The sequence below is a fragment of the Pinus tabuliformis genome, chromosome X (assembly GCF_031772625.1).
Source record: "Pinus tabuliformis cultivar Carrire ecotype Pingquan chromosome X, CPIR1, whole genome shotgun sequence".
Classification (NCBI taxonomy): domain Eukaryota; kingdom Viridiplantae; phylum Streptophyta; class Pinopsida; order Pinales; family Pinaceae; genus Pinus; species Pinus tabuliformis.
The window spans coordinates 1,535,631,285-1,535,703,373 of record NC_142308.1 but is presented as its reverse complement, the minus strand read 5'-3'; positions in this window follow the sequence as shown (position 1 = coordinate 1,535,703,373).

The following is a 72,089-nucleotide window of genomic DNA, read 5'->3' as shown; positions in this document are numbered from 1 at the left end:
GTCTCCCTGTTTCATTGAACTAGACATGTAGATAAGGAGGAGGTTGCTGAGGCTGATATTCTGGCTTCATGAACAACTGGCCAATCCTTGTGACCTCTGAGCTGGGCAACTTGGCAACTTTTTTGAGCAAAAAATTCATAGAAAGGGGCACCAGAGGTTTAGTTGGCTTAAATTTTAGCATCTGATTTATGGATTGAGGAGTGATGTGAAATAAAATAGTCCCAGATGAACCCAAAACTGCTCTTTGAGAGGGTTCATAGTGTTCAAAACACTGATGGATGAGGTCTAGGAACACATTGACTTGGGGAAGGTAATAAATGGGCAAGTTAGACTCCCAGATACCTATGTCATCAGCACCACTCATGTATTTTTTCTTCAGCTCACAAACAATTTGTATGTGATATTTGTTACTTATCCCAACTGTTTCTTTGATTTGATAATCCCGGTCAGCAAGGGCCAACCATTCCAGGTTCTTATGTGGGGCATTCAGGGGAGTAATATTTAGTGCCACTTGGGTCTCCGTTGCTTAGTTCTCACTTGAAGTTGAATTTGTGCTTTTGGTTTAGCAAAACTGGTGGTGAACAGTAGATTATGGTTGATGGGATGACTTGCAGAGATGAGAATGAAGGTGAATTGGGCTAACAGGGAGCAACAGCTTGTTGAGAGGGTGAAAGTGACCAATGCTGGGGGTGAGTGCTGCCTTTTTAGTGGACTTTGTCTGCTAGTGGTTTTAAGTCACAAATGCGCAGGAAGCTGTGAGAGTTCAGTGGAATTTTGACCAATGAGACCTCCTCCAGGTGAACTTGGGGCTAAGCTAGCAGATGGAGGTTCTTAGTAGTTAGGAATTTGAGCAGTTCTCATGCTTTTTTCTTTTCCTTTAATATAGTGAACTTGGAAGACCAGGGTATGCAGAAGAAATAGGTAAATACCTGAGGACTGTGAGGACGACGGTGTTGGAGATTGATGAACTCACAGCGCCAGCAGCTCAGGATTGATGAACCATGTAGAATGTATTGCAGTACCTTGAGGATCATTATCATTATCGATGATTTCTCTCGCGTCTATTAAGGGCTTACATCATTGGCTGGTAATCAGACGGTGTCTTCCCACGTTCAACTTTAGATCACATATTCACATGGTTAGAATCATACTTGAGCGAATGATTGAACGAGACAGAAGACCCCAAATCTAGTTTCATCCATCTGGGTTGTGATTTCAGGAGAGTACTAAATCATCTATATGATGGCTTTACACTGATGGTCATCCCATCACGGGTCTATATATATAGACGACTATCTATGTACATGTAACGACAGTTTATATGCTGAGCATGGGTATGACTTCACTCAACGATTCATGAAAAATCTAAAATATCATGATATGATGTATTGTAATTAATGCAGGTTACCATCCACTTCAGAACCTCCTCATCACATCGTAAAGCATATCACTCAACATTCTCATTTTCGACTTCATGCTTTAGGGGGAAACTGTTACATGTCTATTTGGGAACATCACTCCCATCATTCAAATCAGTACTTTTAGGGCTCATCAAACCCTAATTCTGCTACTACATGCCCTACACAAGTCATCACATTGAATGCCATCATTCCTGAGAGTTTCCTAGCCTGAAGACATCCTTAAATGACTCCTTGATTGACCAACACAACCTTGGTCAGGGGTAACTACGCTGCAGAGCACTTGGGCCCATTCAAGCCTGCTCTACAAAGCACCTAGGCCCACTTTGACCTGCGCTGCGCGAGATCGAGCTATATCTTCATAGGGTTTTTGGATTATTCCTATATTCTAGACCATTCTAGAAGATTCGCACCTCTTATCCTCTCCTATGAGCTCAAAATTAGATAGGGAATGAATCAAATAACCTCCTACCCTCTCATCCATTCCTCCATGGAAACTAACTCCCAAATTGGAAAGCCATTCAATGCCCAATTTATGACAAAACCACCTCCATTTCCCTATAAATTGAGCACTCATCATATTGATCAGGGGCTGGACTTTGAGAATTTGTGAGGAGATACTATTGGTTTGAGGTTTGAGATTGTAAGCAAGTATTGTTATGGTGCCAGAGTGTTGTGATTTTGGCGTGTGAAGGATGGAACTCAAGCTGGATGAGTGACATGGGATCAAACTTATTTGGTTGTAACTCTTCCTTCTACTTAATAAAGTTGTTTACACCTTTTCCCATATTCTTTTCTTTATGTATGATGATTATATGTGTAAATTCTTTTGATTCCATTTGCTTATAGTAGATAGATTGCTTGCTTTGATTGGTTTTTGTCCTCTGCTTATGATTACAGGTACTTATCGAGTGGATTCAGTTCGACAAGGAGCGACGAGAGCTATTCAAAGGTGACAAAGGGAAGCGAATGTTAACAAGTAGTTTCCTTGTCTTATTTATCTTTTATAGGAAAAGGTTATACGCTTTAAATCTGTTGTTCTAGGTGTAGCTACCCACCTAGGGAAGTTGTGTTTATCCATAGATGCAAAATTCCACATAATAGGTTTCCCCCTCGAAGAGGCAAGTGAACATTGCTTTCATCTCTGAATAATAAAATACTTGTTGTTTTTCTCATTTTATTTTGTGTTCTGGGTTGCATTTCTTCGCATATTTGGTATTCTTGAATTTCTCGCAGGTCAAGAGCATAACAATGAATTATGTAACTTTCTAGGTATATTTGAGTCTCACTTTAATATTTTCAAATGACAAGGTCAAAAACCATTAATAATACTTTATTGTTAATGAATGTTGATGTGATGTGGGGTTCTCGGTTAGTGATCCATTGTTTTTAGGAAGGATATGTGTGAATCATTGTTTGTATTATTCACTCTTATGTATGCTGAACCTAAAATGTGATTTTTGTGTTTTCCCTCATACTACAACACTATTTTACTTGGGAAACCTAAGCCATGGGAAAAAAGGGAAACATGTGTGTGACTTAATTAATTTAGGGAAGCATGGTCCAACCACCCCCCCCCCCCCCAATTCATCAAGTTCAAAGTTAACGGTACATCCAAGGGAAACTTGGGATCATCAGAAGTAGGAGTACCCATATATTAATTAGGAACCATCCTCATCAATATTACTCTTCTCAATGGGAAAAATTCCAACAATGGAGATGAGCCAATTACATTGATGATAGGATGCAACTAGTGATACTATTTGGTTTCAACAATCTAAACATTCAAAGATATTCACAATTGCTCATGCATGCCCTATCTAGGATCCTCCATGGTAACAATCTAGGAAAAACATTACATAATTGACATATATTAGTAGGGTTAATGAAAATATTCATTATCCCAACTCATGTGCTTAGTAAAGCCAATATATTATTAGATAGGATGGAAAAGGAAGGGGTGTATTAAGCAAACTAGGATATGCTATGGTCCTGGAATAATATAATCATGGTCCCGAAATAATATAATCCCTCATCAACTAGGAGAAGGGTGTTTTCATCTCAACATTAAGGACAATGAACACTTGGATGGGGTTTCACATGCTAAGATTAGGACACTCCCCATGTTCTCGAGGAGCCTAGTTTCCAAAACATAGTGTGTGTGTAATGCAACATACGAGAAGAGGGAGGACAAGGGAAATAAGTTCAAAACCAACCCATCTATCTTGCAAGTTTGGGAATGATTTTGTGAAGTTGATGGTTTCTTGCACCATCATGGACTAGAAAAGGATTTGGTTGTTTCAATCCCTTGTTGATTGTATAAGTCTAGGGTGTGCGATAAAAATACCATATCTAGGACATAGAAATGGTGGTGTTCACCTAACTAATCCCACTCCCCATGGATCATCTTTGAAATTGTTGGTTAATTTTATAGCTTTATACTCCTTGCTTTTTGTTTCATCCCTTACTAGTTTTATTGCTCTAACTTTTCTTTTACAATTAATCGATTTAAGAGGTTTGAGATCGATAATTTTTAAGCCTTGGATGAATTCATTGCCTTTCTTGAGTGCCAAGTATATACCTGAACCTTTCCTATTGTAGCTCCCCTGAACCTGTCCTATTCACCTAAAGGATGTAATGTATCTGTTTGGTCTGAAGAAAAAATAAGTTTTTGTAGCTGTACATGAAGACCCTGGATATGATGTGGTGTTAAGTAAGGGGAAAACTTATTTGAAGCATGTTGCTATTGGACAAGTAAAAAAAATTGGTGTTCGAGTTAAAAATATCTACAAGCTAGAGGTATGTTTCACCATACATGTAGCTATACATCTAGGAGTGAGGTGGGGCAATGTAGAGCCTTAGTCCCAAAGTTGCAAAGATTTGGGCAGGGTCCATAGGAGAACAACAACAGTTGAAATATACTCTTCTCATGGATCATTAACCTTGCTACAAGGGCCCACAATATTTAGTAGCAGAAGGATCAATCTCAATTGATGCAGTCAGATCTTAAGTGACAGTTGCAGAGGCTAGTAGCAGTTAGAGACTTAGGAGACAATTGCAACTCAGAGATACATTTGATTTAGTATTTTGGATGCTCTCAGTTGCAGCTGTTGCAGTAGCAACAACAACAGTGAGAGGGAGTGTTAATTGTGTTACAATACATTCCTCCACAAGAGCAGGATTGAGGTTGTTCATAACACTTTTCTTTCTAAGAGGGAGTGTTAAATTGTAGCAAGAAAAGACTTCATTTCACTTGTGCCTTAGTCAAATGAAGAAATTTAAACTTTCACATTAGTAGGATGACTTGAGTTGCAGTTAGTAGGAGTGACATGGCCAAGTCACTTAGATAGGTTAGTCAATTCGAGTTTGTGGGCAATAAGTAGAGTTGTGCATGAGTTGATTGCTAAGATCTAGCAATCTAGTGGAGTTAGAGTTAGTGAAACTCAGTGATCTTAGTTCTATTCATGAATAAATTCAGTAGGAGTTCAACTGAGTAGTTGTAATTGTTGTTAACTCATTGATCTCTCAATTAACTAGTCAATTTAGTTAAAATAGCCCTAGTCATGCATGCAATTCGAATTGCCTAGTTAAGTGGAGGGAAAAGGCATAATTGTATTTATTGTTGTATACTGTTGAGTGTACAAACTTTTCATGTAGTAGGTCATCTAATTTCCTCAGGAATTGCACAAGGAAATAGGGGGATCAGGAGGCCTAAATTTCACTAAGTATTTTCCAGAGCAAACTCGGGAGGAAGATATTAGTATTGCAGTGTAGGTTGAGCTTTAAGGATTGAAGCTGTCATTGTAATAGATTTATATTCTCATATGATATAATATAAATAGAGGGGGGGTTTTTCCAAGTTGGGTTCCCCAGTAAAAATACTGTGTTCAGTGTGATTGAATGATTGCACGTGTTTCTATTGCATGTTTTCCTTTTCGCAGATTTACTATAAGAAATTGTGTCTATTGATTTCAGTGTAATTTCATTAGCAACTGCAAATTCCAAGTTATTTCTACAGTGCAGTTGATGTTATGGTTGGATGGAAAAGGATCATTCCTGGATCAATTTCCAAAATGAAATTTCAGCGAAGTGTTTTCTATATTTATTAATTTATTGTCCATTGCTCTTAAATAAATTTGGAAAAAATTATAGTGTTTAGTTTTTTTTTTTTGGTGTTAATAAAAAATTAGCTATATGATTAAGGCATAGATATACATATTAATGCAAATATCTAAAGTTATGTTTGATTCGGTATATTTAAGCATGAATGCTTTTTACTCTGAGTTTACAAGATCTTTTGAAAAAAAATTGGTGGGTGGTAATCTCTGGTAAATCTACTCAATTACATTTTTTTACCCATGGAGAATTTTGGAAGTTTTCGTATCCCTAAGAATTGAATTTGAAAATTCCACTATATAAATTTTTATGTGTATGAAGCAATGTTTGCATAAATTTTTAAGGTTAGTAAATGCTGATAAAAACCCTGCTTTACTTAAGTAAAAGTGTTGAATTCTAGTAACTATCCCTTCTAGAAGTGAAATTCCTTTTGATGCATTACTTTTACTCGTTTTTTATATGCATACTATTGGGTACATTCATGAATTTATCCTACGGGGAGGAGGGGATTTATGCGCATGAATTTCTACTCATAATGATTGTTTGAAAATGGATGCAGTGCATGGCCTTCATAAATTGATCAAGTTACAAACCCTTCCCATGTGTAATGCAAATACTTTAAGAATTGTTGCAGAGAATGAAAATTTTTTATCATCTTCGTCGTCGTGAGAACTCACAAGCCTTTACAAATGTGAAATTTAGTCCATTAGCTTGCCTAGGGTTGGTCAATATGAGTTGAATCCATTGATTCCGTAATCAATAATTTTTTTATGGTGTTACTTGATTGGTGTACGATAAAACTTGTTTGGTTACCTCGTTGGAAATTAGTAAAATGTTTATGGTGATAAAACTTGTGTGGTTACCTCGTTGGAAATTAGTAAAATGTTTATGGTGATAAAACTTGTGTGGTTACCTCGTTGGAAATTAGTAAAATGTTTATGGTGCTACCTCATCAACAGTTTGACAAAAAGTGTGGAGTGACCCGAAAATCCATAAAATTTTTTATGGTGTTATCTCATGGACAATCAACAAAAAGTGTGGGGTTAACCTCATGATCAATAAAAAGTGTGGGGTGCTACCTTATCGGCTGTCTGAAAAGTTGGAATTTTACTCCATCAACAAACGAGAATATATTTTGGATTGCACTATGGGAAAATTTTAGCATGTGTATTTTGTCACACATCAATTTATTTGCACTTGGAGTTAATTATTATTTAAATAAGGTGAATATAAATATTCATGGATTTATAAATTAAAGTTTACTTGCACTCATCCAAAGACATGTAAAATGAATTAATTGGAGTTAGTTGATGGCATAAAATGAATTAATTGGAGTAAGACATGTAAAATGAATTAATTGGAGTTAGTTGATGACATGGTGGGTTGGATGGCCTTGGTGTTCACTCAACAACCCACTTGTTGTGGAATGGGGTGTCACATCATCTACTCTAGGGCAATTTTTCGATAGTATTGACATGGCACCATGAGTGAAAACCTTCAAACGATCATATTTCAATAATCTAGATTCATATTTTAATAAAATTCATATCATTAGAATGCTCTCAATGAGAAAAACATAATGGAAATGTCAGAACATAGTTTCAAGTTGAATAAGGAAGATGAAAATTTTGATACTGCATACCCTTAATATGGTATAGAGAAATTGGGTATATTACAAATATCTAAAGATAAAGGGTTGATTTGGGTTTTAAAAACTATTTTTGCTTTGACTTGTGGCCTTGATTTCCCTAAATTTATATGGATGTAATTGTGTTTCTATATTATTAATATAAAGACTAGCTAGATTATAGAAAAAATTACATGGTTTATTGTTGGATGGTCATCCAACAATAGGGTAAAGAGTGTCATTTTCTTATAACTTTCTCTTTGTTTTACAGAAAGTCCCAATAATTACATTTCTCACCTCAAGAAAAATAATTGTTTTATTTATTCCAATATTTTGATTATTCATCTAGCCATGTGTCAGGATCTAATCAAAGCTCTCCTAAAATTATTTTCTTAATTTCTTATTAAAAGGGTTATTTTCTCTCACCCACACATGTTTCCCTATTTCTTCTCCTAGTTGTCCCTTGATCCCAATTTATACTCCCCATTTTGTGTTCATTAACTTAAGTCAACAAGTAGGTCTCAAATCCCACCCCCAACACACCACACCCCCCCCCCCCCTCCCCAACTACTCCCTATTTTTTCTCAAGTTAAAATCTTAGTTGGATATTTTTGTGTTATGCTCTTGCCACATGGAGGTTCTCTTATGAAATTCATTTTCTCAAATTTTAAATTATTATTCTTTAATTTCGTGCAAAACCCCTTTTTATTAATAAGAGAAAATTGTCAGTGTATTAATGTTTTGTTATGAAACCGGCTCACAAAAAGATAAAAAAGATAGATCAACACCTTAGAATTCAGCCTCTTCGAGGGGGCAACCTCCTTTAGATTACACAAATGAATGATTCTTTGATGATTCAAATGGCAAAACCTCCTTTCTATATACAAGAGTCTAAGGAGTCACAATATAACCCAGCCAACCTAAAAATAATAATATAAAGGCACAAAAATAACAATAGAGGGATTCTATGGGGCACAATAATAACAATATGGGGACAATAGGGGCACAACAATAGTAATAAGGGATACAAATACAATAGTAATGGGGTAATCACTAATATTTTAGGGACCTAACATGCCCCTCTCCTTCAAAAAAGTGTTGTCCTCAATGCTTGAGTAGTTCTGGATGCTTCTGTGTAAAATTCTCATCCTCCCATGTGGATACTTCAACGGATAAGTTCTTTCACTTGATGAGATACTCTGAAATTGATCGATTTCGTAGCTGTCGAGTTCTTGTTTCTGTGACTGCTTCCGGTTCCAATATAATTTTTCCTTCCTCGTCAAGTTTTGGCAATATTGTTTGAACTGGGAGCTTGTCGCCTATAACCTTCTTTAAACATGAAACATGGAAAATTGGGTGAACTCGAGAAGCTGCAAGAAGCTCCAATTTGTATTCCATAGTACCAATCTTTTGCAACACCTTGTACGGACCATAATACTTTGGTGATAATTTATTATCCTTCTTAGCTTGCTTGGGGGACATTTGTTTATATGGTTGTAGCCATAGGAATACCCAATCACCTACATCAAAACTTCTTTCGTTGTGATGTTGATCTGCCTGTTGTTTCATTCTATTCTGTGCCAACACAAGGTTATCCTTTAAGAGTTGGAGGACTTGTTGTTGATGCTCGATGTGATGTTCCACTGCTTGAACCTTAGAATTTTCTCTTAAATATGATGTGATGGATGGTGGCTAATATCCATAAAGTGCCATAAATGGGCTCATTTATGTTGCTGTATGGAAGGAAGTGTTATACCACCATTCAGCCAGAGGCAACCATTTGACCCATTGTGTTTGTTTATCAGATACAAAGCAACGAAGATATCCTTCCAAACATTTGTTTACTATCTCAGTTTTCCCATCAGATTGAGGATGATAAGATGAGCTAACTGAGTATCGAGACAAGAAAATAATTCTGTCCAAAAATTTCCAATGAAAATGGGATCTCTGTCACGTACAATAATCTTTGGGTTTCCATGTAGCTTTTGAATTGTTTCTATAAATGCAGTAGAAACTGTACTGGCTTTAAATGGATGTGATAATGCACAAAAGTGTGCATACTTGGTAAGTCTGTCAACTACCATAATGATGACACTCTTGCCCTCAGACTTGGGTAAACCTGTGATAAAATCCATTGAAACCTCCTCCCAATGTTGGCTTGGAATGGATAAAGGTTGTAATAGACCCGGGGTCTTAATTGTTTCAACTTTATTTTGTTGGCAAACCAAACATTCCGCCACAAACTTTTGAATATCCAGTTTAAGGCCATCCCAAAAAAATTCCTTCTTAACCCTGTGGTAAGTTTTTTAAAATCCTGAGTGCCCTCTTAAGGGAGAAGTGTGTAATTCCATAAGAATCTTTTGTTTGAGTTGGGAATTCTTACAGAGGTATAAGCGATCTTTGTACCATAACGAATCATTTTGCCAGCTAAATATATCAGATGTACTGGAATCTTGTTGTAACTTTCGAATAAGTGCCCACACTTCTTCATCATTCTTCCATTCCTCCCTTGCTTTGTTTATCCAATCTGGTTGGATAATAGAAATGGCGCACAACAATGCTTCCACATCCTCATCCTTTCTTAAGAGTGCATCTGCCACCACATTTTTCTTCCATGTTTTGTAGATGATTTCAAAGTCATAACCCAACATATTTGTGACCCACTTTTGTTGCTCTTCAGAGGATAATATTTGTTCTAAAAAGTATTTAAGGATATCATGATCCGTTTTTACCTTGAAGTGTCTTCCCATTAGGTAGGGTCGCCATTTCTTAAGTGCATGTAGTATTGCCAACATTTCCTTCTCATAAATAGCTTTGTGTAAAAAGTTTCCCTTGATTGGACGACTTTCAAAAGCAATGGGTCTTTCATCTTGCATTAAAACAACACCAATTCCATTTCCTGAAGCATCACATTCCACAATAAAGGTTTTTGTGAAGTCCGGCGTAGCTAAGACCGTTGCTTGGCACATTGCCTCTTTAAGATGTTTGAAGGCCTTTGTTTCTTCTGGATTCCATGAAAATGCATCTTTCTTCAATAATGTTGTTAGAGGTGCTGCTATTCTCCCATAATTCTTAACAAACTTGCGATAATACCCTGTCAACTCGAGAAATCCTTGTAGATGTTTTATGGATGTGGGGATTTTCCATTCCTTAATGGCTTTAATTTTTCTAGGGTCTACCTTAACTCCTTCATGAGATACAATATGACCCAGATATTCCACCTCTTGTACTCCAAAGAAACATTTGGATATTTTTGCATATAATTGTTTCTCCTCCAATAGTTGTAGCACCCCCTCAACATGTTCAACATGATCCTTCCAAGACTTGCTGTAGATTAGTATATCATCAAAAAATACTAACAAAATTTTCTAAGGAAGGGTTTGAAAATGGAATTCATCAAACCTTGAAATGTAGAAGGTGCATTGGTAAGGCCAAAAGGCATGACCAAAAATTCATAATGACCCTCATGAGTTCTAAATGCTATTTTTGGAATGTCTTCAGTCTTCATTCTGATTTGATGATATCCTGAACAAATATCCAACTTGGTGAAGTAAATTGATCCATGCAATTCATCCAATAATTCATCAATGACAGGAATGGGAAACTTATCTTTAATAGTGAACTTGTTGAGCTCCCTATAATCTGGACACATGCGCCATGATCCATTCTTCTTGTGCACCAATACTACTGGAGCAGAGAAAGAACTTTGACTAGGTTGAATTATACCAACCTATAGCATTTCTGCTACCATACGTTCAATTTCACTCTTTTGGGCATAGGGATATCTGTACAGCCTAATGTTTGGAGGAACACTTCCTAGAATCGGATGAATAGCATGATCATGATCACGAATAGGTGGGAGACCTTTGGGAGTCTCAAATACCCTGGAATGATTGTCCAAGACTTTTTGGAGATCTGGAGAAATAGATGATTTCGATGTGGAAACATCTAGCGAACATAATTGTGCAATTACACCTCTTTGTTCCTTTTTTAGAAGCTTTGTCATACCATTAGAGCTGATTATCTTTCCTGGTTTCCCTGCAATACTCCTTAATTCAACTTCCTTTCCTTCCATATAAAATTTCATGAAAAGTTCTTGAAAATTAAAAGCTATTGTACCCAAGGATTGTAGCCGTTGGACTCCTAGTACAACATCAGCACCTCCCATTGGAATGGAAAGCATTGGGCTAGTCAATACATATTCTCCCATGGATAGCTTGATATTATGGCACTTTCCAGAGAAATTTATTTTTCCTCCATTTGCAACCATCACTTGACACTCTGGTGCTGGATATAAGAAGCAATTCAATTCTTTTGCTACCTTACAATGAATAAAATTGTGGGTACTTCCTGAATAAATCAACACTATTACCTTTTTCTTCTTGATTTGTACTTCTATCTTGATGGTTTGAGGAGTGGTAATTCCAACCAATGCATTACAAGATATGGTCAGATTCATTTCTTATTTGTCTAGGCTTTGTTCCTGGAGTATATCCTCTTCTTTTGACCTTTCTTGCTCCTTTTATTCTTCCTCTTCACAATCTATGTAGAATAATTTCTTCTCAGCACACTTATGACCTTTAGTGTATTTGCTATCACAACTGTAACAAAGCCCTTTTGCTCTTTTTTCTTCCAATTGTTGTGGTGTCAACCTTATAGGTTGTGGAAGACTAGGGGCAACAACACTTCCATTTTTATAGTTGTGAGTGGTATGCTTCCTGGTTGCCATAATTTTGCTTTCCATTTTTCTTGCTAACCTGAATGCCTTCTCTAATGAATCAGGTTCCCAAAGGCGAACATCATGTTGGATATTATCCTTAAGTCCCTATGAACACATCAATCCTATGCTCCTTTAGAATATTTTTTACCCTTATGTTCAATTTTTGGAACTCCTCAATGTGCTCCATTATTGAACCCTTTTGTTTGAGACTTATCAATTGGCTAAAAAAAGTGTTTCTTTTTGTATCCTCATAATGTGCTGTCAATTATTTCGTAAAAATTGCCCAAGTGATAATTTGTTTACGAGAGCAAAGCAATTGATACCATACAAAATGATTTGGTTCCAAATATAAAGTTGCAATACGTACCTTTTGTGTGTTTTGCACATTATTGAGATCGAAAAATTGCTCCATCTATAATATCCATGTTGCTGGATCCTTGCATGAAACTTCCTCATATCAATTTTTGGAATATGGTGGGTCTTCGATCCAACATTAGAGTCTATGAAATCATGATTAACATTTCTTTTGTTCGCACCATGAGTTTCCTTTACTAACCTTTCACCATTAGTAAGTATTTCTTGTAGAAAATTTGTCAAATCTGTCTTCAAATATGTCATGCCTATCTTCAAATCTATCTTCAAATCATCCATCTTAGCTTCCACACCATTCATCTTAGCTTCCACGCCCTTTATCTTAGATTCGACGCCATTTATCTTAGCTTCTGTTAGCTTTTTTGAGAGTGACATTTGTTGCACTTGGTCTTGTAATTTTGATATATCATGTAGCATTTCTTCCTCTTCTTCATGAGTCATGCTAGAGCTTTCAGGTTGCTTACTAGTTGTTTGCATTTTATTTCCTTGGGGCATCAATTACCGATAATAATGCTCTACTATTCCCTTTGAATTCCTTTAAAATAATTTTTCAAACCAAGCTTAAGCAAAAATTTAAAAAATCTACACACCTTTTTTCACTTTGTAGGAGCTCGATATTGCCTCTGATGTATCTCTGTAATTTTAGATCATCCAGTTCTAAAATTGCGACTTGCAGTAGCCCTATTTGTCCTCTTTCCAATGCCACTAGTTTAATCCAAATTGGATTCTCCAAGGAAGAGTTATGCCAAATCTCCCATAGTGACCGGATTATAGACTAGTTTAGTAGAGCGAACTTGTACGACATTCCATGTGTCCCTGTTTCGACCTTTGGCTCTGAAAAATATATACAAGAAACTACAGTCCATTCTCTTTCTATACCTTCTTACAAAATTTCAATCCGATGCTCAGAGAGAAGGTTATGACTATTTTCCCCAGGTCACCTGTTTGGAATGTAATTCAGGAGTCTGCAAAAAGACCAACTTCCTCAGATCATATCTCCGCAAATATAGCGTGAAAGGCTCTGAAATTTGGACCCAAGGTTCAGTGCGATTTCGTCTCAAATGTTTTTTTTTGTTTGCTTCTGAAACATCGCAAAAAAAGTTATAGTGAAAATGACACAATGACCTATTTGGAGCAGCGAAACCCTAGAATCCAAAGCTCTGATACCAAATGTTATTAAATCGGCTCACAAAAAGTTAGAAAAGATAGATCAATGCCTTAGAATTCAACCTCTTCGAGCGGGAAACCTCCTTTACATTACACAAATGAATTATTCTTTGATGGGTCAAATGACAAAACCTCCTTTCTATATATAGAAGTCTAATGAGTCACAATATAACGCAGCCGACCTAACTATAATAATATAACGGCAAAAAAATAACAATAGAGGGATTCTATGGGGCACAATAATAACAATATGGGGACAATAGGGGCACAACAATATTAATAAGGGATACACCTACAGTAGTAATGGGGTAATCACTAGTATTATAGGGACCTAACATGTTTCTATTTTAACTCTATGTCCCCTTTTCCCTTTGTTATTAGAAAAAATTAGATACTTATGAGTTATTTATATATACACTATATATTTAAAGTTTTTCAAGAGTGAGGAGGGCAGGGTTACTTATTTGGTTCAACTTTTATAATTATACATATTCTCCCTTTCCCGAGAGTTTACTTCTGATTTAATAATTCCAAAATCTTCTTGCTTACATTATGTGTATTAGTGCTTATTGTTGCATGAGCATGAACCATCATTTACCTTCCGCCTTTTTCTTGATGCAAAGGGTTCCAAGTCAGTCATGCTCTTCATAAATTCCTTTCGAATTTCCATGGGTGCCATGCTACTTTCCCTTCAAGCATCTGTGACTAAGAGGGGAAACTGGGTGCGATAATGAAGACCATTGTCATCTTCTGTGTTTCCCTCTATGGTGAGACTAATGGTTTTGGGGATCAAGGAATCTTCCTTGATGCGCCTTCCCCCCCAAGTAAATATTCGTTAGTGACCCAATATAGGGTCCAGCCTCACGACATCGTGAGCTTCAAGACGCAGGCATCCTAATACCTTCCAACCCAAGTCATGGCCAAAGTGCTAGTTGAAGGAATTAGGGATGTTGTCCCACCCCTTGAAGTTCCATCTGTATTGTATAGCCTCATCACTCATGTGTGAGTTGTTTGACCAAGAAATTGAGTTGTTCCCGCAACCACTATCATGACATTAGTAATCATAGTGGAATATTAGTTAAAAATTTAAATTCTAGTATGAATAATATGCAATCGATTGAACCAGAGGTCATTGACTCATCATGTGTGCCTGCATCCAGTTGGCCTCCTACCATACTCAAATAACAATCAATAACATCAGCTCATAAGGTTAGTACTTTATATACATGCACATTTTAGAAGGTTATTATAACATAATCATCAACATAATCCCTGACTCAAATGATAGTCAAAATATGTAAACGAAGCAACACATAATGGAATCATCATCACGAGTACATATAATCATCAACTAGGTCCATCGCATTCATCATCATCACAACCAAATATAACATCAATTTGGTACATCACAATATCATCACATTCACTAATAATAATAGGAAAATAACCGAATCCTTGACCCAAGGTTCTCAAATAATGATGTATGTGCCATAAGGCTATATCAAGGTTAAGATAATATCAAAGCTAGTCAACCAAAGCAGGGAACTACAATATTCATCACTAGGATGGATTAGAGGACCTCGATGTTGTCCTAGGATGAGTTATGTATGGCCGATGCACCATAAAATACCTCACATGTCAATATTCTATGGGATATTTTTATGTGACACAAATTGAAAAAACCATACACTATAGAATGGGCCAAAACATCCTATTTGTCAAAATTAAATTCAAGTGTAATTATGATAGAGTTGACCATATATCGTCACAATATTATATTGTTTAGGTTTTGTTGATTTTTGTGTAGCATTGAGAGTTATTCTCACATGCCAAGTGGCATCTTAAGTCAACCTAACAAAATTATGAAGATAAAAAATTCAAATTCAAAATTTTGGGCTTCATGTAAGCTCCAAAATTTCAAGTTGGCCCCACCATGAAAGGGTGTGACTCTTGGTCAAATTCACCCCATTTGGCTAGTATATATACACAACGAGAATTCCTCATTTCGATCACTCACAACAACACAACATATCTTCTCAAGCAGTGGCAGAAAGGAGGAGGAATTGATGAAGCTTTGACTAAGTCAATAGAGCTATTATTTGTCCGAGTTTGGTTTGATGTTTGACTAAATTATCTAGCTTAGTTTGACTATAGAAGAGGTTTGAATGTAGAAACTGTTAGGTAAACTTGACTCGGGATAGAGTCAAAGTTGACCAGGTTAAACAGTGATGGTTTTGGGGCACATGGTATTGTGCACCCATAGTATTCTGCCCATGGTATTATATGTAATGGAGCTTATAAAAGGCTAGAAGGACTTCATTGTAACGTAAGGCCTGTAGGTGAGTGGTGAAGGCTCACTTGGTCGGATTGGCCAGGGTTTTGGCCAATGCTAATGAAATATCATTAGGTTGGGTTTTTCCCCAAATTTGGGGTTTTCCCGGATAAACATGTGTGTTTATGTGTTTATGGTTGTTGCTGGTTATTTTTTATATTTGTTCCTCTCAGTAATTCTCCGTAATTAATTTGTGTTCTCGGATAAATTTCTTAACAATTAGTATCAGAGCCATGGTTAAGGGTTTGGAATTCGGATGTACGCCTATGTAGCGAAGGATTTATTTTTGGCTTCAAAACCTAATGTAAATGCATCAAGAACAAGGTTCTAGAAACGCTCAGATGGGCCACTATGCCAACGCTGGAGAATGAACGAGCGAGCTAGAGTGAAGCTATGCGGCCGTTCTGCGTCCTGGTGCCCAGCTTGGAGATTGAGTGTCGAGAGCGGCAACCTTAAAGATTGGAATATCATGCCATTAAAATGCGTGGTCCACTTGTCTCCTTGACAAGTGAGAAGTAGAGTTATTCGAAACCAGATTCTTGAGCTGCATGTTGGTATTTTTCTACGGAAAAGACAAAGGAGAACTGTAGCAAATTGCGTGTACATATTTGTAGTAAAATCTCACATGACAACTCCATAGATTAACTATCTCTCGCAGTATGGTTCCAGAAGTGAAGGAAGGTGCTGACATGGCTTTGTCTGAGGGTTATAGTTCAGAAATCCGGAGTGAGACGGTACAGAAACCGTACTTGTCTTCAGGAGCGAACGACTGCACGGTGGCAAAGTAGATGGAAGAGATTTTGCACATCTCTAAAAGTCCATCGCTGGATGACGCTGAGAGTATGAATGACAAAGAATCGTTATAAGCCCAGGAACAATCAGTGCAACCCCAGAATGGCCAAGGTTCTACAGAAAAGTGTCAACAGAAATCTTGCAACGATAGAAGTTTTTGAGCAAATCAAATTGAGAGAGGATGGGTTAGAATAGCAGCAGCAAAAAAAAATTAAAAAATTAATGAAGTCAAAATTATTGCATGTAAATGGGCATACCACTGTAAGACCTGGTAAGGCATGTGTACCCCTGGGTAATCACCGGTAAAGTTTGGGCTAGAACTAGGTGATAGGGGGATGTCAGGTTAATAATACCCTAGGTAAAAACTCTGATGGGGGTAAGGGCTAGAGTGAGCGGAATTGTCTCACTTAGCAGGTTTGGTTGGAGTTAGTCAAGGAACCCCAAGTCAAGTTTAAAGGGGGGAATTATTAGGTAAAATTGACTCAGGATAGAGTCAAAGTTGACTAGGTTAAACAGTGATGGTTTTGGGGCACATGGTATTGTGCACCCATAGTATTCTACCCGTGGTATTATATGTAATGGAGCTTAGAAAAGGCTGGAAGGACTTCATTGTAATGTAGGGCCTGGAGGTGAGCGGTGAAGGCTCACTTGGTCGGATTGGCCAGGGTTTTGGCCAATGCTAATGAAATATCATTAGGTTGGGTTTTTCCCCAAGATTTGGGGTTTTCCCGGATAAACATGTGTGTTTATGTGTTTATGGTTGTTGCTGGTTATTTTTTATATTTGTTCCTCTCAGCAATTCTCAGTAATTAATTTGTGTTCTCGGATAAATTTCTTAACAGAAACAAGCCGAGTTTGACTACGAAAGAAGGACTATTTGACCGAAGGTCCTAAGTTGACCATGTCAAAAGTTGACCATAATTGACTATTTGGCTGGTTTGACTAGCGTTGATTGGAATGTAGTTTGACCAAGTTTGACTAGTGTTTAGACTTGGTTTTTGACACATATTTATAGATAAATTTATATTTTTAAACCTTGTTGAAGAAGGTTTCTCTTAGAAGAAGAGTTGTTGGGTTTTCTCCCAAGTTTGGGTTTTTTTGGGGAAAAAATGTTGTCACTATTGTGCATGGTTTTCACTTTATGATCTTATTGTTTTCGCTACATTACTATTGAGATTTTCTGTGTATAATTTCTCAATGATATCAGTGGCATAAAGATAAATGGTTAAAGATCATTTGGTGGTAATTATCAGATCAGAAAATTTGGTTTCTATTGTTCATCTTGTTTAAAATTCAACATTGTATCAAAGATTTGTTGAGAGAACAACCACTAAATACAATGTGAAGGACTACATGTGTGGAGGAGAAGAGCCTGAAAGGAGGCCACAATCTATTGGAGAAGGCTGAGTTGGAATATTTTTCCAAGGAAGGAAGTCGAGTTTAGGATCTGATCCAAGAGAGGAACTCGAAGTTTATGAAGCATGTTTTAGGGTTGTTTGGATAGCTAAGGGTAGGGCCACAACTACTAAAAGGAGGGTCGAACCCTAGTAGAGTGTTGGACAACCATTTGAGTACAACCACAACCCTATAGTGCTGGATGCAAGGATGGAAGACATTTCCAAGGGTGTTGGTGCAATAGACGAGGAACTGGACTAAGGGAGAGACCTAGCCGCAGTTAAGGAAGGGAAAATTAAAGGCCTGGTTAGGGCCATATGCATACAAAAGGGCCTGGAAACTGTGTCCTATATGATTGTATAGGAAGGTTGAGGGTCTGAGAGGGTTTATGAGGGCTAGTCGAGGAGTCAAAGAGTGTTCCTAAAGTGACTTGTAGTCAATCGAGAGGTCGAGTGCATTTGAAGGTTGGAACAATAGCTTGTTGTTGCAAACAAAGAGGCCATGAAGTGAATAGAAAGGCCATAAGACTAGGATAGGCTATATAGAGGGCTGGAATGGTGAAACTAATGTACAAAAAGGAGTATGTGAGCTAAAGAGATAAGCCTAAACTCATAGAGTTGTTTGTTGTTTATGTGTTTATGAAGACTTATGGTTTGTAAACCCCAAAGAAGACTTGATGTGTTGCATGCATCCTTGGTTTATATCCTTGATAGTTTGTGGAATGAATTTTTTTTGATGCTAGATTGTCATTAATCCTTTGGTGTGGCTAGATAGCTCGATGAATGAATTTCTAAGATTAATCCATAGAATGAAGAAACAAAGGAATCTAAGTCTGGTGAGATTGCATATGGACTTCATTAAGGACGAAAGGATCAAGAGGGAGTTGACAAATCGCTATAACATTTAGCAATTTCTTCCTTAATCAAGAGGTACATACTTCATATCTTTATCCCTCAATTATTGTTATTTTTCCTTGGTGATCCTCTTGTCTTTTTATTTTTTTCTTGGTTATAATTATTTCTTCCATGGCCCCTTGAATAAAGTTTGCAAGTACATCATGATGGATTTCAAGGCAATAGTTCTGGCAGCATACGACAACATCGAGAATAACGAAGAAAATTTTGTGGCAAAAGGGTTCTCCTAGTAATAGGAGTAGAAGGATATATATATATATATATATATATATATATATATAGATTATCCAACCTATGATGCATAGGTTCTTTTGTAACCTAAGGGATCGAGCATAGAATCAACAGAGTGATTGGTGTCCAAAAGGAAGAAATCATACATATTGTTAAGGACATTGAGGATCATGCTAGATAACAAGAAGATCTTCCAGTTTTGAGGGAGAAAACTGTCAGGCAGAGTGGAAGGGGAAACTTTCCTAGAGGATGTTATGGGTTGATGCTTAGAGATAGAAGGTCTCTAGGAGCAATATGCCTTTTTTGAGGATACCATGTAAAATATCAGAAGGAATCACTTATATGACAGAGGGAGAATTAAAAATAGCAAGACTTGCTTACATGATAGAGGGAGCAATAGTGGTAGGAGGATTTTATTCTGTGACAAAGGGAGCAACTAGGAATACCATAGGAAGGCATGCTTCAGTGTCAAAGGGAGTTGGCCTTAGAAATTGAAATGAAGGATCATGGCTAGATACACTATTTTTTTGTATTGGATATTTAAATTTCGTGGACCTCACGATGTACATGCAGTTTTTATGTACGTGGTTAACACTAGGATTGATATTTGCAGCGAACACCCTAAGATAGTATGTGGTCAAGTCGAGGCATATACATTGGGTTGGAGCGAAGCATGTGTTGAGGTACCTACGTGGTACAATTGGATATGGTTTGAGATATGTCTTAGGTGGTGAAGTAAGGTTGTAGGAATATACAAATTCATATTGAGCAGAGAGTGTGGAGGACAGGAATAACACCTCAAGGGTGTTGCTTCAGCTTGAGATCGATTATGTTATCTTGGTTTAGAGGGATGCATACTTTTGTCGCATTTAGTACAACAATATCAGAGTATATCGCAGTCTGTGTTGCAATTTGTGAAACAATGTGACTTTAGAAGCTTCTTGCAAGACTCCTTAATCAAGCCACTTCATCCGAGACATGGTGTAAAAAGGAGCAGTGGAGCTCTAGTACATATACACAAATGAGTATATCTCAAACATTCTTTCCATTTATTTGTATACTTCAGAGACAAGATTGGCATGATGCAAAATGTCTCCCTCGTCGAGTGGGAGGGTTAATGTCTTTGCAGGATAAAGGAAGCCCATTTCCTGAAGCCATAAAGGATTTTGGCTGGGTCATAAATGAATTTGACTAGGGGAGATGGATACATTCACCTTTGAATCCAGAAGAACTTGGACGCGAGAAGAACTTGGCTAAATCATAAAGGACTTTGACAAGAAAGTTGAATGACCCCAAGCAATTATAGGGGAAATTAAAGGATTGGACAAATATTATCCTAAGAATCAAGCAAAACTTGAATGGGTCATAAAAGACTTTGACCAGAGGAGATATATGTAATTCTCCTGAGGAGACATAAAGGACTTTGGCTAAGGGTGAATGGTCCAAGGGAATATTCTCTCCTAAGAAATCAGAAGGACTTGGTTGCAAGAAGGACTTGGCTGGGTCATAAAGGAATTTATACAGAGGATATAATACATTTACCTAAGGATCCATAAAGGAATTTGTCCAGAGGTAAAAGGCCCTGAATACTCACATTGCCTACTACAAAATGGGGTGATATATAGATGTGCATGTGAGAAATTACATTTCCCGCTCCAAGATGGAGTTATCTATAGACATTCATCAACTTAGAAAGCTCATGAAATTTTATTATGAAGGAGAAATTTCAGCTAAGGGGAAATATGTTGTAGCCAAGGAGAATACCTCCCTTGCTAGGAGGGAGCATTTATTTCTATGTAGCAATGGGAGGTATTCTCGCATGCCAAGAGGCCTCCTGAGTCCAACTAGGAAAATTATGAAAATAAAAAATTCAAATTCAAATTTGTGGGCTTCATGTAGGCTCCAAAATGTTAAGTTGGCCCTACCATGAAAGGGTGTGACTCTTTATCAAATTCACCCCATTTGACTAGTATATATACACAATGAGAGTTCTCTTGGAAAATGGTTAGGGAAACGTTTTTAACTTAACATTTTCCTTCTTTGACATTTACTTGTGATTTTAGGTTCTTCTTAACTTGATTATTTTTATGTTCTTATATAAATGCTAAACACAATGAAGATCACATGAACACATGATATAAGCTCCATGCCAGGGAAAAAAACCCTCCAAGGGGGAAAACCCACAAGAACTTCCTTCTATAATCAAATTCAAAGGAGACTTATAAGACCTAAAACAAGACCTATCCACCAAGACAACCAACCAAATATTCCAAGTGTAACGAATAATTTTTCTTCATAAGCAGGCTTCTTCAAATAGTCTTGGACTTGTGGTAACTCATGCAAAATAGAGCATTCACCTTTGTTTGTCATGGAAGTCTTCTTAAGGTATCTTTGATTGCCTAACACTTTTCAAGGACACCTTCGCTAACATTCCTTGGATGCAAATACATCTCAGGATATGCGAGCTATTTTTGTGCAATTATGAGGCACAAAGTCACAATTTTTATATCCATCAAGTGGCTCTTCAAGAATACTCTTGGGATGACTTCAACTAGTTGGCCGACTTGGTCATAAAGGTCTTTGGACACAACAAAAATTATAATAATACTTTTTTTTTTTTGATACAAGTGACCGAATAGGTATTTGGATAATGACAAGGACCTTGACTCATGAAATAAACATAAAAGCATACAATGTATGCTTGACCCTTTGGCCAAATACACAAGCATGAAATCCATGCTTCATAAATAATGTATCTTTTATATTTTTCTTTCTTCTTTTACATAACATATAAATTGAGACAAGTACATAAATAATTATGAAGACCGAACCTAGTTACTTTTCCAACGCCCCCTCTTAACTAGGGAGGTATTCATATTTGTTCAATTGGAGCAAGGGAAATACTCACTTTGAAATGTTATTATAGGAAAAGTATAGAAAAAATGTACCATTCTAGGGATCTAGATACCATCTAAGCTAACTTCTAAGGTATCAATCATCTAGGTACCATCTGGGATACCTATCAAGGTACCATCCCAACAGGGATCCAAGTGTCATTTAGGCTTCCAAGATTCTATGTGTCATATAGGTTACCTGCCAAGACACCAACCGTAACAGGGTTCTTGGTATCATCTAGGCTACCTTCCAAGATACCAACTCAACAAGGAGCTAGGTGTCATTTAGGCTACCTGCCAAGACACCAACTCAACAAGGATCCAGGTGCCATTTAGATTACCTTCCAACACACTAACATGGATCTAGGTACCATCTAGGCTACCTACCAAGTTACCAACCCTAACATGGATCTAGATGTCATCTAGGTCAAGATACCAACCCTAACTGGGATCTAGGTATGATCTAGACCAAGATAACCACCCTAACAGGGATCTAGGTATCATCTAAGTTAATTTCCCGATCTGAACTTAAATAAGAACACAAAAAATTAAAGATATAACCATAAATACAGAGATGCAGCAGAAATAACACTTCATTTCATTAATATCAAAATACTGAAATATGCATACAAACAAAATGGAAATAAACTAGTTTGGGCGATGGTAGCTTATCTCTGAGAAGAGATGTGGTGGCTACATGCCTCTCAAATGTGTTACAATGAGGCTCGAGGGCCTATTTATTATTAAAAAACAAGGGAAAACCCTAAACAACCAAAACCCTAACCCTAGGAGATGGAATACCAAGAGTTTGTGGGCCTTGTTGGGGTTTGTTGGGCAACCAACTTCTCGGGGTTGTAACTTGTTCATATTATCTCCATTTGGCACATACGATACCATGTTGGAAAAGTATCTTTGAGTACTACAAAATTTGTGGTAGGCCCTTTCCTATGGATATGGACCTGCTGCAGACCTCAAAAAAATTCTGTTTAGGGAGTCAAAACTGCTCCGGAAGTTCAGGACCCGAAAACTGCGAAAAGTAGTAAATGATGAAATTAAAAAGGAAACAAATGAAACTAACTGGAGATCTAGGTGGAATAGGTGGGTGGCCACCAATATCCACCTGGATAATTCCTCTCTCCTTAGGAATCAATGGTCCTCATTTCGTGTTGAGCCTCCATGAGGTAAGGAAATTTCTGTTGAACCTGATCCCTTGTGAACCACTTGCCCTAGTGAAGGAGTTGGCCTCCTTTGACAACTCGATATAGATGGATCCTCTGTTGGCAGTTCTTAATATGTGTATCCATGTTATGATTAGTTGTGGTATCTTCCATGCAATCTGGGTTCAACTTTGTTGGTGTGAGTTGTTCTGCAATGTTGGATGTGTCCAACAATGGTGGAAAGTATGGCCGAAGGCAGTCTACATTGAACACTAGGTGCAGACCAAGGAACAACATAATGATGAGCTTGAAGGAATTCTCACCCACAAACTTGTTGATGGTGTATGGACCATATCAGAGTGGGTGACACTTGTAGTGGGTTCCAACAAGGTGCTCCTTCTGCAAATGTAGCCAAAATTTTTAGCCCACTTGGAACTTGTGCGGAACCTGATGCTAATCATGGCACTGCTTGTACTTAGCATTGGCTCTGTCCAATATATCGTGGACCTGGTGGAGGATGTTTTGAATGCACTCAATGAAGCTGTTAGCCATGTTGGCTTCAAACTGGACATGAGTCGAATCTTCCTGAGTAGATGCAAATGGTATGACCACATCGATGGGACATAATCCCAACCCTAACTGAAAGGGGTTGTGGCCCATTGAGTTGTGGAGAGCTCTGTTGTAGATGTGCTAGACATAAGAGAGGATTTCATTCCATGTGAGTGGATGCTTTGAGTTGTACATGCGTAGAATGTGTATGATCATCCTATTGACGACCTCTGTTGGGCCATCAGTTTGGGGATGGAAAGTTGTGGACTGTAAGTTTAGTATCCAACATTGACTAGAGACTTGACCAAAATTCCCTCAGGAATCTGCTCTCCCGATCTGAGACAATGGATTGTGGGATCTTGAAGTGTACCCAGACTCGCTCAAAGAAGAGTTTAGCAGTGGCCTTGATCCAAATTGGATCCTAAAACACTCTCTAAGTTTTCATGAACTTTGTAAAATTCATGCCAAAGTTTCAAAGTCTCATAAATATCAAGCTTATCAGATATATCCTCATAATAGTTGCATTTTGTGATCAGCGTGGAGCAACGAGGACCCTCGGTCAAGCGCGTAGACCGTCGGCCCATGGTAAGGCGCGCTACCACAAATTAACAAAACCAGGAGTCAATTCAAGAAACGGGGGCAGTTTATGATATAAGATTAGCGACAAGTAGCTAGTCGCATATTGCAAGGCAAACCCATCAAAGAAGGAAAAGCCTCGATTGCCTAGACCCGAAATAATTGTAAATTGCGGAAAAATACCATTCTGGTTCCATCAGAAGTGGGGTCCTACAAAAATCGGCAGAATATTGGAAGGGTTTCGAGTGGTAAGCGGTTTCAACCGAGTCCTGACCGATGCCACACAATGGGTGCCACACGTCCAGTGGAAGAGAGAGAAAACCGTTCACATCGGATAGGTAAACATCATGTTACTTACCTGCCTGATATGGACGATGACTGTAGGATCTAGGGCCCCCAAATCAATAGCAGAGATGCGTTCCAATGGATGATCGGACCTGACGAGGTAAATAGACAGAGTTGTATAGGATTTGAAGTCTGACGTGGACGATGCGTTCGCAGAAGATCGTGTTCACGGGCATTCTTGGAGTTAACGGAATAAACGGTTGTTTGAAAACGTCCAAGAGAACTGACACTTAGTTCATTATGAAATAGGTGGCCACCTCCCTGTGAGGCGTTATACAGTAATGATTACGCGGAACAGAGGGATTCGAACGGACAGAGGCAGGGGAACCAGAAAGTCGGGAAGTGGAAACGAACAGTCAGAAAATAGATTGGCTTTAAAGCCACGAACTGACAGAGAAAAAAAGGAAGCAGTAAAATCAGTAAGCGAGTTAAGAAAGCTAAGAGCAGAGAACAGAGAGAAGAAGTCGAGCTGAATTGAAAAAGCAAAGGAAGCATCGAGACAGAGACAGAGAGAGTCAGAGAGTCTGTGTACTCCATAGAAAGCTTGAGAGGTTCAAGTGAACTCCTTTGTATATGCATTTTATGTATTGAGTCTCAGGTTGGACTCATACCATTGTAACCAATAGAGGTCAAGATTCAGTAAGGAGAGTTTGTGTACTCTAGAGAGTTGGGGAATCCAAGTACAGTCTTGCTGATTTATACATGTTGAGTGAGACTCAAACTGAGCTCACTGTTGTAAAAGCTCTACTTTGAAAACATAATAGAGAGGCCACCACTGAAGGCTGGACCAGGAGACGTAGCCCAGGAGTATTGGGTGAACTCCTTATTAAACTTGTTGTGTTTATATGTTTGCCTGTTGTGTTTTATTTAACTACTTCAGTGTCTGTGTGTTTCGCAATCTTATCAATCTGTTGCATAAAATAACATAGACACATCCATGCACATGAGTCTGTAATACCTTATTAATTGTCTTCGATCAATTTCAGATCAAGTGGTATCAGAGCATTAGGTTACTAAGGTTAGACAAGTCTGTACTGGATTTTGTTGTTGAATGCTAACTAGGACAAAGGTCAAATTAGGAGAAGGAGAATTGGTTGAAACTAACCCAGAAATTGGAAGAGTCTACCCTAAGAGGAAAATGGAAAAAGAAAGTCCCTTGGAATCAGACTCCCAGTTCATGGATAGTTTCATGACCATGAGAGCCATGGTAGAAGAAATGTATAGAGAATTTAAGAAAGGTAGAGATTAAGATTCCTCAAACTCCAAACAAGATAAAGGAGTAGAAGAATCTCTCCTCCATGACCATTCTAAAGGCAAAGGGAAAGAAGAAAAGCTTCCCACACCTCCTAATAGCCCTAAAAATAAAAAGAAAACATCTTTGATTAAATTAGATGTTAAATTTGATTTGCCAATATATGATGGAGAATTGAATGTAGAGAAGCTGGATAATTGGATTAGGCAGATTGATGTGTATTGCAGAGTGCATAGCATTGATTCAGACAAAAGTAAGATTCAGCTAGCCAACCTACACCTTGGAGGCACTACCTTAGTATGGTGGGAAGGAAGGACGCAAGTTGACATGAAGAAGCATGGTAAAATTCTTTCTATCTGGAGTGAATTTGTTTCTGCAATTAAAAAGCAATTCTATCCACTAGCTTATATGCAACAAGACATGATGAGCTGGCAAACTCTTCGCCAATTAAAAGGGAAAAGTGTACAAGGCTACACTCAAGAGTTTAGAAAAAGAGATTTGATTCTAGGAATTTCTTTAGACTCACATGAAACTCTGCTGAAGTATATAGGTGGTCTACAAAGCTATTTAAAGCACACAATTCTCATGTTTAATCCCACTAGCACAAATGAGGTATCTTTTCAGGCTACACATCTAGAGGCTAGAGGCAAGAATATGAACCCAGAAGTTGGGGGGTCATCAAAACCCACTGCAAGCAAGAACAAGGAAAAGAGAAAATAGAAATGGAAAGAGAGGAAGACAAATGCTATACAAAAGACCAAGCCTTCATGCACTCATTGCAAGAAGGATGGGCATGGTGATGAACACTGTTGGATTCTGCATCAGGAGCTGAGACACAAGAAGTTCGATGGAAAAAGGAAGAAGACTGCTACAACTATTCAAAAAGATTTGGGGTCAGACTCAGGGGATGAAACAACAATCGCAGCCACAGGTATAAAAGGGAAAAATTCTGAAGCATCTACTAGTAATTCTACACAATCTACTAATAATGAAGAAAATGAGAGGAAAAGACATGAGCTTTTTCATATTCGAGTTATCTCCAAGTATCAGAATATTGACACTTTGTTTGATAGTGGCTCACAAGTAAATTTAATTTCTGAAGCAATTGTAAAGAAGCTGGGATTACTAACCACACCTCACAAGAAGCCATATCCATTAGGTTGGTTATGTGATAAAGTGAAGCTACAAGTGACTAGACAATGTAAACTTAGGTCTTCTTTTAGGTCAGCATTTGTAGATGAGGTTGAGTTAGATATAGTTCCTTTGGATATATGTGGAATTGTTTTAGAAAGTCCTTACTTGTATGATAGGAAAGCCATTTTCTATAGAGCTGAAAACAAGTATCAACTCGTTAAAAATGGAATCAAATATATTGTAAGAGCTCATAAACTCAAGAATAATTATACTCTCATAAACTCAGGGCAAATGAAAAGAATTGTAAATTCATGCAAACAATTTTTACTGATGGTTGTAAAGGAAAAGAAACCTGATAAAACCAATATATTTGAGGGTTGTAATGCTAAACAACAAGCTGATTTAGAAAAGGTTATTTCAGAATATGATACACTATTTCAAGAACCTAAAAGTATGCCACCCCAAAAGGAAGTAGTACATGATATTAATTTGCAGCAAGATGCTCCATTGCCTAACATCAGAATGTACAGGTTGTTCGCTTTAGAGAATGCAGAAATCAAGAAGTAGGTTCAGGAGCTGCTCGAGAAAGGGTTCATAAGACCTAGCATATCACCATGTGGGTCTCCAATTGTCTTGGTGAGAAAGAAAGATGGCTCATGGAGAATGTGCATTGATTACTGAGCACTGAATAAGATAACGATAAAAAATCGTTATCCCCTTCCTCGCATAGATGATCTACTAGATCAACTGAAAGAAGTTGTTTGCTTTTCCAAGTTGGAATTGCATAGTGGCTACCATCAGGTTAGAGTTGCAGAGCAAGATGCATGGAAGACTGCTTTCAAAACAAAGCAGGGATTGTATGAGTGGTTAGTTATGCCTTTTGGCTTAACTAATGCTCCTGCTACTTTCATTAGAGTAATGAATGATGTACTCAGGCCTTTTATTAATGATTTTGTCATTGTATATTTAGATGAAATTATTATATTTAGTAAAACATGGGAAGAACATTTGAAGCATGTCAAGCAGACTCTAGATGTTTTAGAAAGAGAGAATCTCTATGTTAAGGTCTCAAAATGTGAATTTGGCAAAACATCTTTGAATTATTTGGGTCATATTGTAGGGGGTGGTGAATTGAAGATAGATCCCTGTGAAATTGGTAACTAGGGCCAAACTCCATGTGGGTCGGCTTATTTATGGCAGTTGATATTTTTATTGCATCCCTCTCGTCGAGAGGTGTAGGATTGATCCAAAGATCATCCGATTCCGATAAGTATTTATGGAGATATGAATTTATTTTGTTTATGTAATTATTATCAAGCCGACCAACTCTTATGTAGGCTCTAGAAGCCCAACCAACGTGTCTATTCATCATCCTCGTTTTTAGTATAAATAGAAGGAAACTTTAACTCATTCTATATACTCACTCTCTTGTGATCTCTCTTCATCGTGTTTTGGGTTTGATGGAGAAAAGATTCAAAAGAAGTGCCCTAGTATACGCTATCCTAATGAAGATGAAATGATGGACATCTAGACACAGGCCCTAAACGCAGTCACCAAGGATCCTCATACGCTGTATAAAGGTGACCATAATAAACCCTAGCCACAGTGACAAAAGGAAGCGCAACCGCAGTTGAAAGGTGCCCTACCACGGGTCTTGATACGCAGATTTGAGAAGACTTGTGATGACATTGATACGCAGAACTGAGAAGACGTATGATGACATTAATAAGCAAATCAGGGAAGACTTGTATGCTGTATATTGATACGCAGATCAGGGAAACTCATACGCAAGATAGTCAACATGATGAATCATATAATGCATCAGTCATAAGGAACAACTGAACAACATAGGCCTGTTCATGGAATTCATTATGGAATGCAGTCATGATATAATGGAACGTAGATACATACAATAAGTGACGTAGTCAAAGCAAGGTAAGGTAGATACACGCTGGGTAGTGGAGGCAATGAACACACGCTGGGAAGTCAAGGTTATATTCACGCTATTCATTACGGATCATATACACAAGGACATGATATAACATGCAGGCAATAATATAAATGTTGTACGCTGGGCAAAAGCTGGTCAATCTTACATATGCGCTGGATAGTTTTATATACGCTTTTATATACGCTGGGCAATAATATAAACGCTGTACGTTGGGCAAGCGCTGGACAGTCTTACATATGCGCTGGATAGTTTTATATACGTTAGACAATCTTACATATACGTTGGGAAATAATATAAACGTTGGACGTTGGGAAAATGATGTACGCTGAGCAAACACTGGACAGTCTTGCATATATGCTGGACAGTTTTATAAAAGTGTTTATAAACATTGGACAATCTTACATATACGCTGGAATCACAGTCTTCGTATTACATGGTTAAGGTATGACAATATGCAATCGTGGTACTCCTATAGAATACCTGGTATAAAGATGACCATGTCATGGATCTATTCTATAGATTACATGCCTATTTATAAGGAAAAGCAGTACCAAAGCTACTACAATCTAATAATCATTGTCTCAGTAATGATAAGGATATTAGATATAGTCATCATGCTGTAGACCTCATTGGAGACCTTGTTGACATAATGAAATGACTGTCATAATAGAAATCTCTGTATATCAATGAGAGCAGTAAACCAGTCATTGAGTACACATCAGATGGGTGTAGATCCATGATGTTGAGATCAACTCAGTGATATTTGGGTGTAGCGCAACATGATGAATGGGCAGCATGAAGATCATGAGCATCATGATGATGCAGGATGCAACAAGTTGGTGCTACACGGTAAGGTGCAGCAAATGAACGAAATGGATAAAAGCCATCACCTAGGAGAATCAGTTGAAGCAGAATGTCTTCCACTGATTTCACGTATCATTGTTATAGGAAATGATCTATGCTAGATCTAGATAAGTCAAAGTGTTGATTTCTGTTGTAAATGTACTCTCTCTCTCTCTTTCTCTGCTGAACTTTGAAGATAAAAGAAGATTTGACCAAAGGGTTTCCCCACACATTGTGGGGTTTGTCCCTGGCTCGCGCCATATCTTGTGTCCTCTTGTCTTGGCTTGTCTTCTGCGTTTTATATTTATGTTCTATCTGTAGTTTATCGTAATGTTGATGTGATTGCTAACTGTGAAAATTTAAATAAATTGCTCTAGCATAGAACATACCTAAACTTAACATGGTATCAGAGCTGAGGTGAAGACAATGCCCAAGCAAGAGTGAAAGAGAAATCACCGAAGACAGTTGGGACAAGACAAAAGGATCAATGGGTTCCTCATAATTCACCTAGGGTGAAGTCAAAGCAGAGAATGTTATTAGAATGGTGCAGTGGAAGATTCTGATGGTCCATCTTAAGATCACTTCATTGGGAAGTTCAGATCTAAGGGTGGAAGGAAAGGCGGATGCCTTTTTGAAATAAGTTCGGTCGTTATGCGAAGGAGTGTCCGAATGGTAGAGACACATCTCTTGATGAAGATAACAATCATTCCTGGGACATCTTCAATGATCAAAAGAATGACTAGTAATGCAGGTCATCAAGGAAATGGTCGACTCTTCCACGAAAGCAAGGAACCCCAAAATATCTTTTATGTACCTGATCGAACCTGATGTCCATCTCGGAAATGGAAGTCAAAGGTTACAGGGTGGCACTTATCGATGGAAAGGTACGTGTTTGAAAATAGATCTTTTAAAGATGTTTTTGAGTTCAGGGTTGTATCAAGTTGCGGGAAGTCCACTGGGGACCATGTCCATTGACTCAGCTTCGGAGGTTTGTGAGTCAGATGGTGACTAGGATTCTTGAATTCAAAAAGAAGCATGAAGGTACATGTCTGAAATGTACCGAAGGAAAATATTATAAGGGGACCATTCCCCTCATACAACAGGTTCACAGGTTTGGAACAACCCAATGAGTTTGAGAATCATGATCAAGGAATCTCATGTATATAGGTGGAAGAAAGCCCTCTATGGCTTGAAGAAAAACACCTCAGGCATAGTATGAGAGGATTGATAGCTGTCTAATGCAGCTGAGATTCACTAGGAGTGAAACCAATCCAAACCATTACTCGAAGGTTGTGGATGATAAACCTTTCGTACCGACACCTATGTTTGACAGGTGCAGACCCTCTCATTTATAGGAGACAGAGGGAGTTGGATTCTGAATGTGGGAAGATAAGCTGCAAGCTTGTGACTGCCTTGAGGATCTTAACTTTCAGAAGTTATATGGTAATGATGTCGGACCAGATTTGGGAAATGCCTATGAGTTTCATAAACTCATTCGTGTTGATGTTTTTGGAGAACCTCTGTTCGGACATCTGTGTTGCAGTTAGCATGGTGAGCTCATATTTGGTTGAGACTCACTAGATTGGTGCCAAGAATCTTTTAAGATATATTCAGGGCACAATCTCTCATGAATTGAGATACACTGCCGAAAATATGAAACCACATGATTATTCGAATGATGAGTGGGAAGGTAGTATGGAGGATCACTAGAGCACTTCTCAGTGCTATTTCTCTTTGCAATCTGCCTCGATATCCTGGATGAGCAGGAAGCAGAAGTCGGTGACTCTGAGCACCACCAAGGCAGAATACATTGCTGATAGTATGGCCTTCTGTGAGGCAGTCTGGTTGTTGAAGATCTTTAATGAGATGTTTGTACACATGATGAATACCATTGTGATTCTCTATGACAACTAGAGGTGGGATTCAATTATTGAGGAATCTCGTATTCGACAATTGCTTCTGCAGATAGACATCAAATACTGCCTTATCTAGGATATGGTAAGTCGATGATCAAGGAGGCTCCATCGAACTGAGATGAAGTACAAGACAGAGCCTCGAGGAAAGATCAAATTTGTGATTTTCCTGAACAACTTGGAGTCATCGAGAGACCTTTGTAAAAGGGTCCTACATGTTGCATACATTGAGCTCTGGGAGCTCTGGGGGGCTTGCAGTTCTACTGGAGCAACATACGACCACAGGGTGACTCACCCTCCCCTGGTGGTGCGCACTGGAACAAGATGATTCGCTCTCTTGTGGGACAAGATGATTCGCTCTCTTGTGTAACAGGATGATTAGTTCTCCTCTGAGGCCTGGATTGATGTGTTCTCCATGGCGATTCTAGCAGGATTGATGTTTTCTCCTGTGAGGACTGGATTGATTAAGTTCTCCTGTCGAGGCGTCCTACCCATGCAGTCTGGGACTCATGGGAAGTACCTCTCATCTGATCAATGAGCAGGGAAATGAAGTTAGGGACCATAGTAGTACCGATGGCCGCATCGTTGTATCTACCGTACTCCCTATGCTAGGATGACCTCCATTGATATGGGATCAATGATACTGGTCTGGGACCAGTGGTAGGAGTTGTACATACTATGACACTAACTTCGGGTCGGCTGAGACTGGTCTGGGACCAGTGGTACATACTCCGAGACTGACTTCGTGTCAGTGCAGTACTGGTCTAGGACCAGTGAGAGTGGTACATTCTATGACGCTGACTTCAGGTGTGCTGAGATTGGTCTGGGACCAGTAGTAGGAGTGGTACCTACTATGACGCTGACTTTGGGTCGGTTGAGACTAGTCTGGGACCAGTGGTACGCACTCTGAGTCTGACTTCGGTTCAATGGAGAATGGTATGAGACATTCTCGATCAATTCTTCTTCTTCATAGTTCAGCAGAGCAGAGCTAGCATTGCCAGCAGCTGAGCAGAGCTGAGCAGAACAGAGCTAGTAGAGCCAGCAGCGCTGAGTAGAGCAGAGCTAGCAGAGCCAGCAGAGCTGAGCAGAGAGCAGAGCTAGCAGAGCCAGCAGAGCTGAGCAGAGCCAACAACACTGAGTAGAGCAGAGCTAGCAGAGCCAGCAGAGCTGAGCAGAACAGAGGAGAGCCAACAGAGCTAAGCAGAGCAGAGCCAACAGAGCAGAGCTAGCAGAGCCAACAAAGCTGATCAGAGCAGAGCTACTAGAGCCAACAGAGCTGAGCAGAGTAGAGCATAGCCAGCAGAGCTGACCAAAGCAGAGCAGAGCCAGCAGAGATGAGCAGAGCAGAGCAAAGCGAGCAGAGCTAAGCAAAGTAGAGTAGAGCAGAGCAAAGCCAGCGGAGCTGAGTAGAGTAGAGTAAAGCCAGCAGAGCTGAGCAGAGTTGGGCAGAACAGTGCAGGGCATTGATGGCAGAGATAGTACAGTTGGACTTATGGATCAATGGATGGAGTTCTCCCTAGTTGAGATTGAGTGTTAAATTGGCAACTAGGGCAAAACTCCATGTGGGTCGGCCTATTTATGGCAGCTGATATTTTTATTGGATCCCTCTCGTCGAGAGGTGTAAGATTGATCCAAATATCATTCGATTCCGATAAGTATTTATGGAGATATGAATTTATTTTGTTTATGTAATTATTATCAAGCCGACCAGCTCTTATGTAGGCTCTAGAAGCCCAACTGACGTGTCTATTCATCATCCTCGTTTTTAGTATAAATAGAAGGAGACTTTAACTCATTCTACACACTCACTCTCTTGTGATCTCTCTTCATCCTGTTTTGGGTTTGATGGAGAAAAGATCCAAAAGAAGTGCCCTAGTATCTACGCTATCCTAATGAAGATGAAATGCTGGACATCTAGACACAGGCCCTAAACGCAGTCACCGAGGATCCTCATACGCTGTATAAAGGTGACCATAATAAACCCTAGCCACAGTGACAAAAGGAAGCACAACCGCAGTTGAAAGGTGCCCTACCACGGGTCTTGATACGCAGATCTGAGAAGACTTGTGATGACATTGATACAAAGATCTGAGAAGACATATGATGACATTAATAAGAAAATCAGGGAAAACTTGTATGCTGTATATTGATACGTAGATTAGGGAGACTCATACGCAAGATAGTCAACGTGATGAATCATATAATGCAGCAGTCATAAGGAACAACTGAACAGCGTAGGCCTGTTCATGGAATTCATTATGGAATGCAGTCATGATATAATGGAACGTAGATACATACAATAAGTGACGCAGTCAAAGCAAGGTAAGGTAGATACACGCTGGGTAGTGGAGGAAATGAACACACGCTGGACAGTCAAGGTTATATTCACGCTGTTCATTACGGATCATATACGCAAGGACATGATATAACATGCAGGCAATAATATAAATGCTGTACGCTGGGCAAACGCTGGTCAATCTTACATATGCGCTGGACAGTTTTATATATGCTAGACAATCTTACATATACGCTGGGAAATAATATAAACATTGGACGTTGGGAAAATGTTGTACGCTGAGCAAACACTGGACAGTCTTGCATATACGCTGGACAGTTTTATAAAAGTGTTTATAAACGTTGGACAATCTTACATATACGCTGGAATCAAAGTCTTCGTATTACATGGTTAAGGTATGACAATATGCAGTTGTGGTACTCCTATAGAATACCTGGTATAAAGATGACCATGTCATGGATCTATTCTATAGATCACATGCCTATTTATAAGGAAAAGCAGTACCAAAGCTACTACAATCTAATAATCATTGTCTCAGTAATGATAAGGATATTAGATATAGTCATCATGTTGTAGAGCTCATTGGAGACCTTGTTGACATAATTAAATGATTGTCATAATAGAAATCTATATGTATCAATGAAAGCAGTAAACCAGTCATTGAGTATACATCAGATGGGTGTAGATCCATGATGCGGAGATCAACTCAGTGATATTTGGGTGCAGCGCAACATGATGAATGGGCAGCATGAAGATCAAGAGCATCATGATGATGTAGGATGTAGCAAGTTGGTGCTACACGGTAAGGTGCAGCAAATGAACGAAATGGATAAAAGCCATCACCTAGGAGAATCAGTTGAAGCAGAATGTCTTCCACTGATTTCACGTATCATTGTTATAGGAAATGATCTATGCTAGATCTAGATAAGTCAAAGTGTTGACTTCTGTTGTAAATGTACTCTCTCTCTCTCTCTTTCTCTGCTGAACTTTGAAGATAAAAGAAGATTTGACCAAAGGGTTTCCCCACACATTGTGGGGTTTGTCCCTGGCTCGCGCCATATCTTGTGTCCTCTTGTCTTGGCTTGTCTTCTGCGTTTTATATTTATGTTCTATCTGCAGTTTATCGTAATTTTGATGTGATTGCTGACTGTGAAAATTTAAATAAGTTGCTCTAGCATAGAACATACCTAAACTTAACAATCCCTCTAAGGTTGCAGTCATCGTAAATTGGCCTAAACCCAAATCTACTACAGAAGTTAGAAGCTTCTTAGGAGCAACACAGTATTGGAGAAAGTTTATTGCTAACTTTTCCTTGATTGTAGCTCCCTTACATGCTTTAATAGGATTGAACAAGGTGTTTTAGTGGGGAGTCAAACAACAGAAAGCCTTCGAAACCTTAAAAGAAAATATTAGTACAACACCAGTACTAGCACTGCCCGATCTTCAAAAATGATTTGAGATTGAAACAGATGCCAGTGACGATGCCATGGGAGCAGTGTTGATGCAACATGGTAAACCCATATGTTATCATTCTAAGACATTTAGTTCTTCAATAGTTAATTATCCCACATATGATAAGGAATTGTATGCATTAGTACAGAGTGTGAAAAAGTGGAAACATTATTTAATGGGCAAAGAGACAGTTATACATACTGATCATCAACCACTTCAATATTTACACTCCCAAACTAAGTTGCAACAATCAAGACACTATAGGTAGATGGGTTTTCTACAACAGTTTCATCTTGTCATCAGATATAAAAAGGGCATACACAATAAAGTTGCAGATATGTTGTCCAGACCAATCATAAATGCATCTACTATACTTAAGCATAATTCAGTATTGCATGAAAACTACATTGAACAGTATGCTCAAGATATAGATTTTAAAGATGTATATGCAACTTTAAGTCATGGAAAACAAGTAGAAGAATAGGATTATCATATTAAGGACCAACTCTTGTATCATTTTGGAAAGTTATGCATTCCACAAACTGAAAGAGTAAAGATAATTCGAGAAGCACACACTTCTCTAATATCAGGTCACTTTGGTGTAAGTAAAACAGTTGCACCGCTGCAAAGATTTTGTTATTGGCCAAAAATGAATGAGATAGTTTCTAGATATGTAAGAGGGTGTACTATGTGTGCTAAAAGAAAGCCCAGAAATAGAAAACTAGGCTTGTACACTCCACTACTAGTTCCTTCTCATCCTTGGGAAAGTGTTTCCATGGACTTTGTTGGGAGACTGCGTAAATCTAGAAAAGGTCATGACTATTTATATGTTATTGTGGATAGGTTCAGAAAAATGTGTATTTTAATACCTTGTAACAAACAAGTTACAACTGAACAAACAGAAAAGTTGTTCTTTCAACATGTATGGGTTCATTTTGGATTACCCACTTCCATTGTATCTGATCGAGATTCATGATTTTTTGGGAAGTTTTGGTCGAGAATGTGGGAATTGATGGACACTAGACTAAAGAAGAGCACAACCTTTCCACAAACAGATGGCCAAATAGAAGTGGTCAACATGACGATGATCCAGTTGCTTAGAGGCTATTGTAGCAAGAATCCCAAGCTTTGGGATGAACATTTATGTTATGTGCAACATGCTTACAACCGTGCTAAACATTCTTCTACACAGAGATATCCTTTTGAGACTTGTTTTGGTTTCACACCAAGGTCTCCCTTGGATTTTGTCTTTGGTAAAGACATAGCGGTTGATGGACACAGTGATGTGGACAAGGCAACCAAGTTCATTGAACAAATCCAAGAGATTCACCAGGAAGTACAGGAACAGTTGGAAAAGAGCCAAGACAAGTATAAGACAAGGCATGATAAGCATCAGATTGAGCATAGTTTCCAAGTTGGTGATCAAGTCTGACTGTATATTAGCAAAGACAGAATGCAAGGTGAAGGTAAGAAGCTGAAGCCAATAAGGTATGGACCTTTCAAGATACTTGAGAAAATTGGTGAGAATGCTTTTTGCCTTGATTTTCTAGCTTACATGCACATCTATTCGGTAGTTAATGCAAAATGCTTGAGACTATTTGAACCTTCATTGATTGAAGATCCCGAAGAGCAGAGTCAATTGCCTTCTATTGATTATCTATTAGCTGAATATCTCAATGAATTACAGGAAGATATAGTTCTGGACAGGAAGGTGAGAACTACGCACAGAGGGGATGTTGAGTACCTCAGGATTGGACTCAAAGGTTCAAAACAAAGCAGTGCGAAATGGATATAAATTGGGCAAGCAAGAAGTTTGTACCCTCACTTGATTGATGTTTAAAAACCAACTTTTGGTGGTCCAAAATATTTTTTAGTGGGAAGTCTGTGATCCAAATTGGATTCTAAAACACTCTCTAAGTTTTCATGAAATATGTAAAATTCATGCCAAAGCTCTCATAAAGATCAAGCTTATTAGAGATATCCTCGTAATAGTTGCAATTTGTGATCAGCGCGGAGCAACGAGGACCCTAGTCAAACATGCAGACTATCGACACATGATAATACGCGCTGCCACAAATTAGAAAAAACAGGAGTCAATTCAAGAGACGGGGATAGTTTCTGATATGCGATTAGCGACATATCGCAGGGAAAACCCCTTAAAGAAGGGAAAGCCCTGAGCGCCCAGACCCGAAATAATTGTAAATTGCAGAAAGATACCGTTTCGATTCTGTCAAAAGCGGGGTCCCACAAAAACCGACAAAATATCGGAAGGGTTTCAAGTGGTAAGCGGTTTCAACCAAGTCCCGCCCGATGCCACACAATGGGTGCCACGCGTCCAGCGGAAGAGAGATAAAACCGTTCACATCAAACGGGTAAACATCATGTTACTTACCCACCCGATATGGATGATGACCATAGGATCTGGGGCCCCCAGATCAACAACGGAGATGCGTAATGATGGATGACTAGACTTGACGAGGTAAATAGACAAAGTTGTATAGGATTTGAAGTCCGACGTGGACAATGCGTTAGCAGAAGATCGTGTTCGTGGGTATTCTTGGAGTTAATAGAATAAACGGTCGTTTGAAAACGTCCAAGAGAACTGACACTTGGTTCGTTATGAAATATGTGGCCACCACCCTGTGAGGTGTTATATAGTGATGATTACACAGATCAGAGGGATTCGAACGGACAAAGGTAGGGGAAGGAGAAAGCCGGGAAGCGAAAACGAACAGTCAGAAAGCAGACTGGCTTTAAAGCCACGAACTTGCAAAGGAAAAAGGGAAGTAGTAAAAGCAGTAAGCGAGTTAAGAAAGCTAAGAGCAGAGAACAGAGAGAAGAAGTCGAGCTGACCCGCAGAAGAAAAGGCAGCATTTAGACAGAGAAATTTCGACGTAGGATTTAATGCACCTCTCAACATCCTGACGAAGGTTCGACCAATAAATTTTTTTAGATATCATTTTGGGATTCTGTAGTATTGGCACTATTTTCTCTACCCTGAAATGTCTAATGATCCAACTGTAGTGTGCCTCCCAAATCATCTTGGTACACTCACTTGAAGGAACACAAATGTGTCCTAAGTGGCATAACAATGCATCCTAGAGGTGAAAATTTGGAACTTTCTTACCTTCTAGGAGTGTCTGGTATATGCTACCCAATTTTGGATTGCTCTTGTAAAGATGCGGCCACCTCGAAGTCTCATGCCTACACGATTCGAGCACAGTTATCAGTGCCATGACTAGTGGTTGGTCGAGGCAGTCTTCAACATTATTAGTGTTTCCCTTCTTGTACTTAATGTTCAAATGGAATTGTTGCAGGTATGTGGAGCATTTCTAATGACGACCATTCTGTAACTTCCCTTGTGTTTGTATGAACTATAGGGGTCGTTGGTCTGTGTGGATGACCATTTCCTTCCCCATAATGTGATGCTTCCATTGATGGTAGGCCTTCACAATGGAATACATTTCTTTGTCGTAAGTGGGATACTTTCAAATTGTTTCTAAAAGTGTCTCATTGTGGTAAGACACTGGATGGCCACGTTGAGTAAGAACTGCACCAATAGCATAGGCAGAGGCATCTGTCTCAATATCAAATGGTTGCTGCAGGTCTGGTAATGTGAGCACTGGTGCAAAGCAGAGGTGATGCTTCAACTCGGAAAATTCCTTCTGTTGGGTTTTAGACCAAAAATATTTGTTTTCACTCTTCCCTTGATGGCTTGACTTAACGACCAAGTGATATGAGAGAACCCCAACACGAGCCTGCGGTAGAAATTGGCAAAACCCAGAAAGCTGTGGAGCTATGATAGAGTGGTTGGCACTGGTCAATCCTGAATGAATTGTATATTGGTTGGGTCCACATGCACACCTTTCTCATCAATGATGTACCCCAGATATTCAACTTGGGTCATTCCAAAAGTGCATTTCTTCAAATTGGCACACAACTTGTGTTGTCGCAGGATTTGAAGGACCTGTCGAATATGGTGGAGGTGCTCTTCCCAACTCTGGCTAAAGATCAAGATGTCATCTAAATACACCACCACAAATGCATTGGTGAAGGGTCACAAGATGTCATTCATCAATCTCATGAAGGTTGCAGGGGCATTCTTCAACCCGAAAGACATGACCAACCATTCGAAAAGGCCCTCCTTGGATTTGAAGGCAATCTTCCACACATCAGAGGGTTTGATAAGCACCTGGTGATAATTGGACTTCAATCCAAATTGCTGAAATATTTGGCCCGCTTCAGTTGGTCCAGAAGGTCGTCAATCATGGGATTGGGTACCTATTCTAGATACTGATCTTGTTCAACGCCCGATAGTCAATACAGAGTCTCCAAGTCTCATCCTTCTTCTGTACCAATACAATCAGGCTCCCATAGGGTGATGAGCTTGGCCTAATGTGACCTTTCTGCAAAAAATCCTGTATTTGCATCTTGATCTCATCGTTCTCCGAAACATAGTGTCGGTAGATTGGTCCATTGGTTAGTGGCACGCCTGGGGTCGGATCGATGGAGTGCTTGACCTGATAATGCAGAGGTACCCATGTAGGTGAGGTGAAAATGTCCTTGTACTCCTCCATGACCTTGTCCATCTGCTGTTGCTATGTGGAGGAGCAAGCCGTGGCCACAACCTTCTTCTTGCCCTAAGGGTGAATCATAAGGAAAACAAATTTCCTGGTCTGGGAAATGACCTTACTGCATTTCTTTGTAGTGATCAAAGAGATGACGGTAGGCGGGGCTACCTCTGGTATCTTGTACAACTTATTGCCAAAGTAATAATCATAGAGTGAGGTCTAGACTCATATAAAACATGTTTCTTTCACGAGTATGCTTTTCCTAATAATACATCACAAACTTCAAGAGGAGAAACATTACACAATACCTCATCTATGAAGGGTTTGGTGTTGTAGGGAAGGCGACACTGCTGGCTGACGCGAAGGTCTCGTCCTTGATGAAGCCACCCGATGGTGTATGACTGTAGATGTGATGTCGTCGGTAGGCCCAACGGATTCACCATCTCTGCTGAAATGCGGTTCTTTTGGATCCTGTTGTCAACAATGAATTGTAGCAGAGAACCCTTCACCCACATCTGTGAGTGGAAGAGGCGTTCCCCCTCCTTTGGATATTTAGGCTCATTCTTCTAGATCTTGGTGGTGGACACGGTGGCATTGGGCTCCATGTCAATTATCTTCTTCCCTTTGTCATTCCCCTTGTCGGGTTCTAACTCAGAGTCGGAACATCCATCTAATTTAGAAGCCTTTAGCTCAGCCACCAATGGCTGCTTGGCCCGATAGTCACTTGTGTTATGAGTGGAGCTCTTATGGAACTCACACCATTTTCCCTTGTCCTTGTTTATCTTCAGGGTGTTGTTATTTTCTTGTGGCTTCAGAGGTTTATCCTTGGTCGCCCTTCCTTGGATTTGACCTTTGATCTATGGTTTGGGGTGCCTTTTCCTTGATTCGGATTCACAGATCCAAAGTCTCGCTTCTTCTATTTAAACTTCTACTCAACATTGACAATGTATCGGTATGTCATGCCAAGCGAGGAGATGTCCAGGAAATCCGTCTTGTCCTGGAAGTACTTATGCAAGTAGTCACGGTATTTGAGTACCAAATGTCACTCAAAATCCTTGATACCCAATTTTTTGCGGAGGGTATGGAATACATTTGTGAACTCCGACACATCCTGGTCCCTTCCCTGCCTAGTGTGGTACATTTATGTATTTATATTCATAGCTCCTGACAAAGTAATATTGTTCCTTGATGGCATCTCGGAAAGAATCCCAAGTGGGTTCAGTTGAAAACAGTGAGAATTCCCTCTCGTCCTTTTGTTCACAGTAGGTTTCCCACTAGTCCTTGAAGTGTGGGGTGGCTTTGAGCAATGAAAAAGTAATATTTTCCCGATTGGAAAAGTCATGAACTAAAAAATATCCTTCCAATAGATTCAACCATTTATCTACAACATCTGCATATATCTAGCCCTCAAATATGGGAATGTCAAAGTTAACTTGTACCTTAAAAGGAGTGGTGCCTTCAGAGTGGCTGCTATATGAAGATGTGTCATCTGCGAGTAGACGTTAAATGATCTGGGAAAAGTTATCCATCATCTCATTCCTCTGTCGCTCGAGGGGTGACAAAGGGCTTCCTTGAGCAATATTTTGATAGGATCTCCTACCATCTCGTCTTTATTTTCTTCCGCCATAGGAGTTCATCGGGGTTTGCGATGCTGGTCTTGCAAAGGTTCAACCAGATCGAGCCCTAATTCCTTATACCTTGACCTCGTTGGGGACATGCAAAGAAAAATAAAGAAAGAGCAGATTGATTTGATACCACTGATCTGAACTTAAACAAGAACACAACAAATTACAACCATAAATACAGATATGCAACAGAAATAACACTTCATTTCATTAATGTCAGAATACTGAAATATGCTTACAAACATAATGGAAATAAACTAGTTCGGGCGATGGTAGCTTATCTATGAGAAGAGATGTGGTGGATACATGCCTCTGAAATGTGTTACAATGAGGCTCAAGGGCCTATTTATTATTGAACAACAAGGGAAAACCCTAAACAACCAAAACTCTAACCCCAAGAGATGGAATGCCAAGAGTTTGTGGGCCTAATTGGGGTTATTTGGGCAACCAACATCCCGGGGTCGTAACTTGGTCATATTATCTCCGTTTGGCATGCACGATACCTTGTTGGAAAGGTATCTCCGAGTACTATAGGATTTGCGATAGGACCCTTCCTATGACTATGGGCCTAATGTTGAACTAAAAAAACACCATTTAAGGGGTGAAAATTGCTCCAAAAGTTCAGGACCTGAAAAATGCTAAAAATAGTAAATGCTGAAATAAACAAGGAAAGAGATGAAAATGAATGGAGGTTTAGGTGGAATAGGTGAGTAGATACCAATATCCACATGGATCATTGCCAAGATATGAACCCTGAGTAACATCATACGGGCTATTCAACCTAAGGTACACCAACTCATCAAACTTCTTTCTAAGGTCAATATTTTCTTTACACATTCCATCTTCAAGTAATAATGAGGTACAAATCCATATTTAATCATCAATGTGGAATCTTCAATATATTCATAAAGACTCCTTATTTCCATCATTTGTATCAAAAGTGTTCCTACAACTCCCTTTGAATTAAGGCTTCTTTTTCAAAATTATTTTAAGATTCAAATTTTAATTTATAGGCTCTCTTTGAGTCTAGCTACAACCTCTTGACTTCATATTTGATGAATATTCTTTGGAATATACTCGAAATACTCTTAAAAAGAAAATATATAGGTAAATAAAGTTAGACATGGAATAAACAATAATAAAATGAAGAAGATAATGAATAGAATGCTTATCTCTTGAACATAGAAGAACCTTCCTCTTTCCTCCGTATCTTATTGTACAAATCATGCTTCCTTTCATGGTATCATGCATCATAGAGTTATCTTCTTACGACAGGTTCCAGGTCATCCATGTTTCACATCACTTTCATCTTGTCTTCATTCGTGAAGGCGTTATGTTGATCCTTCCCAAACTTCAAGCTAATCATAGTTTCCTTATGAAAGTTATCTTATTTTTTGACCTTTAGGTTATCTTCTCACATTGATACCTTCCAATCCAAGATGAACACATCTTGATCTTCATCAATGTTAGTTACTAGATGTTGAGATTTTCCTCAACATTTACACAATTGAACTTGCCTCAACTCACCATGACAATCTTCTAAAGCATCAACATTCTCATGGTATATCTCCATATGTATCAGAGTTCCCATGGATCCAACTTGATCACCAAGTTACCAATTCATTCTGGAGATCATGTTAGATGTTAAACATTCTAACAAGAAAGTCTCAATATTCTATCCTTTCTAGAGTAGGTCAAGTTCATATTCCTGGGCCTCATCTCATATACCAAGCATATTTCATGTCCAGAAAGTTTCTTAAATATGCATTCCCTATGCTTTCATTCAACCATCTAGCTATATGCCCTACAATGATCTTGCAACTTATATTTGAAGAGAAATAGATCTTTTCCCTTCAGAGACAACATCTTGACTTACTGCATTCCTTTATACCTAGAATTGTCATAATGCTTCTTCCAAAGACCTTCCCAAGATGATGTTCCCAATAAAATCATGATGACCCACTTAAGGAAAATGACCACCTCTAATATAATGTTAGACAATGCACGGATGAATAATATGCACAATGGTCCTAAGCTTCTTAATTTTTTATAGAAAGACTAGTTGATTCTTATAAAGAAAATCAACTAAGTAGACTTTAAATAAGCTACTATCACATGATTCTATCTATTATACCATACTTAATAAAGATTATTCTAGAAGACATAATGATGCATGCTTACTCCTTTAATGAACTTTCTAGGGTCCTTATAGTTCCTTCCTTCCAAGATGCTCACCAAAGAACAAGGGTTTCTTTGCTTCTCATTTTGCTTCCTTCATTTTGTACCTTAGTTATTCACCGTCAAGTACCACCAAGAAAAATATACAATAACAAGAGCATGGAGACAATTTTGTCAATCTAGGGTTTTTATGGAATCCTAGAGCATGAATTCTTAGTGGTTTTCAAGTACAAACACTAACCATCTCTAGGACATGATGTCATACCCTATACTACCTACAAACCTTCAAAATCAAGAGTTAAGGTTTCTATGATGGAACACACAAATTAGGGTTAGGGTTTCCATATGACTAGGCTTTCTGTTGAAAATAGCAACAAGAAATGTTAAAAATAGAATCCATAAATTCCAATTTAATTTGTCCTTGAATTAAATTGTGAATTAAAATTGTAATTCTTTTCTCATAGAAACTTGTAATAGTTAACTAAGTTAAGTTGACTTATTTAACTTAGGAATTTCGAGTTGGAAGTCTTTTGGAAGTCATGTATATGTTCTCCCTAAGTTTTAGGGGTCTAGGATGAGTTTAATTGTGAGTTGTAATTAGATAACTTAGTTTACTGAGTTATGTTCAGTTAAATTAGTTCCAAACTGTTTGTGGAACTAATAGAGAGTTAATATTCAGTTGGTGCACTAGTGCATCCACAAGTGTCACTCTAGTTAACTGAAGATTCCCTCATCAGAAACTCATGCATGTCGATTCAGAGAAAGACCTAGTTGAGATTAGAGTGTAGGGACAATGTACTATCAGTCGTATGATTTACTGAGTTGTAAATATCATGCATGTAATCAAAGAAAGACCTAATTTTTGATTACGTAGTTATGGATGAGGAATTTCCTTTTAAATACAGGCTAATTCTCTTAGGAATTGTGCAAATAATTAAAATCTTGGAGGCTTGGAAATTTGGCTAAGTATTGGCTAAAGGAATTCATTAGATGGAGGATAGGAAATACTTGTGCAGGTTAAGATCAAGGTTGAGAAGAGCATATTGTCTTCATCCAAATTCTTTGACCAAGGGCGCAAGGAATTAGGGCTTGGAGAGCAACAGAAGAGGCTAGAGATTGGCTTGAGCTAGCTTGTGAGCTGAGAGAGTTGAGCATGCTTGTGCGGAATTGTTCTAGTGAGAACAAGCTTTGTATCTTCACTCATATTGCTGATATATGCAATACAGATAACGGGGTTTTGAGCAGTGAATTTCCCCAGATGCATCTTGTATTATGTGCCATTGATTTATCTTCTTCTTGTTCATATTGTTTTCATCGATCTATTGGCTTCCGCTGGTTGAAATTAGAAGTATATTCTTGTCCTGTGCTTTAGTACATTGCATGAGCTTGTGAATCTACAAGATTTTCTACATGGTATCAGAGCTGGTTTTTTTTGGGCCACAAGTTTGTAGCAAAATGTGAACATTTTTGTGCAAAATTTTCAGAAACAAATAGAAGATATGGATTCCTTACAAACAAATATCTGAATTCATTTTTCTTTAGCCGAATTGCACTTCGGATGAAAGAGATATTGCTGATTTAAAATCAATGCGTTTTCATAAAATTCCATGACGACGAGACAGATGAAACAAATTGTTGTGCTAGCCAAGAACCTGTATGCTCTTTAGGTTCAAGATGCATGCAACACCTTGAGGAGAAAGGCAAAGGTTAGATACTTGGTGGTTGAGAGGGAGAGTAAATTACCTCTCAACATGCAGCCCCATAAGAAGTAGTCTCAAACGCATCTTCAGGAAGTTGTGGAGAACACACAACTAGAGAAGCTGAGAGGAGGCCGAGTGGAGGCATCCACTGATGCAAAGACCTACAGTAGGGGGAAATTTCAAGCCAGGTGGGCAAGGGGAGAACATGCAGCCATACCTTCAGGTGTGAGGTGGGGCGATGTGAAGTGATAGTCCCAAGAGGGTTGAAATTGAGCAGTGTCTATTGAGAGGTTTTATCTCGTGAATCGTACCTTGCTATGGGAACCCAAAGTTCATAGTAGTCGGAGGAATCAATGGTGATTGATACAGTCAGAGATCAGAGTGACAAAGGCTATAGAAGTCAGATACTGAAGAGCGCAAGAAGGGTTGACAACAATGCAGAAAGGTAGAGTCAACAAAAGTGCAGAGTTTTCAATAGACAGAGGCAATAGTAGTCAGAGACTTTGATGATAGATGCATCATACTGATTCAAGTTGGATGTTTTTTTGTTTGTTTTTGGAGTTGCTGGAGCAACAAAACTAGAGAGAAGTGTTGCATGTAGAACATTCCAAAGGTTCAGGATCAAGATCGAGTTGAATTCCTTTCTTGATGAGAGGGAGTGTTGAAAATAACAACAAGAAATGTTAAAAATAGAATCCATAAATTCCAATTTAAGTTGTCCTTGAATTAAATTGTGAATTAAAATTGTAATTCTTTCTCATAGCAACTTGTAATATTTAACTAAGTTAAGCTGAATTAGTTGACTTAGAAATTTGAGTTGGAAGTCTTTTGGAAGTCATGTATATGTTCTCCCTAAGTTTTAGGGGTCCAGGATGAGTTTAATTGTGAGTTGTAATTAGATAACTCAGTTTATTGAGTTATGTTTAGTTAAATTAGTTCCTAACTATTTGTGGAACTAATAGAGAGTTAATAGTCATTTGGTGCACTAGTGCATCCACAAGTGTCACTCTAGTTAACTAAAGATTCCCTCATAAGAAATTCATGCAGGCTGATTCAGAGAAATACCCAGTTGAGACTAGAGTCCAAGGACAATGTACTATCAGTTGTATGATTTACTGAGTTGTAAATATCATGTATGTAATCATAGAAGGACCTAATTTTGGATTGCGCATTTATGGATGAGGAATTTCCCTTTAAATATGGGCTAATTCTCTCAGGAATTGTGCAAAGAATCAGAAGCTTGGAGGCTTGGAAATTTGGCTAATTATTGGCTAAAGGAAGTCATGAAATGGAGGATAGGGAATACTTGTGTAGGTTAAGATCAAGGTTGAGCAGAGCATATTGTATTCATCCAAATTATTTGACCAAGGGCGCAAGGAATCAGGGGCTTGGAGAGAAGCAGAAGAGGCTAGAGATTAGCTTGAGATAGCTTGTGAGTTGAGAGAGTTGAGCATAATTGTTCTAGTGAGAACAAGCTTTATATCTTCACTCATATTTATGATATATGCAATACAAATAGTAGAGTTTTGAGCAGTGGCTTTCCCTAGATACATCTTGTGATATGTGCCATTGATTTATCTTATTCTTGTTCATATTCTTTTGATCGATCTATTGGCTTCCTTTGGTTGAAAGTAGAAGTAGATTGTTGTCATGTGCTTTGGTACATTGCATGAGCTTGTGAATCTACATGATTTTCTACATGGTATGAGAGCCGTTTTTTTTTGGGCCAGGCATTTGCAGAGAATATATGAAAGTTTTTGTGAAAATTTTTCAGAAACAAATAGCAAATTTGGTTTCCTTGCAAAAAATACCCAAATTCAAAAAAAGAATTAGCCGAATTGGAGTTCGGATGAAGAAGATAAGGTTGATTTAAAATCAACATTTTTTTTTTTATCATTTTATTATTTTTATTATTTATTTATTTTATTTTATTTTTATTTTATTTTATTTATTTATTTATTTTTCAGAAAATTCGGTGACAGCGAGAAAGATAAAACAAATTGGTGTGCTAGCCAAGAACATGCATTCTCTTGAGGTTCAAATGCATGAAACACCTTGAGGAGCAAGGAAAAGGTTAGAGACTTGGTGGTTGAGAGGGAGAGTAAATTACCTCTCAACATGCAGCCCCAGAATAAGCAGTCTCAGAAGCAGCTTCAGGAAGTTGTGGAGCAGCCACAACTAGAGAAACTGAGAGGAGACTGAGTGGAGGAATCCACTCACGCAGAGACCTCGATTAGGCAGAAATTTTAAGCCAAGTGGGAAGAGGGAAGACATGCAACCATACCTCCAGGTGTGAGGTGGGGTGATGTGAAGTGATAGTCCCAAGAGGGTTGAAATTGGGCAGGGTCTATTGAGAGGTTTTATCTCATGGATCGTACCTTGCTACAGAAGCCCAAAGTACATAGTAGTGGGAGGAATCAGTGGTGATTGATAAAGTCAAAGATCAAATTGACATAGGCTAGAGAAGTCAGATATTGAAGAGCATAGGAAGAGTTGACAACAATGCAGAAAAGCAGAGTCAACAAAAGCGCTGAGTTTTCAGTTGACAGATGCAATAACAATCAGACTTTGATGACAGATGCATCATACTGATTCAGGTTGGATGTTTTTTTTTTTCTAGAGTTTCTAGAGCAAAAAAAATAGAGAGAAGTGTTGCATGCAGAACATTCCAAAGGTTCAGGATCAGGATCGAGTTGAATTCCTTTCTTGTTGAGAGGGAGTGTTGAAAATATCAATAAGAAATGTTAAAAATAGAATCCAGAAATTCCAATTTACTTTGTCCTTGAATTAAATTGTGAATTAAAATTGTAATTATTTTCTCACAACAACTTGTAATAGTTAACTAAGTTAAGTTGACTTAGTTAACTTAGGAATTTCGAGTTGGAAGTCTTTTGGAAATCATGTATATGTTCTCCCTAAGTTTTAGGGGTCCAGGATGAGTTTAATTGTGAGTTGTAATTAGATAACTTCGTTTATTGAGTTATATTCAGTTAAAATAGTTCCAAACTATTTGTGTAACTAATAGAGAGTTAAAAGTTAGTTGGTGCACTAGTGCATCCATAAGTGTCACTCTAGTTAACTGAAGATTCCCTAATCAGAAACTCATGCATGTCGATTCAGAGAAAGACCCAGTTGAGACTAGAATGCAGGGAAAATGTACTATCAGTTGTATGATTTACTGAGTTGTAAATATCATGCATGTAATCAAAGCAGGACTTAATTTTGGATTGCGCAGTTATGGATGAGGAATTTCCCTTTAAATACATGCTAATTCTCTCAGGAATTGTGCAAACAATTAGAAGCTTGGAGGCTTGGAAATTTGGCTAAGTATTGGCCAAAGGAAGTCATCAGATGGAGGATAGGAAATACTTGTGCAGGTTAATATCAAGTTTGAGCAGAGCATATTGTATTCATCCAAATTATTTGACCAAGGCCACAAGGAATCAGGGGCTTGGAGAGCAGAAGAAGATGCTAGAGATTGGTTTGAGCTAGCTTGTGAGATGAGAGAGTTGAGCATACTCGTGTGGAATTGTTCTAGTGAGAACAAGATTTGTATCTTCACTCATATTTTGATATATGCAATACAAATAGCGGGGTTTTGGGCAGTTGCTTTCCCTAGATACATCTTGTGTTATGTGCCATTGATTTATCTTCTTCTTATTCATATTATTTTCATCGATCTATTGGCTTCCTCTGGTTGAAAGTAGAAGTAGATTCTTATCCTTTTCTTTAGTACATTGCATGAGCTTGTGAATCTACATGATTTTCTACATGGTATGAAAGGCAGTTTTTTTTGGGTCGCGCATTTCCAGAGCAGATATGAAATTTGTTGTGAAAAATTTATAGAAACAAATAGAATATTTGGATTCGTTGCGAAAAAATACACAAATTCAAAAAACAATCGGTCGAATAAGAGTTCGGATGAAGGAGATATCGTTGATTTAAATTTAATGCTTTTTTCAGAAAATTTTGTGATGATGAGACAAATGAAATAAATTGGCGTGCTAGCCAAGAACCTATATGCTCTTGAGGTTCAAGATGTATGCAAAACCTTGAGGAGAAAGGAAAAGGTTAGAGACTTGGCGGTTGAGAGGGAGAATAAATTACCTCCCAACATGCAGCCCCAGAAGAAGTAGTCTCAGAAGCAGCTTCACCAAGTTGTGGAGCAGCCACAACTAGAGAAGATGAGAGGAGACCGAGTGGGGGCATACACTCATGTAATGAACTCGAGTAGGGGGAAATTTTGAGCCAAGTGGGAAGAGGGAAAACATGCAGCCATACCTTCAGGTGTGCGGTGGGGCGATGTGAAGTGATAGTCCCAAGAGGGCTGAAATTGGGCAGGGTCTATTGAGAGGTTTTATCTCATGGATCATACCTTTCTAAGGGAGCCCAAAGTACATAGTTGCAGGAGGAATCAATGGTGATTGATATAGTCAGAGATCATAGTGACAGAGGCTAGAGCAGTCAGATACTGAAGAGCACAGGAAGGGTTGACAACAATGCAAAAAGGCAGAGTCAACAAAAGCACAAAGTTTTCAGTCAAAAGAGGCAACAACAGTCAGAGACTTTGATGACAGATGCATCATACTAATTCGGGTTGGATGTTTTTTTTGTTTCTAGAGTTTCTGGAGCAACAACACTAGAGAAAAGTGTTGCATGCAAAACATTCCAAAGGTTCAAGACCGGGATCAATTTGAATTCCTTTCTTGTTGAGAGGGTGTGTTGAAAATAGCAACAAGAAATGTTAAAAATAAAATCCAGAAATTCCAATTTAATTTGTCCTTGAATTAAATTATGAATTAAAATTGTAATTCTTTTCTCATAGCAACTTGTAATAGTTAACTAAGTTAATTTGACTTAGTTAACATAGGAATTTCGAGTTGGAAGTCTATTGGAAGTCACGTATATGTTCTCCTTAAGTTTTATGGGTCCAGGATGAGTTTAAATGTGAGTTGTAAATAGATAACTCAGTTTACTGAGTTATGTTCAATTAAATTAGTTCCAAACTATTTGTGGAACTAATAGAGAGTTAACAGTCAGTTGGTGCACTAGTGCATCCACAAGTGTCACTCTAGTTAACTCAAGATTTCCTCATCAGAAACTCATGCATGTCAATTCATAGAAAGACCCAGTTGATATTAGATTGCAGGGAAAATGTACTATCAGTTGTATGATTTACTGAGTTGTAAATATCATGCATGTAATAAGAGAAGGACCTAATTTTGGATTGTGATGAGGAATTTCCCTTTAAATACAAGCTAATTCTCTTATGAAACATGCAAAGAATTAGAAGCTTGGAGGCTTGGAAATTTAGGTAAGTATTGGCCAAAGGAAGTCATCAGATATAGGATAGGAAATACTTGTGCAGGTTAAGCTCAAAGTTAAGCAGAACATATTGTATTCATCCAAATTATTTGACCAAGGGCGTAAGGAATCAAGGGCTTGGAGAGCAGCAAAAGAGGCTAGAGATTGGCTTGAGCTAGCTTGTGAGATGAGAGAGTTAAGCATACTTGTGTGAAATTGTTCTAGTAAGAACAAGCTTTGTATCTTCACTCATATTTTTGATATATGCAATACAAATAGTGGGATTTATAGCAATGGATTTCCCCATATACATTTTTTGTTATGTGTCATTAATTTATCTTCTTCTTGTTCATATTGTTTTCATCGATCTATTGGCTTCTGCTGATTGAAAGTAGAAGTAGATTCTTGTTTTGTGCTTTAGTACATTGCATGAGCTTGTGAATCTATAGGATTTTCTACAGTTTCCAAGAACCATCTAGGGTTTAAAATTCCTAGATACCATCAACCTTTAATAAGATGAAGTAAACAAACCCTACAATCAAAATACATACATTGAAAAAACCTTAATACATTTAATGCAAATACTTTATTCATCTATGCATAAAATAAATGCATGTACCTTATGACTACATGCCTTAGTTAAATATGATCACCGAAAGTTGCCACAAAGGCCTTCTACTTGATCTCACAATTCAAGGTATTGTCACTTCCACAATTTCCATGAATACTTCCTTTAGGATTCTCTTCTCAAGGTGACTAATGGTTTCTTACTGCTACAATTCTTCAAGCCAAGCTTCTACACTAGCTCCAAAATTTCCACAAAAGTCTTTTGCTTAAATTGTTGATTTAAGCAATAGGTCTAATACCTATCTCAAACTTTAGATCTCAACAATTCTGAGGTTTTCACTGTATATATTCTTTTTGGATATCCTTTCATACAGGTCGGCCTAGATTCCTCTATTAGGCTCTATCTTTTCTTTGAAATTCAGAACTCTTGGAAAGGTGTTTATTCTTTGGATATTTTACAACTTCAAATTTCAGGACTCCCTTTGTTCTTTCGACCTTTGAATCTTCGGATGGCTGATTTTCTAAGATATATTTTCAATCTTCGGATGTGTAACTGTTGAGACACATTGTCTATTTTTGGATGGGTGATTGTATGAGGTTTCTCATGCCTCTAATTACAATGATTTCTTCTATGGCTAGGATGGCTGATATTAGTCCATACAACTTGTGTTTTAAGTTTGTTTTTATATGCATGGGAATTTTGGTGTGAACTACAATTGATGCCATGCCTCTAATGATGATAAGGTTTCTTTCTCAACCTTTCTTCTGAAATTTAAGCACATAACCTCAAATTATTCAAAATTAAGCCTAATCCTCATACTTATCCTTATTCCAGGACTTTTCTCTATCACTTGTTTTACCATAAGTATATAATTCTTTTAATCTATACTCAAATATCCTTCTTGAAGCCTTGAAACAATGTTTATTGATGCCAAGATCAAATAAGAGAAGGTGACGAAGACAAGCCTATTCTAGGCCTCAACCAATTAGAAATTTGGTTGCCTTATCTTAGAAGATTTCAGTCCTTCTAGTTATTTCAGAAAATTCGTACACCAAGCAAAAGACTATGGTCTTATGGTTGATCCATTTGTAACCCTTTTTTATTTTCACTATAATTCTTTTGATCTTCCAACTGCCGATGTCACTATTCGTAACTCTGATACCATGTTGGAAAATGGTTAGGGAAACATATTTAACTTAACAATTTCCTTCTTTGACATTTACTTGTGATTTTAGGTTCTTCTTAACTTGATTATGTTTATGTTCTTATCATCAAATAAATTCTAAACACAATGAAAATCACATGAACACAAGATATAGGCTTCATGCCATGGAAAAACCCCTCCAAAGGGGAAAATACACAAGAACTTATCTTCTATAATCAACTTCAAAGGATTCTTCCAAAACCTAAAACAAGACCTTTCCACCAAGACGGCTAGCCATATATTCCAAGAGTAACGAATCATTTTTATTCATAAGAATGCTTCTTCAAATAGTCTTGGACCTGTGGTAACTCATGCAAAACAAAACCTTCATATTTGTTTTTCATGACAATCTTCTTAAGATATCTTCGTTTGACTTAACACTCTTCATGAACACCTTCGCTAACCTTCCTTGACCGCAGATAAATCTCAGGATATGCGATCTATTGTTGTGCACTTATGAGGGACGAAGTCACACCTTTTTATATCTGTCAGGTGGCTCTTCAAGCCTAGTCTTGGGCCAAATTCAATTGGCTAGTCGACTTGATCATAAAGGTCTTTGGACACAAAAAAATTACAATAATAATTTTCTTATTTTTTTATACAAGTGCTCGAATGGGTATTTTACATAATGAAAAGGACCTTGACTCATGAAAAAAGACTAAAAGCATACAATGGATGCTTGACCTATTGGCCAAAGACACAAGCATGAAATCCATGCTTCATAAATAATTTTTCTTTCTTCTTTTACATAAAATATAAATTGATACAAGTACATAAATAATTATGAAGACTAAACCTAGTTAATTTTCCAACAAGTTCCTCATTTTGACCACTCACAAAAACACAACATATCTTCTCAAGGAACCATAGAAAGGAGCTTAAAGGAGGAAGAATTGACCAAGTCAACAGAGCTATTATTTGATCTTGTTTAACTGCAATTTAACCGTAGAATAGGTTGAGTTTGACCACAAAAATAGGTTGAGATTGACCACAAAAGAAGGACTGTTTAAGTGCAAGTTTGACTGTGGGTTTGACCGTAGCAGTCAATCGTAGGTTCGAAAGTTCACCAAAATCAATTATTTGGGTGGTTTGAACAACATTGACTAGATGGTAATATGACTATGCTTAAATAATGTTTAGATTTTATTTTTGGCGTAGATTTATAGACAAATTTGGATTTGTAAATTTTGATGAAGAAAATTTATCCTAGAAGAAGAGTTGTTGGGTTTTCTCTCGTGTTTGGGTTTCCCAGGGAAAAATTTGTTGTCTCTATTGTGTATGCTTATCTATTTATGATATTATTGTTTTCACCACATTACTATATATATATATATATATATTTATATATTTTGTGTATAATTGCTCAATCATATTAGTGGCATAAAGATAAATTGTTAAATATCATTAGGTAGTATTTATCAGATCAAAAAATTTGGTTTCTACTGTTCATCTTGTATAAAATTAAACATTTTTTGGTTCCTTTAGTTTGTGAAACTACATAAACTCTTTTTGAGAATAAGTCAATGTGCCTAACCATTGGTGGTTTCAAATTTCAAGAGGTTGAGATTTTTAGGTCCATAAAACAAGGATGCAATTATGTTCCAACATTGTAGTATGCCATGGCAATGCGGTCCTTGGTTAACTTTTGTGGTGGAAAGTTGGCATTGGGGTTGTCCATTAAATCCCTCTTCTAAGCCAAGAGGAGGTGCAATTAATCAACAACCATTTTATTTATGAATAAAATTCATATAGGAACAAGCTTGAATGTTTGGAAATTTTTGTGCAACTTCATACTCCAAAATTCAATGGGTCAAAATAGTTTGTTATCTTCAATCATGTTCCATTGCTCAAGTGGTTTAAAAACTTGAGTTGGAACTAAATTATACTAGTAGGCCATGATTTTGAATTTCAATGTTTCCTTTTCCTTCTAAGATTAACATAAACACATTTTGTAATGGAAATATACAAAATTGAGCAAAAGGTGGCAATAAAATGGATTACTAAGCTCTTCTTATTATGTCTCCGTTGAAACCAAAGGTCGGTTTTTCACATGTAACATATAAAAGGCATAGTAAAAAACAAAACCTTTATTTGTTGAAAGTGAAACCAACGCAAAATTTTCCTTTAAATTTATAAACAATCACTTTAGTGGTCATTAGTCATTGTTGGTGACAACAAGCCTCTCATATAAAGCTTGTGTCTCTAGTCTTTGTTTTTTCAAAAGAAGTATTGGCAAACTATATGACAATTTTTGGCTTGCACCTAGATACCTCAACCATAACTCAAGGAGACCTTTCATGTCAAGGTCTTTCACCATATACAAAACAAAATAGATGGCTCTATTAGATAATGCCCCTTTATACTTGAGACTTTTCTCAAAGATGACCATACAACTCTATAGACTCCAACAATCTGAAAGGTTTATTTGGAGCCTAAGAAAACTATATTTTCATGGTTAATACTTCAATGTTGTTTCATTTTTGGTTTGGGATTGTGTCACTAGATGCAACCTTACCCTGTAGTTCTTTGTATTATAGGGAAAACACTCAAACCCTTATTTAAATTGAGTCAAAATGTTGAAGAAACTTGGCATTAGGTGTAGATGCTTCCCTATAGGCGCAATTAAGATAGAAAATTTTGCTCTATTAGGTGATAAATGATTACAAAATGTCGATTACAAAATGTCAATTTCAATTCAACAACATGAGTTGAGAATATATATCTCCACTATCAAAACATCACAAGGACACTCATTTTGAGAATTTATAAGTGTATCAAGAATTTTCATGGTTTGAAAATTAGCAATCATGAATAACATTCAATTGAAAATTTTAAGTTGAAGTGGACAAAGTGGGTCTAGTCCCTGAGTACCATATTGGGGTGCACTATGGAATATTATCAAGGTCTGAACACACCCCTCTTTAACATTAGCAAATTTTGAGGTAAAAAATGGGCCTCAAAACAAATTTGTACAACCAAATCAACTTTATAAAAACCAATAGGATTCAAGATGATGATGTCAGCTTGGGGGTGATTCACCTTTTTTGGAGTAAAAAAGTAAAAAGATTAAAAAAAAAAAAACTACTTTTTCAACTTATCTCCCTATGATTTTACTCAAATTTTAAGGAGAAGCACTAGTTGGATGTGGAATTTAATTCCTCATCCAAGGAGTACCCATGTTGAATACTTTCAATGGAGCCTGACACACAAAAACTGAGAAATACATGAAATACTTTGGGGGATGTGTTTTACGCTCATATTTGGTATATTATGCATGTTTCAATTTATAATACTGTTAAAATTTGGTTCATAACACTTGGCATCAACGTAGAGGATTCTTGTTTTGGGCACTATTATCTCTCAATATCTTTGTACAAGTAAAAGTCATATCCTCTTTCGTGGATCACCTAAGAGTACTATCAAGAAAAGCTAATCACCCATTGTCACTTTGGTGATTTTCTCCACTCTTTAAGTTAAGGAAATCCTAGCCTAGGAGTGAATCTTTGTGTTAATCTAAGAATAATCGTGCTTCATATAGGGTGAAAATATTAGCTGAAGTTGACCTCACTTAATCAACTCATTCAAAGGTGAAAGTCCAAATTGTCTTCAAGGAGAAGAAAATTCCTAAAGCTAAACTCATACAAAGCTCAATATTGTTAGTCCAAAATGTTGAAGTAGAAAATCAAACTATGAGGAGTTTCAAGCCAAACACTCTCAATGGTTTATTGGCCTTTTGAGCTAACTAAAATAATGAGTGTTAATGCTTTGAAGTGTGTTGTAATGAATTAATGTTGGAATAATAATGACCATGGAGCGTGATGGAGTTATTGCAGAATGATAGGGTTTTTTTCCTTCATAGAGCTTTGCCAAACGCCATTGTTGATCACAAGCTTGTTACAGACATCGAAGTAGTGTTAAGGAGTGGAAAATAAGAGATCTGTTTTGTCCATGAAATGAACGTGGGTTGTATTTGGCTCTGCTTTGTGTGATATGGCCACCTTCCCATTGCTCTGCACCTTTGGCCCATGGGGAAAGCAAAGGTTTGGATCTATTGAAGACTCTTGTGATTGGGATCATTATGAGAATGGAGTCAAGGCCCAAATATTAAACAAGTGCCTCAAATTATACCTCACTATAAAAGGCTTGGAAAATATAGATAGGTCATGGTGGGTTAGTACTTCATGGTTGCTACCCAAACTCTTTTTTCATTCAGATTCGATCCCTTTTACATGCACTGCCTTGATGGGATTTCGGTTCACAGAGGAATTGAGGCTTGTGCACAAGGGTGTTTCTATTTTGCATGGAGATTTGTTTCTATCTCTTTGTTCCAAGATGATTAGAAGAGAGGAAGAGTCGGATCTCGAAACCTCCCATATCTTCATTAAAAACATTAATGGGGAGTCCTTCCTATTTTGGATTGGGGCCTTTGACATGATAAAAAGCCTGAAGCAGTGCATTGAGAACATGTTGCTTGGCATCTATTTATGCTCCATAGGATATTTTATAGTTCACTATGATACTCAGGAAGACCTTGAGAAATTCTTAAATGACGGGCCCTAGTTTTGGGGATGAGTTGGGCTCTTCATCACCCCGTAACTTCTAGACTTTGATGCCACCAAAATGGCGGTCTCAACAATGTCAGTTTGAATGTGGCTACCAAATCTCCACCTCCCTTTCTAGCACCACAAGGTTCTAAAGGAAATTAGAAATACCTTGGGAAAATTTAAAAAGACGGATCATGAAAGAAAAAAGAATGGTCTATTTACTTTCGCTAGAATTTGTGTAGAGATAGTCCATTGCAAAGGTTTTCCTGATCACATTCAACTGGAACATAGAAGTGTTCAATGGACTCAAGTACTAGATTACGATAATATGACGTTTAAATTTCAAACATGCTACCAAATAGGACATTTGCAAAACACATGTCCACAGGCAAAAAATATCCCAAAAAAGAAAAAAGGACAGGCATGCAAATCAAAAGGATGGTAGACCTATGATCCCCACCTCTCAGAAGAATAAGAAGAAATTAAGGAGGGCCCTACAAACCAAGCATTAGAGGATGCATAGGCCCATAATGGATCCAACCACATGAGCATAATGATATTGAAATATAGGATAACCAAGAATCAGATCAATAGAAAAATGAGACTCTTTCAGAAAATGGGATAGGGGCTACAAAATGAGCCCATGTTTCTAGAAGCTCATACTTAGACAAATAATCTCATCCAAAGACTTTGGGTGGAGAATTGGTAATGATTCCAGTTGCTCCAAATACAAGAGGATGGCAGAATGTGCAAAAAAAAGAAAGGCAAGAAAGAGAAGTTAAGTTATTACTATCGCACTTAACTTTGAATGTACATATGTATTTATTTTCTCAAATTTTCTCTTTTTAACTCATAAGCCAAGATGCTTATTTTATTTTTCCTCTATTTGAATCTAGGCAGATCTTGTTGAATACAAACTTTGTTCTATATATGCAAAATATAATTTTGTTTATCTTATAAATAAAATTACGATTTTTCCTTTGGAAAAAATCAATGACCATAAATTATTTAAATCTTGAACCATGTAGAGTATCATATTTATGTGAATGTCGCTGACATGCCAAAATGAAACATGAAACCCTTAGAAAGTTTATGTGTGCATTTAAAACATCTCAAAATGAAATTATGCTAAAGAATTTTAGTTTGAAGGGTGACAAGGCATCCGATCATAGTGGTATTACAACCACATTCAACAATATGCAATGTGGTTGTATGTAAAAACTTGTTATCCAATAAACATCAAATTATGATAACATACAATAACCAAGCACTATGTGGGGAATGACAATGATTTGTATGCATTATAACATGAAATGTAAAAAAAATTCTTACTTATGAAATCCTTAACCAAGAGAGTAAGACACTTGTTATATAGTTAAGGATATATTCAAATTTCTTTAGTTACCATAGTCAACCAGAGTATCCCTGGCATTAGAAAAAATTATGATCCAAACTTTAAAATTACCAAATAGAAAAAATAAAGAAATTTCCAGTATTCTTAAGATCAATTCATATAACCAACATTTAATGACCACAACAATCCATGAGAAGGAAATTTACCAACTCAAAAATGAGTAAATTCCAAAATTTAAGAGTTAAAATCAACACCTATAATCACGAGTGATATACCAACAACGAAAATTTAAACCCTTTGAGTACTTAAATGAATATATTCATTCAATTCATCAATTTAAAATAGGTTATGTATTTAGCTTCCAAATTGATTTACTTAGAATTGCATTAATTTGGCATGGCAACAAGGTTGAGAGCGTAATGTGTTAAAATGCTACTATCTAAACCCTTGTTAACACATAATAACATACAATTAAACAATTAAAGTAAGATCATTATAAATTAGTACAACAAGGTTGAATTTAAAACATTTACCCTCATAAAATAGATTTAACAAAAAAGAAGAAAAGCACCCGACAAAACCATACATCCAAGGGTTTAGATCACATATAAACCAAAATGTTACAAGGAATTAAAATCCAAATAAACTATAACATTATACTACACTAGATATTTAAGCATGCACCATGTTCATTGAGTTAGTTAGTTAACTGAGTGTAGATGCAATATTTATGTGAGATATAAACAAGAAATAAATTAAACTCGCAACGTAAAATCACATCGACTTATTTAGAAAAAGCCAATGAACAACAAAATTGATCTACAATTCAAACTTATTATAAAATATTAGAGCAATGGTTAGTTCTAAGTGATTCAATTTTGAAAATAATACTTGAAATAAATCAATAAAATTTTGAAAAATAAATAAATGAATGAAAGGTTTAGAAGTATTAAAAAATGTAACTAGTTTCGGTCTTCATAATTGTCATTGTACTCATGTCATTATGTATATCTTATGTTACAAGCAAAAGAAGAAAGAAAAATATTATTTTCAAGCATGGGTTTCATGCTCTGTTTATATTGGTCAACTATGTCCAACATGCATTTCATTCTCCCAAGGTTCCTTAAGTCAAAGGAATATTTTTCCTGAGTCCAAATAGTCTTTATCATTTGTATAAGACTTTATTGGGAAAATTGTAACACGTAAAAAATATTAGTTTGAGCCTAGAAAGTCAATATGAGCCTACAAGCACAAGTCAGCCTAGAAGAGGCTATTTGACCTCCACATATGTGTATATATAGGAGTAGTTTTGACCTCATTTGACACACATTTGATTTGCACAAGAAAGAAGTTCGATCTGAAGCAAGGAGCAAGAAGGAAGCAATAACGAAGGTCAATGAAGTAAGAAGGAATCAAGAAGAGGAAGAAATATATGGTTTTGAGCCTTATTCTCTCACACGTGTGAAGGAATTAGGGTTTCTGCAACTATTGTAGGGTTGAAAGTTGCAAGTCAAGATTGTAGATCTGAGTTATGGACCAAAGCTGAGATTTGAAGTAGGTGGAAGGATGATTGACCCTTGTTGATTTGGTTGATCTTTGACCACCTTAGAAGAGATTCTTGGAGGGTTGACTTGGTGCTTGGAGGAGGACTTGGTCTAGGAGTTTGGGTCTTGGTTTTCTCATTTGAAGAAGATTATATAAGAAGAGAAGAGATTCTTTCTATGTTTTCCCCTTGGAGGGGTTTTTCCTTGGCTTGGAGCCTAATTCTTGTGTCTATTGTCTTTATTGTTGTTGCTCTTGATAATTGTTTGATGAAAAGATCTAATAAAGAAACATAAGAAGATAACTAAAGTTCACAAACAATTATTAAGGTTAAGGAGAATTGGTTTAAATAACTGACCTACTAGATTCTCCATCGTGGTATTAAAGCTAAGGTGAAGGAAGAGAAGGCATATTAGAGATCATCTTGTTGACATAAGAGAAGGTTATCTGTCAAAAGGGGATTATTTTCGAAGGACACAAGGAAGGGCATAATGAAGAAGACCTCATCATCTTAAGAAGGATCAAGCTCTCATTGAAGGAAGAAACACTACTATATCAATCTCTTAGTGAAGTCCTCATCATCTAAAGAAGAACATTTATTTCTCTTAAAGGCTCTTTACTTTTAGAGAAACATCTTGAAGGAAGGTTGCTCTATCTTGAGAAAGAATATTGATTTCTCTCTCTTGGAAGGCTCATCAAATTATCTTGGGATCATCATCCACTCTTTGAAGCTATTTGAAGATACTATTATTGAAGGAATCCTAGAAGTCAACATTCTATGGTATCTTTGAAGTCTCTTTGAAGGTCTTGAAAACATCAAGATAGTTGGAGACATCATCAAGGGTTACTCTTGGTTGAAAAGTAAGTATCATATTGCCTTCTATGTCTCAATCTACAGATCACATGGCTACATTTTTCTAGGAAAGCAACAAGCTTATTGGATAAAAAAACTTCCTAGCATGGAAGAAGAGGATTGACTTGGTGCTCATAGAAAATGAAGTCATGGAATATGTTCTTGGTGAAGTTATTGTACTAGACAAAGAGAAGACTCAAGAGTTAGAAAAATACAAGAAGGGAGAAGTGAGGTCACAAAATATCATTATTGAATCCATAACATATCATCTTATTCCCTTTGTTGCTAATTTGAAGAAATCAAAAACTATGTATGATAGGCTGGTGAAATTATACTCTATGAGTACATTAGGTCAAAATATATCCTTGAGGAATAAACTATATAGAATAAGGAAGTCAAAAGATGAATACATGGCCACTTATCTTATGAAAATCTCACAAATAAGGGACGAGTTGGAAGGGGTTGGGGAAGTTGTTTTCGATTAAGAAATGACTACTTGAGTATTAAGTGCTTTTCCAACTGATTGGATCAATTTTGCAACTAGTGTCTACTCAATAAAGGATACTACTCCTTTTTATGAGTTATGGGATCAATGTTCCTTGGAAGAAACTAGGATAAAGGAAACAGATGACACCGAATCAAATGAGAAGTCTCAAGCCTTTATTGTAAAATCCGAGAAGAAGAAGAAAGGGAAGTTTGTAAAGTCCAAAGGAAAACTAGATATGTCAACTATTCTATGCTTTGTATGCAATGAGTATGGAAATTTTAAGAGGGGTTGTCCAAACAAGAAGAACAACAAAAGGAAGGAAACGAGTGAAGCTCACATAATTGAGGAAAAGGGAGAACCTGAAAAGGAGCCTAAAGGAGAAGACCCCAAGGATCTTTACTATTGAAGGAACCTCCATCTCTATTAGGTTCATTATGAAATTTGTATTTCCTTTATTAAATATAAAGTAGAGTAATATGCATTGTTGCAATATATAAAAGAGTCTTGATTTTTGTAAAGCATGGCATCATAAAAAGAAGCATATGATAGTAGAAAAATCAAAGTCTACATGATAAAGTTATTTTGATAAGAAATCATCTAGCTTAAAAGAATGAGAAGATTAGAATCATATTGCATATTATAGTTCATCCAAGAATTTTCTAACACAATGTTAGAGCTAGTCATCTTGCAAAGAGGGATCATCAAGATCCAATAAGAAACATCATTTAGGAAGGTTCTTGAAAGAAGCATTGTAACTCGTATATATTCCATCTAGTATGGAATCAATAGTCTTGAAGGATGAAGGCATGTAGATGGTCAAATGACAATTTGAAAGGCAGAATTGAAGTCTTTCTACTCTTAAGAAAGAAAACCTTATCTTTGAAGTATGGAAGCAAGATCATTCAAAGAAAGTATGGCTAGATGGTTATATGGAAGAAAATGTATACATGTTTTGAAATAACTTTTCATTAAGGTAGGATTCATATCTACAAGAATCTTGAAAAAAAAGTTAGTTATACAAGTATGCTTGGTAAAGTCTTCCATGTGGTTAGTAGATGCTTGGAAGAAGAAGTTTGGTATGCTTAAGAATGGCCAAAGATCAAGAATCTACCACAAGATAGCAGGGCATAAACATAACAATATTTATCAACATCAATTATGGTCTCCGAAAGAAAGAAAGAGAGTTGATAATGACAACTCCAAGAAAGATATTGTAGCTTGCTAATCAAGTTTGATCCATGGGAACCTCGATTAAAAGTGAATGCATGGAGAATGACTCATGTACAATATGAATATGGACCACGAGGAAGGATGTTGACACTTTGATGAAAGGGCCATCATGATAAGGTAATTGTAATATTAATATTTTGGTATTGGTTATTTGATTCACATATAGTTTTTATACCTAGAAGAATATTTCATAAATGCATAATGGCAGTTGAGGCAAGTAGAATTGTTGGTTTTGGACTCAATTCAAAGAATATATGGATTGAGTGGATGGTTTTGGCGATCCTTGGAGGATCACATGGTCAAGATATCTACTTAATCTTGGGATAATAAGGTAGCAATACAAGAAGATATCCTGATGTTCATGATAATCACTTTCATGTTTAGAGGGAGCTTAGCTTCACTTTGGAAGGCTCAATATAATTCCTTTATTGATGATGACTAAAGGAAAGTGATATGAAAGGTTGATGGTCAGAATCCTATCACAAGATTAAAGGAAGAAGATGGATCCATAACATCTAGGAAGAAATAAGCTCAATATGATGTGATGCAAAGGAAGGAGCAGTCATACAACTATTACTTGAAGATATCCATGAAGAACTAGTAGATGATATGTTTATGAAGACAAGCTAAAGAGCTTGTGGTTAAGACTTCCAAATTAAAGGGAAGTAAGGAATTTACTCTATTATATTTGAGAGGAAGTAAGAAGTCTCATTGCGTAATTGAAAAAAGAGCAAGGATAAATTCCCTGATCAAAAGGGAATGAGGATCTCCTATCTAGTTGAGAGGGAGTGATGTTAGGACATCATATTCTCCATGTGTCATTCACTATACTAGGACTGACAATCATAAGCCTTAGTGAAGGCACTAGGAAGGAGAATGGAAGATTGGACACACATCTAAGATTAATACTCCTAGAGCATAAATAATCCAAGATAGGAAGTATTCTAGTTGACCAAAACTCTTTGAGGATTAGACATGTATTCAAGATAAGAGTGGTTGAAGAGGATCAATATTCATTTAGGATTGGGAATCCAAGATAAGAATAGTCCTAAAAGGACATACCTAGTGAACATCTGGATGGGTATTTACCTTGAGAGGTAGTGTGGTATCTCATGTAAATCCTCCTAACATTATGCTATGATATGAGAACAACTTATCAGTTAAGGCCTTATTATGTTGATAATGTTGGTTATGATGTTGATGCTTAAATATGTGATCTGAAATGGGGCATAATAGTAATGCTGTGCTAATTCCCCATTCAAAATAAAACCCAAGATGCTTATCATTTTCTTATCTTGTACTTAAGGATTAATTATTTTTCCTTAATTAACTGATTCCCATGAGAGTTTCTTATGTAAAATTTATCAACAATTTAACATAAAAATATTATTAACAACAATAAAATAATAGAAAAGAACATTAAAATACAACACACAACTCAGAGATTTGATGAGGAGTTCACTCATCCTGGGCTACGTCTCCTTGGTCCAACTTCCAATGCTTGGGTCTCTTAATTATGCTCAATATTAAACAAAAGTGTGTTTACAAAGCTCAAATGCCTCTAAAACCTATCTCAATGAGTTTAGAATACTAAAAATAGTTATCTAACCTCTTTTTGCATCCAATTTGGATAAGAACTAAAGAAGTTATGACTTCTACTAATTCTCCACTATTTGTTCCACAAATTGCTCCAAAACTGACATAATCCCACAAATTCGCTCCAAAATCTGCTAACTGAGCGAGAATTTGGCTGTACCATGGGCCATAACCTGTCGGTCGTATCACAAATCGCAATCGGCAAGTGCTGCGGGCTCTTATGGTCTGTGAATAGAAATGGGCGATTTGCGATTGCAATATTGCGGACTCGACGGGATATTAAATCGAAACCTATAGTGTATCACGTCCGAGAACTTATCTCTCATCACAATAGGAAGAGAACCAGGGTTGTAAATTTTGCAGCCTTATTTTTCCTGTGATATTGCATCGCAAGCCAACCTGCCGGAGGCTGATTTTCGTAATACCTTCCTTTCCTGCGATTGCGATATGCGATATCGCAAATCGCAATCGGCACTACCTGGGGGTCGATTCATAACTCGATCCACCTATGACCTATGATATGCGATATGAGAGGGCCAATGGCGGCCTGCCACTTGGCGCCTCCTCATTCCCTGCGACCTTTGCCACGTCATCTAATCCTGCCATGCAGACAAACCAAACTTGAACTTTGACTTGCTCTAACATTTGCATACGAGCTCAGATTTGAGTGTCATTTGCACCATTTGATTCAGAATGATGAGATCTTCGATCTGAATTTGAGTCTAAAAAGTTTCTGACACTTTGGTTTTTGAGCATAAACTTGAGCACCTTATCACTCCTCCCCACTAGAAGCCTTTTGGACCCCAAAATATTATATTCCGTTATTGAATAGATGAGGGTACTGTTCCCTCACCTTCCCCTCTTCAATCCATTTGGCCTTTGATGGACTTGTGCCTTTGAGGCCCACTCAAAGATAATCAACATTTCCCCTCTTTGATGACCTCGTTCTTTTGCTAAGTATGGTGTCTTGCTGAAGCTCATCAAGAAATTCTAGAGAAAAATCTTCAATTGATGGAATATGTACAGTTTCTCCTTGATATTCAATCAAATGAGGCTCATACAATCTCAAATTTTCAACATTAACAATGGAATAAATTTGCATATATGAAGGCAAATCAAACTTGAAAGCATTATTACCAATCTTTTCCAGAATTTTAAATGGAGTATAATAGATTGGTTTCATCCTTTTGCCTTCACCTTGAAGCCTTCCCTTACTAATTTAAAGCCAAACTTCATCACCTAGTTGAAACTGATGATCCACACGATGCTTATCATGCCTTGCCTTATAGTTGCCTTGTCATTTTTCTAGTTGTTCTTGAACTGTTTGGTGAATTAACTGAATTTTCTCAATGAATTTCTTTGCTCTGTCTATGTCGCTATTTCCATCTACAACTACATCTTTCTCAAAGATGAAATCCAAAGGCGATTTAGGAAAATAACCAAGACATGCCTCAAAAGGCGAAGTTAGAGTAGAAGAGTGTTTTGCTCGGTTGTAAGCATGCTGAATATAATGCAACTATTCATCCCACAACTTAGGATGTTTGCTGCAATATCCTCTTAGCAAATGAATAACTGTCCTGTTAACCACTTCAGTTTGACCATCTGTTTGTGGATGGAAGGTTGTACTTTTCTTCAACTTGGTTTCCATCAAGTTCCATAAATTTGACCAAAAATTCCCAACAAATCGGGAATCACGATCACTTACAATAGAAGTAGGTAATCCAAAATGAACCCATACATTTTGAAAGAAAAGTTGAGTTGTTTGTTCAACTGTAATTTTTTTTTTACAAGGAATTAGTATGCACATCTTTCTGGACCTATCCAAAACTACATACAAATAATCATGACCTTTTCTTGATAAAGGAATACCTCCTACAAAATCCATAGAAACATTTTCCCATGGACGTGAAGGCACTGGAAGTGGTGTGTACAATCCTAGTTTCCTATTACTAGGCTTACTAACTACACACTATGAATAACCTATGATAAAACGTGACACACTTTCAAGCATGCGAGGCCAGTAAAAATACCTCTAACTATTTGCCACTGTTTTACTTACACCGAAATGTCCAGCAATAAGAGAAGTGTGCGCTTCCCTTGTAACATTTACTCTCTCTTCCTGTGGAACACAAAGTTTTCCCAAATGATACAAAATATTATCATGTACATGGTAGTCTAATTCCTCAACTTAGTGGCCTTGAATCAAGTCTGAATATACCTCTTGAAATTCAACATCGTGTGCGTATTGTTCAACATAAATTTCAGGCAAAACATAATTATTATTGAGTAAAATGGCTACATTAATAATAGTCTAGAAAAGATATCGGCAACTCTGTTATAAATAACTTTCTTATACTTGATTACCAAGTGGAATTTTTGTAAAAATCCCATCCAACGAAAGTGACTTGATTGCTACAATTTTGTTTGAGACTGTAGATATTGAAAAGGTTGATGATTGGTGTGAATAATGGTTTCTTTGCTCATCAAGTAATGCTTCCATTTCTTCACACTTTGCACCAATTCATAAAGCTCTTTATCATATGTAGGATAATTAAAAACAACACCATTAAAAATATCAGAATGAAATGAAATGGGCTTACCATGCTGTAAAAGAACTAGACCCATGACGTAGTCACTTGCATCTATTTGTATTTCAAATGGTTGTTTCAAATCCGGTAATGCTAAAACTGGGGCTGAACTAATATTTTGTTTTAAAGCATCAAATGGTTTTTGTTGTTTGCCTCCCCATTGGAAGGCAACCTTCACGATGGTCAAAGCATGTAGTGGAGATGTTATGGAAGATAAATTGGCAATGAACTTCCTTCAATACTGCGTTTCTCCCAGAAAACTCCTTACTTATGTGATTGATTTGGGTATTGGAAAATTCAGAATGACCGACACTTTAGAGGGATTAATCTTCAGCTCACCTCCTCCAACTATGTGGCCTAAATACACTAAGGAAGTTTTCCCGAATTCACATTTAGACATCTTCAGAAATAAATGTTCTTTTCTCAAGACATCCAACACTTTCCTCACATGCTTGACATGCTCTTCACGTGATTTGTTGAATATCAAAATATCATCTAAATAGACAATTACAAACTCATCAAGAAAGGATCTTTAAACATCATTCATAACTCTCATGAATGTAGCTCGAGCATTGCAAAGACCAAAAGGCATAACCAACCACTCAAATAATCCCTGTTTGGTTTTAAAAGTAGTCTTCCAAATATCCTCCTTAACTATTCTAACTTGATGATATCCACTTCTCAAGTCTAATTTAGTGAAATATTTTGCATCCTTTAACTGATCTAGCAAATCATCTATTCTGGGTAGTGGCTATCGATTCTTTATGGTTATTTTATTCAAAGCTCGATAATCTACACACATGTGCCAGGTTCCATCTTTCTTGGGTACCAAAACAATTGATGAACAACATGGCAAAGTAGAGGGACGAATTACACCTTTATCTAACAATTTCTAGACTTGTTTCTTAATTTATAAATTTTTCAAAATTGACATTCGATACATACCGATGTTTGGGAGTGGACAGTCTTGTTGTAGCTGAATTCTTCTTTTTGGTGGCAATCCCTTTGGTTCTTGAAACATATGCCCATATTGATTGACCGCATCAACCAATTCAACTTTAAGCTTCATGTCACAACCTGCAAAGGATTCATGCTCCGTGTCATTATTCTGCTTGATCATAAGGAGCATGAGACTCTTGCTGGAATTGACTAGTCGTTTCATTTTGCCTGCGCTTTCCAAAGGCATATTAAGCTTCCTACGATGGGATCTCACAATATACTCCACTCCGTATTTGAAAAAATGATATTTTCTCTCAAATATATGGAAAACGAATTTCCTATCATACAGATATGGATTTCCTAACACAATTCCATAAATATCCAATGACACTACATATAATTTGACTTCAACAACGAAATTGGTAGTAATAGAAAACCTGAAAACACATTTCCTTGTGACCTTAAGATTTGCATCCTTGGTTATCCAACCCAATGGATACAGTTTATGATGAGGCATGGTTTGTAGATTCAATTTCTTGACCAAGTCTGTAGAAATTAAATTTTCTTGAGATCCACTATCAAACATCGTTTCAATCTTGGTGTGTTTAGAAATAACTTGGATATGGAACATCTCAATTCTATTTTCCTCATTTGAAACATTGTTGGAGTTATTTGATGCGCTGGTGCTTCCAAAATTTTTCCCTTAGTGATTTTGGCTGCAATATTTGATTCATCCCATGAGTCAAAACCCAAGTCTTGTTGTACAACAACGTTTTTCTTTTGTTTCCCTTTATTGTTAGATTTGTTCGGTCTTAATTCAGGATGAAGCTTCCAACAATGCGCTTCATCATGACCCTCTTTGGAACAATTCTTGCACACGTGTTTCTCCCCTTCTTTCTTAGCAGAAGCATTTTTATTCTGCTTTCCTTTAAAATTATTTCCTTTTCCAACATTCTGGAATGGCTTCTTCTTGTACATTTTCCCCTCTTGCTTCAAGGTGTGTAGCTTGAACATAGACCTCATCAAAATTCGTGGGATTAAACATAAGAATGGTGTGTCAAAGAGAGCTATGCAAGCCTCCTATATATTTCAACAACGTATCTTGCGACTACAAGTCTACTCCTAGCATAAGAGCTCTTCTCCTAAACTCTTGAGTATACTCTTGCACATTTTCACCTTTTAACTGTTTGAAATTTTTCCAATTCATGATAGCTTTTTGCATATGGGCTAAAGGGTAAAATCGTATTTTTATATCAACAATGAAATCAGACCAAGTAATAGAGATCTTACCATGTTTTTTGATCTCATCTTGAGTCCTTGCTTCCGACCAAATGAGTGCTGCACCCTCCATTCTCAATGAAGGCAACTGAATTTTGATATCATCCTCTTGGAGGTTTTGAATTCTACAGTACACCTCCAATTGATGATTACATATATCCAACTTTTCTACATTAACTTCTCCATTGTACATAGGAAACTCGAATTTAACATCAAGATTTAGAAAAGGTGATTTACCAGTTCCTTTTGCAGAATGATGATGAGTATGAGTAAGGGTTGTATTAGTGGAAGAGTGTGAATATGATTGTGAAGTAGAATATGAAGAATATGGTGGAGAGGGTGGAGGTTTGTCTCCATTCCCTTTACCTCCTCCTGAAGAACCTTCTCCTTTGGGAGGTTTGGAACTTTCTCCTTGCAATCTGCTATTCCTCTCTTCATAGAGGACCTTCACCATCTCTGTCATATCAAAGAAAGCCTTTTTGAATGCTCTTTCATCATTGGTCATGGTAGGTTCTCCTTCATGATACATGGTCTCTGAACACTCAACTGCAACTTCTGCAACTTGAGGATCTACTAGTGTAGAGGAATTTTTCAACCTTTCTCTTCTCCCCCTTGAGCCAACTATAGGGCTTTCAACCAGCTTCCCTTATCCTCTTTTGAGTTTTAATCTTGTTATCATCGCACATAATTGCAAACAAGTAAATCCTTCTTTCACAAAGCAAATCTAGTAAGCAAAAACCAGTGCTATAATACCAACTTGATCTAAAATGGGGTAGATTAGTAATGTTGTGCGAATTCCCCATTCAGAATAAAACCCAAGATGATTATCATTTTCTTATCAAGTGCTTAAGGATGAATTATTTTTGCTTAATTAATTGATTCCCATGATAGTTTTTTATGTAAATGTTATCAACAATTTAACATAAAACATATGCTGAACAATAACAAAATAACAACAGAGAACATTAAAATATAACACACAACTCAGAGATTTGATGAGGAGTTCACCCCTTCTAGGCTACATCTCCTTGGTCCAGCTTCCAGTGCTTGGGCCTCTCTATTATCCTCAAAATTACAACAAAAGTGTATTTACAATGCTCAAATTCCTCTGAAACTTATCTCAATGAGTTCAGAATACTCAAAAATGGCTATCTAGCCTCTTTTTGCATCCAATTTGGATAAAAACTAAAGAAGTTGTGACTTCTCCTAGTTCTCCCACTATGTGTTCCACAAATTGCTCCAAAACCAACACAATCCCACAAATTTTCTCAAAAATATGCTAACTGAGTGAGAATTTTTCCACACTGCAGGGCATAACCTGTCGATTGTATTGAAAATCCCAGTTGGCAAGTGTTGCGGGCTCTTATTGTTTGTGAATAGAAACGAGCGATTTCTGATTGCGATATTGTGAACTTGACGAGATATTAAATCGCAACATATAGTGTATCACATCTGAGAACTTATCGCTCATCACAATCAGTAGAGAATCAGGGTCTGAAATTTTGTGGCTTTATTTTTCCTGCGATATGAGATTGCGGTAACGCATCGCAACCCAACCTTTCGGGGGACGATTTCTGTAATACCTTCATTTCGTACGAGTGCGATATACGATATCGCAAATCGCAATAGGCACTGCCTGGGGGCCAATTCTTAACCCGATCCACCTATGACGTGTAATATGAAATATGCGAGGGCCAATGGCGGCCTGCCACTTGTCGCCTCCTCATTCAATGAGACCTTTGTCACGTCATCCAATCTTACCATGTAGACAAGTCAAACTTGAACTTTGACTTTCTCTAACTTTTGCATACGAGCTCAGATTTGAGTGTTGTTCACACTGTTGGATTCAGAATGACGAGATCCTCGATTTGAAGCTGAGTTTAACAAGATTCTAACACTCTGATTTTTGAGCATAAATTTGAGCACCTGATCAATATGGCTTACCATTTCGATTCTTCTTATGAGAACTCTTCAGTTTGAGAAAATCCTTGCATCGATGGTATAATTATGAATACCTCCCTTGTGAAGAGGGAGTGCTGGAAAATGTAACTAGTTTTGGTCTTCATAATTGTCATTGTACTCAATTCATTATGTATATCTTATGTTACAAGCAAAATAAGAAAGAAACATATTATTTTCAAGCATGGGTTTCATGCTCTATTTGTACTGGTCAACTAGGTCAAGCATGCATTTCATTCTTGTTGAGAAATCTATGGTCAACTATATAAGGTGATTTCTCTTCTTTGATAACTGCTTGTGATGTATTTTTACTTAAGTTGATTATCTTCTTCTTTTAATTTATTACAATTAGTGTTTTTATCATCAAACAACTACCAAACAATAAACAACAATGAGACAAGAGGACACAAGATATAGGCTATCATCCAAGGATAAAACCTCTCCTATTGAGAGGAAAACCCACAAGAACTCTTTTTTTTTATAGAACTTCAATTGATGAATTCCAAGACCTATGACCCTTGACCAAGACCCCTCCAAGACAAATTAAACTTTCCTTTTTGATGATATTTCCTTACACTACTTCCTACAACACACTTAGACCTTTCAAAAACTTCTCCAACAACTTTGACCCCCAACAATTTCTGCAACTTCGACCTAGCAACCTCACAACTTCAAGCTTAATGCAACTTTAGAATTTTGACCTAGTTGCAACGTCACAAGTTCTTGATGCAGTGTCAGAATTTCGACCTAGTTGCAACTTCACAAGTTCGTTGCACAAGAGAGAGAGACTCAAAAACTTCGATCTTTATTTTCTTCTTCTTTCCTTTAATTTTCGTCGTTTTCTAACTTCTTTCTTGAGGAGATCGAGCACATTCTCTTTCTCTTTTGCATGTCTTGGATGTATGTCTCAAATGAGGTCGAATACCTCTTATATATAGGATTTCTAGGGGTACGAATTGCCTCCATGAGGTCGACTTGATATTCCATGTAGGCTCACTTGTTGTAGCTCATTGACAAGGTCTGGGAGGGTCTTTTGACACAATTTTGACTCAAATAATTTTTTACAATATGTAACATGACCAAAAGGGTCTTCCATACATGACAATGACTCTTATGACTTGTT